Here is a 72,089-nt window from a genome sequence, read left to right as displayed (position 1 = left end):
AAACTAAAATACTTCAATTGCCTTGATTGTGTAATCTCTCTTGATTAACCGCTATTCCATTATACTCTCACACCTCCAAGATACCAATAATTCAACTCTTTACATATATTCTTATAATCATACCCAAACTTTGTCACTGGATATATGCTATATATGACCCTCAAAACTTGAGATCTCTATCTTGTTGAATAATGTTATGATTCTTTTTCAATACTTTCTTCCTTGGTTGTTGAACCATTGATGTCAATCTTTGAAGACCCTGTTAGTGAAAAGTTGATTCATTCTGATAAGAGTTCCATAACTCCAACCCTTGACTGATAATTTAAGCTCAATTGTTTAGAATCCTTGTGAAATTCTCCATGGCATCAGTTTTATAAAATATAATTGCTCTTTAAATAAAAGAATGTTTTCTTGAGATTGGTGGATTGGACTAAGACGCAAGTCCCTTTCACACTTATTATATTAGGCTTAAAAGATGCCTAGGGGTCCCAATCAAATTGTTTAGAACCCAACGAGGTTCGGGATTACTTCGCGGCTAATCACCGGCTGTGATCCGTAGCGTCATAAAATGATTTTGAGCAATGCTTTGGTTACAAACATTTTTACTTGAATAATGATGCCATACACCTCAATTTCTAATTTATAGATTGTCATGATGTTAATTTCTGTCTTGTGATGTACCTTGCTGAGAGTTTGGCCACTTCTTGATTTTCATTAGAGCCGATAATTTCGTACACAACATGAAAACGACACGAAAATAACGGGTTTGGTTTGACATTTTTGGTACACGAACACGAAAATACACGAACATGAAAGTACACTGATGAATTTAGTGTCGGCTTTGGGTTTCCACTTGGGTACACGACACGAAACGAAAGTACACAAAATAAATAAATATTTAAATAAATTTATCAAAATTATATGAATACATATATCTTAAAATAATAGTTTATATATAATATTTACAGAATATAGATACAAAATAGATTCAAATTTAAATTTCATAAGACTTGACTACACTTGAGTCTTTATGACTTATTGACTTAAGACTCGACTAGTAAAAACTTAACATTTAAATATATATTTTATTTATCTTTATTTTTATTATTAATTTTAAATTACACGAAACGAAGCATACACGATATGAAAGTACATGAACATGAAATGAAACAAATACTTAATGGTTCGGGTTAGGGTTAGACATCCATGACACGAAACACGAAAGTACACGACACGAAAGAACACGAAATGAACAAATTGCCAGCTCTACTTTTCATTCATTTTATTTCAGCTAGCAAGTTCATGTTATTTCAGCTAGCAAGTCCAAGCAGACTGCTCGTAAGTCTACCGATGGAGATGTTGAGGCTTATGTGAGAGCTCATGTAGTATAGTTGCCGTCTGTGTGAGGACTGGTAGCTTTGTATAAGAGTTGTAATAGTTGTAGTGTTGGACTGTTCAAACATTGAACCTTTGCGATCTTGGATTTTTTTGTTAACAGCTGTTTGTAACAACTTTATATTTGTTAGTTGTATTATGTTAGTTTATTTTGGGGTTGTGACAGTTGTTGGTATCAGAGCTAAGGTTTAGTCCCTGAACAGTCCACATAGGTTATAGAATACACCTTGACTTTGAAATGATAGCCATATTCATAACTGTTTTGTTAAACTTGTTATTTCAGAATCATGCTTGTGATTACCGCAATTGTTCCAAGCTTGTTTATGCACTTTCGTTGTCCCAATTTTACCTATCTTTTTCTGTTTTCCTGCTTATAATCATGTATAACTTTGTTAAAATCTAAAATCATGTGATCAAATTAACCATGTGATAACCTAGCTTTAAAATATCTGTCATAATCATACCTGCTTGTTACCAATTTTCTTTTTAGAAATATGCCTCCTAAAAAGATGAAGCAAACCAGTACTGCTTCTGCAACTGACCCCACTATCCTTGAATATTAGAAACCCTGCAACAACAAACTATGCAATTGCTCAACAACAAAAAACTCTTCAACAACAATTCCAACAACAACAATTTTGAAACCAAGAGAATCATGATCAACACCAACATCAACCAGATCTACCAGAGCCACCTCAACAAATAGTGACTTTTAAAACCTTTGAGAGTGTGAACCCACCTTCATTTCATGACACCACTGATCCGGTTATAGCCAACACTTGGATAAGAGAAATGGAGAGATCTTTCAAGTTGGTTCGACTAGGGGAAGAACAGAAGACCATATATGCCACATATTTCTTAAAAGGGGAAGCGATTTATTGATGTGATTCAGTCAAAGCTTTGGAAGAAGTTTAACCAATTACTTGGACTAGGTTTAAGGAGTTATTTTTGGAAAAATATCACCCCCGGTATATGTAGAAGCGGATGGAGATGAAATTCTTGGAATTGAAACAAGGAAGTATAATAGTCTTGGAATATGAGAAGAAGTTTACAGAATTGTCAAGATTTGTGACCAAGTACGTGGATACTAATGAAGAGAAGGCTCAGAAATTTCAACAAGGGCTCGAATATTGGATTCGAGATAGAGTGTCGATCTTTGAGATTGGTACCTATACCGGGGTAGTTCAGAAGGCGGCATTGATTGAAAGTACAGGAGCACAATCCATAAAGGAAAGAGATAATAAGAAGAGGAAAGTGTTTCATCAGAAGGAGAGGTCAGAATCAGGATATTATCAAGATAGAAATATGAAGAGAATTGGATTCCAGAAAGGATGGAATGCACAGAAGAAAGGGGAAGTGAACAAGAGATAAGAAAATAAAGGAAACCATCAACAAAATTAGGGTCAAATGAATGATGACAAACAACAAAGGGTCAAATATAGGCATTGTGGGAAGAAGCATTCGGGAATTTGCAACAAGCTCAACATGACATGTTATCGATGTAATTAGAAGGGACATTTGGCCAATGAGTGTAAGGTGAAGAAACCTGGAGTAACATGCTACAAGTGCGAAAAAGTTGGATATATCGCCAAGGAGTGTAGATCAACCGGATTAATAAAAAACATGATGAATGTAGCAAGCACTAGCATCGAGATACCACCAAAAATGTTGGCATTACCTCCACCACCTACCGTGACTCCACAAGCGTCAGCAAGGACTTTTAATATGAAAATGAAGGATGTTGTTCAGAATTCTAAGGTGATAGCAGGTAAGCTTTCGATAAACAATGTTGAAGCTAAAGTATTGATTGATTCAGGGGCTACAAGGTCTTTTGTATTAGAAACTTTTGCTAATAGATTAAACTGTGATAAGAAGAATATGAGTGAAGCGATGAATATAGTAATTGCCAATCAAGAAAAGATACCCGTGAGTCAATTTTGCCCTCAATGTGAGATTGACATCTCTGGGCATAAGTTTTCAGTCGACTTGATACTTTTCAAGTTAGGGGAGTTTAATATAATATTAGGAATGAATTGGTTAGGAAAGAATAATATTTAGATATATTTTAGATCTAAGAAGGACTATTTACGAGCAAAGAATGGGAATAAGGTGATATTTAAGGGCCAGAAACAAGAGCAACTATTTCTCACCGCTATACAAGCCAGCAAGCTACTTAGGAAAGGATGTGAAGAAATATTTAGCCTATATAGTAGATTCAGAGAAAGAAGTTCCTAGCATAGAGAAGATTCCAGTAGTGAAAGAGTTCCCGGATGTGTTTCTAGAGGAATTACCAGGGCTACCACCAGATCGATAAATCGAGTTTGAGATTAATCTCGCTCCAGGCACTGAACCCATTTTGAAGGCACCATATAGAATGGCACCAGTAGAGATGAAAGAGTTAGCGAGTCATATACAAGAACTTTTGGATAAAGGAGTTATAAGGCCAAGTACGTCGCCATGGGGAACGCCAGTTCTTTTCGTAAAGAAGAAAGACGGAAGCATGAGACTCTGTATCGATTATCGAGAGTTGAACAAGATGACGATTGAGAATCGATATCCGTTGCCGAGAATAGATGATTTATTTGATTATCTGAAAAGAGCGAAGTGTTTTTCGAAGATTGACTTGAGGTCGGGATACCATTAGTTAAAGATCAAACCAGAAGATATCCCAAAGATGACATTTAGGACAAGATATGGATATTATGAGATTTTAGTAATGCCTTTCGGATTAACAAATGCTCATGCAGATTTTATGGACATAATGAACTGAGTTTTCAAGAAATACTTGGACCAGTTTGTTGTGGTATTCATTGAAGATATTCTAATATATTCGAAGACGGAAGAAGATCATGAACAACAATTGTGGGTAATTTTGGAGATTCTTAGACAAGTGAGGTTGTATGCAAAGTTTTCAAAGTGCGATTTTTGGTTAAAAGAAGTTCAATTCTTAGGGCACATAATTGGAAGCGAAGGAATTAGAGTGGACCCCGCAAAGATCAAAGCGATTATAAGTTAGGAGAGACCAAAGACTCCTACGGAAGTAAGAAGTTTTCTAGGATTGGTCGGGTACTACAGAAGGTTCATAAAAGATTTCTCAAAGATCGCTACGCCACTGACCAAGCTGAAAAGGAAGAATCATAAGTTTGAATGGACTGCGGAGTGTGAATGATGTGTCGCCCTCCAAACCCGGGTCAGAAGTTTAGGGCTCACAACATATACACAGAATATACAAACCTGTATATAAAATATTATATGCATTGACCCTTCTTTACACAACCACGGATCGTAATAGGTTAAAATATGAAAACAAACCATAACCTTAACTTTTATTATATCATACCAAATCCCAACTAGTTCAACTTACCACTGATAATGATATCGTTCTTACAATCTTACATATCTTATTTACAACATAAAGCTCTTGCTAGCTCAATCCAACTTAACCGGAAACCCTAGCTCGCACACTGGACAGGGAATCCTCATTACCAACACTTTCCTTTTCAACTATTGAAAACATAAAAAGTTTTGCAAGAGTGAGCTAACTAGCTCAGCAAGTCATAATAGCAACAATTGAGGTTAAACAATAATCAATTGAAGTGATTCAGAATAATCAAGTTTCTGAATAAGCAATGATTAGAATTGGATATTCACTTTTCATTTAAAAAAAAGCCAAGGTTAGGCTGCTGATCAGTCACACACTAACCCCGAGCAAGACTCCTAGCTTTGCTCTATATACTGGATCCAAGGCACGCATTGGCCTATTGTGACCATGAATCTGGTCCAACCACGAATCTGGTCCATATTTATAAAACCATCCAATCTAAAACAATTTAATATGATAATCAATATAAATCAATAAGCTGAATCATAAACAACATTTATCTTGAAGCATAGGGTGATTCATAATACCATGAAGGCATAACATGGAATTCGAAAAGATTGGCTTTCAATCAAGGAAAGAATCAGAAAGTAGAAGACCAAGGGTTCAAGGGTTCCAAGAATTGGTCTTCTATTAAACAAGGAATAAGGGTTGGTTTGTGAAGAAACTCAATATCAGAATCAGTATGTGGTGGATATGTATTTGTGGAGTAGTATCGTATGTGTATGGCTCGTATCTGGGAATTCAACAATCAATGGTTTATGAAGAATAAGGTTTATGGCTCAAGATCAATAAGAATCAGGGTTCAAGGTTAAATAGTTCAATGCGCTTGCAATATAAAACATGAGTTATTTTAAATAATAGCGACATGTTATGAAACAGTTCAAAAATATTTATAATATATCTTGAAGAAGGATCAGAAGTACTTGCTTTATCACCGATGATTTCCAACTTTACTTGTACCCATCTAACAGTTTTACTTTTCCATCACTTTCCTTATTTTTCAATGCCTTGCTTCTATTCATCGATCACTTGCTTTCTTTTTCTACACTTTCGTTCTATTTACTGATCACTGACTTCCTTTTTTAAGCCTCGCTTACTCTTCTAGGCATCACAAGTATCTATCAACACTCAATCTCATATCATTTTAATCATCACATAGACGTCATAAGCTTTTATCTACCCTTCGTTTTACCCAAATCCGACGTACAGATTGAAAGTTATGCATAAAACATTCAAAACAATACACGTACAACCATATTATGCATCAATCAGATTACATATAATACGTAGCACGTAAGATATTCAATTAAAATAATTATTCAAAGAAGATTCAAGTTAAAATAATTTTCCAGCTATTTATTATAAATTTTTGAAATTTTTTTGGAATTAAAATTGGACTCCGAATCATTAAATAATAGGGTTCGAACACCCGTATCTGACTTTAAAATAATTTTATAATAATTATCGAGCCTTGAAAATAATTTAAAATAATATTTTAAAGCTCAAAACTATTTTTCGGAATTTTTAAATCAATTTTAAATAATTAAATCTAATTAAATAATCAATATAAAATTAATTAATAACTAATTAAATTAAATAATCAATTAATATTTAAATTAATTGACTAATTAAATAATTAATTATCAACTAAAATTAATTAATTCAATAATTAAGATTTATTTTAAAATTAAAACAAATCAGAATTAAAAATATTGATTTTTTTGGAATTTAAAATAAATAAAAACATTTTCTGAAAATAATTGTAAAAAGAAAATATCATTTTTGTAAATACTAAAACAGGAATATATTTTCCGGATTTTCTGGAAAAGCCAAGGACCATTTTGCAAAATCGAACAAGTCAGGGGGGTCAAACAGCAATTTTGCTGTCTTCCCCACCCTCTCGCCGACGATCGCCATTGCCGGCGGTCCTAAGCTTTCCGGTGATCTGTAAAACAACCCAGAATATTGCCAGATTAACAGGGGATATTCTTTAGACTTCCAGGAACACGTCTGCAGACTCAATTCACTGAAATAACTGAAGGATTAACCAGAAAAGTCGCCTAAAAATCCCCCCGCCGCGGGGTTCGATTTTTCGACGAAGCCCTTCCGGCTATCGTCTGTTAAATATATATATATATATATATATATATATATATATATATATATATATATCATTCAAATTGTCTTTTGACGATCTATAACTCTGTGCAACCAATTTCAAACAATAACCCTAAACACAAAAATACCCAATTTCCAATTAAGAATATTCAACTTATAAACCCTAATTTTAATTTCCAGAATCAAACATCATTTTCTCTACGTTATTGAACTCTATTTTTGACATATAATATACCAAATTGACCAAAAAAATATTATCTACACGATGGAATCATCAAATCATATCAACAACATCAAGAACAAATTTTCATAATTTAATCTTTAATAAATTCAAAATAAAACAATTTAATAAGAAAAATACCTTGATTTCTACATAAAAACAGATGATTGATTATGAAAGGACTTTTCGAGAGCTTCGATTTGATATATTGCACGCCCGAATCGGAGTTCGATAACGCCTTCGTTCGTACTTTTGATTCTCAAGAACGCGACATGAATTCGATATTTTCTCTGTATTTTACGGGGTTTTACTAACTGATTGTGATTATACGAATAAAATGAAATGATAAAAGGGCTATATATATATTTTTGGAATATTGGTTAATTTTGGATCGTTTTGGATCATTAAATTAATTACTTAGCTGCTAAGTAACTGCAAAAACGATCCGATTTAATACCCGTATTGGATAATTATCCAAACCGGGCTTTTTATAAAAACACCTTATGCCAAAATAATGTAATATTATCCCGTCTTTTGAGAATACGGGTTTCGTTGATTCATCGAGATGATTATCGTATCAAAAATTGTACGTCGGGACGCGTATGGGTCAAACCGTAATCCGGATTGAAAAAGTCAAAACACAGAAAATGTCCGGAATTACCGAATTAGGTTAGGAAAGAGTTTTCGGAAGAGTTTTGGGTTGTAAAAACGTAAAAACGGTTGAAGTCGAACGATTTCTAGCTTTATAAAATAATTTTGTAATTATTCAGAAAATAATTAATAAATTTATAAATTAATATAAAATCATTTAACAGTCCAAAAATTACCAGAAAAATACCGTAATTATCTATATTTTATTCTGGTCATAATAAATATAACATACTTATACTTTATTACATATAAGCATCCACATATCCACACCAATCATCAGATATTTCACCAAAAATCACATAATAATCATATAAAAATTATTTGTTGATAAAAATAATTACACGCGATATCCCAGATATTACATCCTTCCCCCTTAAAAGGATTTTGTCCTCAGAATCACTCTAAGGATCAGATAATGATATATTCAAGTATCTCACTTCCATTTTCTCAGGTTGATCTTTCAACCTTACAACTTTTCATAAATGTTTACTCGCAGCATCACTCACTACTTAACAGCCTCTTACTGGCATCAAATTCTATTAGTTGCTCATACAACTCAACTCAAGCCTCCATTTTATATACCATGGAGCTTAATTAGCCTTCATGAGTATACATATATATAAACACCTACGATCTTGCTATATGTATGGCGGTGAAGCCAACTTACTTACACTTATCCTGACTATTTTACTGTCTCAAATGGACCAGTATAATGCTTACTAATTATCTTTTCTTTGTAATTCTAGTAATTCGTGCTCATGAATGTTTGTAATAGCTACTGGTTATTGAACCCCATTCCCTCATGTTTCTCTTTTCACTTAACTTAGTTCATAATCGCTTCCAATCGCATTCCAGGCTCTTTAATTGTTCTTTTAATCTTCTCATCCATCTGCAAATGATATACTGAAACCATGGCGTATTCGATTTCTAACATTCTCGCGAATTACTCCAGAGTTAAGAATTAACGAGAAAATCTCGACTGAATATGACTGACGCACAAACTTATCACCATATTTTATTTTCCTTGAAGCACAATCGAGTATATTTATCGAGCGAAGATCTCTTACCATTTTTAAGAAAGTACACTAACCTGGAGTCATCACCGACATATTTTTAACCCATATTATCATTTGTTTTAGTTCTAAGGAGTTCTCATATGAAACTGACTGCAATGCTTTCTCTAACGTTTAATCGCATATAATGTTTATTCTTTCTTTATGCAATCTTATCAGAGAGTCTTCTTTGACATCTATGTCTCGTATCATACCTTCGGAGTAAGTTGAATCTCTTGAGTTATCGTCGTTTAACCAAATTTCTATCTTTTTAGTTCCGTCTTACTTAATGCCCGTTCATCTAGCAGTGATATATACCATTCTAGTTCGACATAATTCATCGTATTCTAAATACTCCTGTCAAATTTCAAATCACACAATATTGATCATCTACGATTAGTTTTCGAGTCTGATGATGTACCACCATTTCTTCAAGCAACAACTAACCCACTTATGGGATAAACCGTTTATTACTAAATGATAATGATTAGGTTTAAATAACCTATCAATAATAATGCAATTAACGCTTTCCTCACCTTTGGTTCTCAGGTGACCTCACCATGACGTTTCTTGGCGAAATATATCCATCTAGTCTTTGATGTCCCGCCTTAAATCCTTGATATGTGTAACATTTTCTAATCTATCCCACCTTTTTTTCTTTATATCTGGCCATCAATAATTTTCCTCTAAATCTCTATACATATTGGTATTCCATGGATGGATTGAATATCTTGAGTTGTAAGCTTCTTATAAAATTCCATTCTTCAATTCTGTCATTGGTGGAATCCCAAATTATGAAATAAATTTTGAGAATGCCTTGATCATCCTTTGAGTATATATTATATATATATATATATATATATATATATATATATATATATATTTCTAACAATTAATATCTTGATCTATTATTTCCCATTGACGTTTCTTTACCTACTCTAGCAATTCTGGCTGAAAAGTCATACTATACATCTTTGCATTATTAGGTTTACAAACTCTGGCTTCCAATTTCAACTTTTGAAATTCCTTGTATAATTCTTCTGACACTGTCAGCACGTTCGGTCTTCCCTATCTGCTTAATGCATCTGTTACTACGTTTGCTTTTCCTAGCATCTTATGAAGTTTTTTATCACCCTTTTGATTCCACTTCCTTTTCTATCTCCGTTCTTCAGTCTCATAGCTTATTCAAAACCGAACTCTTGACATTCATATTCATTTTGTTGTCATATCAAATTAGATATTAATATGAACTTTGATGCTCACAACATCCCATTCTGAAGTAAACATCAATCATCTGTATTAATACCACTTTCGATATTTAACAACAACCTAAGTATCAACATCAATCGGAAGCTGAATTAAAACTGTATCTCATACTTTATCCAAAACAGAAATACTTGACAAATAATTTATTATATTATTATCACAACAATTTAGAAACAAGACGTCATTTGATAAAACTTTGTTACCGATGATAACATTTCCTTGACTGCCTAATGAAATCCATATTGGTGTAGTTATTAATCTCTGCTTTATTCCATCTCCCTTCTTCCTTTCTTCTCGTTGCTTCATCTTAAATATTTAGCTCTTGAAAACATTCTTCTCACTTGTCCATACACATGACTTTTTATTTCTCTTGTCCATTATAAAGGGCATATTTGTTACGACCGGCATTTTCGTGTAATATTAATTGTGGATTTGGTATAATATTAAAGCCGAATAAAAATATGTTCAATTATTGTACGATTGTGTAAGCGAGAATTTCTGCATTATAAAATTTTTATGTGTAATACATGATTTTTTTTTTTTCAAAGCAAAATTTTAATTATTTCCTTTACTTTTGATTTATAAGGAATATTCTAAGCCTTGGAGAAATTTTCTTTTAAAAGATATTTTGTTCACAAATTTTGAAAGTGACTTTATAAAATCTCTAAAAATCCAAGTTATTTTATGGTATAAATTTTATAATTTTTGAACTTGTGTTTTATTTTATAAAAATAAATCTTTATAAATATAATTAGCAAATTCCATAGTTATCCTTGCATGCAAATTCCTTCCATACATTCCAAAAGGGCTAAAGAGTCAATAACCACCCCACTAACTCTTATTTCCTAGCCAAATACCTTCTTTACCCTTGCATGCAAATTCAACCAAGTTCAAGTGGAAGGCTAATCATGTCAATTCCTAATTCCACTCACTTTTGCCAATACAAAAACCATAAGACAAGCAAAGTCATGATCATTTTTACTCATCACCCACACCACACTCACTCTTCTCTCCCTCCTCCTCCCTCACTCTCGGCTCTCACTCTCTCACTCTCGGCCTTTAGCCGAGAACCACCCCTCCCCATTTTTTTTTCATTTCTCCACCAAGCTTCTACTCTTTATACAAGTAAATGTTATCTTCCATACCATGATCATTCATATTTCAAAGAGTTTTGAGTAGAAAGTTTAAGTTTAAGGGTTGCATGTAAAGGTTTTAGTGAAACTCAAAATACAATCTTGATTCTTATGGATTTAAGGTTGTTTTTGAGAGGACTACAATGAATGGATAAGTGCCAAGTCTTGAGAAGGAAACTCTTGATGATTTAATGGCCATTTCCATCCATTTCATTCGGCCATGACCATATGGGAGCCGAATGAATGGTCCTTGAAATCATTCTTGTTGTTTTGTTCAATTTTTGCATGTTTATGTGATAATGACTTGAATTTTGTGGTGAAAATTTGATAAAACTCCTTGCATGCTAAGTGATCATCTAGGTATACCTTATGCTAGGCTTGCATGTCAATTTTAAGATGGAATATATGTAGAAAATATGTTGTTTGGTTTGAAAAACCCGAAGGCATGCATGCATGTGGGATTCTCTTAGTTTGTTGTAAGATTTTGATCATTTGGAAAAGATTTTGTTAGTGAGCCTTAATTTCAGTAGGAATAATGTGATAATATTGATTTATGCTTCTTGTTGCATGGTAATAAATTGTGGTTATCTTTTATAAAAATATATATCTTGTTGTTTCAAAAGCATGAAGATTTGCGATTTGTTAAGAGTAGTCTCTTTCGTTTTGCCATAGTTGCACCTTAGGTAAGGATGATCTCACCAAGGTTATTTTGAGAAAAAGGGAGTTAGTTCAGTAGAATACCAAGTATAGGTCTTGGTTTAAGTATTTAGTTGTTGTTAATTGGGTTTGTCAAGTCAAAACCTTGGAAAATGAGAGTTATAGTTTCTGCAGAAAAAAAATCAGTTTAGTACCCTGAGGTTTAGAGTGAGTTTTGACCATGTCATTGATGTGCACTTTGAGGCCCAAGCCACCAGAAGTTAATATGTGGAATATATAATAGGTTTTAGGAGTTGATTGGAGGTTTGCATGTCATTTGGTTAGGTGCACAAGTAGAATAACAAAATCTGTCCAGCAGGGGACAGTTTTGTTACAATTTAGAAATAGGGAGATTTGGCCATGTCATGGGTAGGCCCTCATTAGGCCCAATTGGGCCTTAGTTAGAGGGTGTGTCAGAGAAGTTTTTCCAACCATAGTTCATAGGATATGAGCTAGAACCACGTGTCACAAGTTAATTCAAGTCAGGGCATTTTCTGCCCAGAAAAACAGGGGAACCTTGGACTTTTAGCTTAGGCCCAAGAAGGCCCAAGCCAGGCCTTTGAGCCACATCAAGCTTGTGAGATGCCCTTAGGTCAGGAGAGTCTTGTGTAAAAATTTTGAAGAAAAACTTGTAGTTTAAGAGTGTCTAATGCACTCAAGAAACCTTAGTTACCATTCTGAAATTTGCACCAGTGAGCACTTTCACTTATCGCATAGTTTTAGGACACTTAGAAGTGAGTATTAGGTCGACCACCATAGTTGTAAGATAGTATAAGGTCAGTAGAACAAAAGGCACAAGTGAGGGTCAATAGGTTTTGGATAATTTAGGAAAGGCACATTGAGTTAGGAAGCCCAAATTCGAAGACTTCGTTTAGTTAGCGACCAAGTAACTTGAGTGGTGAGTCGAGATCATCCAAGCCTAGTGTGGCATTATGGTGTATATGATGTTATTTGGTATTAATATACGATATGTGATTATGTGGCTACATGTGTACATTTGAAAATATAAAGGTGGATATGAATTAAGTGCGTATAGGCCTAAGTGCCATCCATGTTTAATTTCGGGTTGTAAATAGGTTAAGATGGAAAGAATATATTATAATGAGGATTATTATTATTATGTAGGATCTCGAGACGAGGGAAAACTTGCCATAAAAGTCGAGTGAAGCTCCAGTTGTTGCTCCTACCAGTCAGACCAGACCAGTCTATCTCAAGGCAAGTGATTCAACTTGACCTTCGCATTTACTGTAAACAGTTCATATATATATCGATGCAATTATCCTGAGTCATTTTGATATATTTAAATCAAGAGTATCTTTTGTTTATCTTTGAGTTACATAGAAATGCCATGAACCCTCGAGTACATATTGCAAGTAGTTCAAAAGTCTTTCATGATAGTTTAATGCCATGATAAATTAGAGATGCGTTATAATATCTTATTAATCCTTTTGTTTATCATGCTATTGATCCCTGAGAAATCTTGATGTTGCACCCTGATGCTTTGAATTCAACTCTTGAAATAACCTCGATAGAAACTTTATCTTGATACCTAAAAGCCAATCATTTCTTAATTACATTCATGATTGTTTGATAACCCTATCCTTACCCTAAAGCTTGATACCCTGTTAAATACTGAGCTGATGATCGCTTTCTTTATATTTTAACACCTTTATCCTATTTGTACCAGTGATGCCTATCTTCTTGATGTTCCAATACCTATACCTTGTCTACAACCATTGCTTTAAGCCTAGTTTGGCATTACTCTTTCATCTTATCCAATAGCCTGGCTTAATTTCCTTGTCTAAGTTCTTGTTTATGGAAACCTCTCAACTACCCTAATATAGTAAAGTCTAGTAGATCATGGCCCTGAGATTTAGTGTCATATTTCCAGTATTTCAAGTTGATCTATAATCCCTTGATAAAAATAATTACAGTCAAAAGAGATTTTGTCATAAATCGGCATCAGTTTTTAAAATGATTAAAACGTGGATTTTTCAGTCCCAAAGGGGGACAAATGTTTTCTTGAATGGTGGATCTGGACTGAGACGCGAGTCCTTTCCACACTTATATTAGGCTTAAAAGTTGCCTAGGGATTCCCAATAATGTTTTAGAACCCAGCGAGGTTCGGGATTACTTCGCGGCTGATCACCGGCTGTAATCCGTAGCGTCATAAAATGATTTTGATTAAGAATGGTTTTAATTTGTTTTGATGCAAGCAAAATGATGCCAACTCACATAAGATTTATCTCTCGATTATCATTGATTATGTCATTCCATTGTCATTCCTAAAGGTATATCTCGATTTATGCTTTGCGTTGTATTGTTAGCACTTGTTGAGCTTTTGGCTCACTTCTTGCTTTACCCTGATATTACAGCTAGCAGCCATGGTTAGATTCAAGCAGACTGCCCGTAAGACCTGTGATGCGGATGCTTATGTTCGAGCCCAGGTAGAATAAGTAATAATAGCTGTGTGAGGACTCGGTATTTGTAATCAGATGTAATAGTTGATAGTGTTGGGCTGTTCCAAACCCTAAACTGTAAGATCTTGGATTTTGGTTGTGTAGTACTCATTAAAATGATGTAATAACTATAACTATTTTGCTATTTAAGTTGGGGGTGTGACAGGTTTTGGTATCAGAGCTACGGTTTAGAGTCCCTGAACAGCCCAAATAGGTTATAGGACTTGTGAGTAGGTTATAGATACTATGCGAGAGAGTAGGTAAAGTAAATTATTATTAATACTCCTCTTATTGGTTGTCAGCAAAGGGCGCATTCCTCGTCATCCTCTGGGTCGGACGACACTATTGCTTTCTCCGTGTATGCTGAGTTGAGGCGCGAGTTCGACATGCTTCAGGGCAAGTACGACCGACTGATAGACCGACTGAAGAACGTGTATCCGGACAGCCGAAACTACGAAGGGAAGCCCAAGGAGCAGATGATTGCGAGACTTGAGACCTTGGTTGGGTACGTCAACACTAAGCTTGAAGAGATGCCAGCGCACCGGGATCGTACCAGCCAGTATGTCATTCAGATGGTGGCGGATGAGCTCCAGAGCATTGTGAAGACACTTCGAGAGGAAAAGTCTACCAAGCCCCGTTCAGATGGAGTGGAGCCTTAGTTCTTTCCATTTACCTTTCATGTTGTTGTACTATCAAACTCTAAGGAATCCCCAGTTGTTTCTGTCTTTCCTTTAAATAAGCCTGTTATTTCTAGAATCAGACTATGTCCCAATCCTATGTACTGTGACCTTTAAAATTTCAATAATTATGTGCTATTGTTCCATTTGCTCTCAACTGTTATTTTATGTTTTTATCATCATATCTGCTTAATTTGGAAACGTGACCCCATATGTAAACAAGAATGCCATGCGATACCCTCGAATCATTTTATCATTCATATTTGTTATAACACAACTCTTATTTCAGGATCATGCCTCCCAAAAAGAAGAATCCAACAACCACCTTCACCACAGACCCAAATATTCTTCAACTACTGGAAACCTTGCAACAGCAAACCAATGCTATAGCTCAACAACAATTAACTCTTCAACAACGAATTGAAAACCAAGATAACCGTGAGCCATATCAACCACCTGAACCACCAGTACCACCAAGACAAATTGTCACTTTCAAGGCTTTTCAGAATGTGAATCCACCTGTATTTCATGATACCACTGATCCAGTGATAGCAAACACATGGATCAAGGAGATGGAAAGGGCTTTTGAGTTGGTACAGTTAGGGGACGATCAGAAGACGCTGTATGCCACTTACTTCTTGAAGGGAGAAGTCATTTATTGGTGGGAATCAGTAAAAGTTATGGAAGTCACTCAGCAGATTTCTTGGGAAAGATTTAAGAAGTTATTTCTGGACAAGTATTACCCTAAGTACATGCAGAATCAGATGGAGCTAAAATTTCTTGAGTTAAAACAAGGGAACATGACTGTACTGGAATATGAGAAGAAGTTCACTGAGTTGTCAAGGTTTGTGACAAAGTATACCAGCACTGAGGAAGAAAAAGCAAAGAAATTTCAGCAAGGATTGGAGCCTTGGATCAGAGATAGGGTGGCTATGTTTGAACTTGAGACTTATGCGGGAGTAGTACAGAAAGCTGCTCTGATTGAGAATAATGGGATGCAGTCAAGGAAAGAGAGGGATAACAAGAAGAGGAAGGTTCCATTTTATGGAGAAAAGTCTGAAGCTGGAAGTTCGCAAGATCGGAATGTAAAGAGGATTGGTTTCCAGAAGGGCGGAAATTTTCAAAGGAAAGGAAATTTGGGCAAAAGGCAAGAATCAAAAGGGAACAATCAGGCAAACCAAGGGCAAGTTGGAGAAAACAGGTTCCAGAGGCCAGAATGCAAGCACTGTGGAAGAAGGCACCCCGGAGTATGCAATAAGCTGAGTATGACCTGTTATAGGTGCAATCAGAAGGGACATTTGGCAAATGAGTGCAAGATGCCGAAGCCAGGAGTTACGTGCTACAAATGTGGGAAGACTGGACACATGGCTAGGGAATGTAAGGCAACAGGACCAGTCAGAGCTCTGATGAACGTGGCAAGTACCAGTGCAAGCGTGCCAGCTGAGGTATTGGCATTACCTCCACCACCCGCACCAACCCCGCAAGCAACAGCAAGGACATTTGATCTAAAGATGAAAGATGCTGTTCAGAATTCTGAGGTGATAGCAGGTACACTATTACTCAATAATGTCAAAGCCAAAGTATTGATTGATTCGGGAGCCACAAGATCTTTCATATCAGAATCCTTTGTTGATAAGATCCAATGTGATAAAACGGTTATGAGTGAGGTAGTAAATGTGGTAATTGCGAACCAAGAGAAGATTCCTGTGAATCGATTTTGTCCAAAATGTGAGATTGATATTTCAGGATATAAGTTCTCGGCCGACTTGATACTCTTCAAGCTGGGAGAATTTGATATAATCTTAGGAATGGATTGGTTAGGAGAGAATAGCGCTCAGATAAATTGTAAGACCAAGAGAGTGTATTTAAAGACGAAGAGTGGAGAGAAGGTAGTATTTAAGGGACAGAGGCAAGAGCGACTATTTCTTACAATTATTCAGGCTAAGAAGTTACTTAGAAAAGGTTGTGAGTCGTTCCTAGCATATGTAGTGGATTCAGAGAGAGGCAGCCCCAGCATGGAAGATATTCCTGTAGTTAATGAGTTCCCCGATGTGTTTCCCGACGAACTACCAGGCTTACCACCAGATCGACAAATTGAGTTCGAGATCAACCTTGCTCCAGGCACGGAACCAGTTTCAAAGGCTCCGTATAGGATGGCACCAGCAGAAATGAAAGAGTTGGCGAGCCAGCTACAAGAATTATTGGATAAGGGAGTGATACGACCAAGTACGTCGCCATGGGGAGCACCTGTTCTCTTTGTGAAGAAGAAAGATGGGAGTATGCGTCTATGCATAGATTACCGGGAGTTGAATAAAGTAACGATCAAGAACCGCTACCCGCTACCAAGGATAGATGACCTTTTTGATCAGTTAAAGGGAGCAAAATGTTTTTCGAAGATTGACTTGAGATCGGGATACCATCAATTAAAGATCAAGGAAGAAGATATTCCCAAGACCGCATTTAGGACCAGATATGGGCATTATGAATTCCTAGTAATGCCGTTTGGATTGACCAACGCCCCGGCCGCATTCATGGATCTGATGAATCGGGTATTTAAGAAGTATTTGGATAAATTTGTCGTGGTATTTATTGATGACATCCTTATTTATTCTAAATCGGAAGAAGAACATATGCAGCATCTCTGGATAGCCTTGGAGATACTCCGACAAGAGAAGTTGTATGCCAAGTTTACCAAATGTGAGTTTTGGTTAAAGGAAGTTCAATTTTTGGGGCATGTTATTGGAAATGATGGAATTAAAGTGGATCCGGCGAAGATTGATGCAGTTATGAGTTGGGAGAGGCCAAAGACTCCTACGGAAGTGCGAAGTTTTCTAGGATTGGCCGGATACTATAGAAGATTCGTCAAGGATTTCTCGAAGATCGCCACGCCATTGACCAAGTTAACCAGAAAGAATCAAAGGTTTGAATGGAGTGCAGAATGTGAAAGTAGCTTTCAAGAGTTAAAACAGAAGTTGGTAACAGCTCCGGTGTTAGTACTTCCAGATGATCAAGGGAATTTTGTAATATTCAGCGACGCTTCACATAAGGGTTTGGGTTGTGTGTTGATGCAACACAGTAAGGTAATAGCATATGCGTCAAGACAGTTGAAGCCGCACGAGTTAAAGTATCCGACGCATGACTTGGAACTAGCCGCCATAGTATTCGCACTCAAGATTTGGAGACACTATCTCTATGGAGAAAAGTGTGAAATCTACACGGATCACAAGAGCTTAAAGTACATTTTTACTCAGAAAGAGCTCAATATGAGGCAGAGGAGATGGCTGGAATTGATTAAGGACTATGACTGTTCGATAAATTACCATCCTGGAAAGGCGAACGTAGTGGCCGATGCGCTGAGTCGGAAGGAAAGATTGAATGCAATGATAACATCAAAAGAGTTATCTGAAGAAATCGGAAAATTTGAATTGGAACTTTGTGCTTATGGGGAAGTCAAAGAAGTTTGTCATGCAATGACCTTTCAGCCAATACTACTGGAAAAGATAAAGAAGTATCAAGAGGAAGTAATGGAAAAAGATAAAAATCAGTTATCTGGAGAAGAGATTAATACTAAAAGGGATGAGCAAGGAATACTAAGGTTTTCATCCAGAATATGGATTCCCCATGTATCTGAATTAAAGAATGAGATCCTCCATGAAGCCCACCATTCGAAATTCTCAATCCACCCGGGAAGCACCAAGATGTATCAAGACTTAAGGAAGAACTTTTGGTGGCCAAATATGAAGCGAGACGTGGCAGAATGGGTTGCGAAGTGCTATACTTGTCAGAAAGTAAAGGCAGAACATCAACGACCAAGCGGGTTAATTCAGCCCCTGAAGATTCCAGAATGGAAATGGGAAAATATCGCTATGGACTTTATAGTAGGACTACCGCGAACAAAATCCGGACATGACGCAATATGGGTTATAATTGATCGTCTTACGAAGTCGGCGCATTTCCTTCCAATAAATGAGAAGTCGTCACTGGACAAGTTGGTTCATCTGTATGTGCACGAAATCGTATTAAGGCATGGAGTACCTGTATCAATAGTTTCAGACAGAGATCCCCGATTTAACTCAAGATTCTGGAAGCAGTTCCAGGAATGTCTGGGCACGAAGTTGAATATGAGCACGGCGTATCACCCGCAGACTGATGGCCAGAGTGAAAGAACAATTCAAACAATTGAAGACATGTTGCGCAGTTGTGCAATCGATTTTGCTGGAAGTTGGGACGACCACCTGCCATTAATTGAATTTTCATATAACAACAGCTATCATTCCAGTATCGGCATGCCACCATATGAAGCTTTGTACGGACGAAAATGTAGATCACCAACAAGTTGGGATGAAGTAGGAGAAGGAAGAATTCTCGGCTCAGAATTGGTACAACAGTTGCATAACTCAGTCAAGTTAATTCAGAAAAGGTTGCTTGCTGCTCAAGATAGACAGAGGAAGTATGCGGATCCAGCGCGTAAGGATGTTCAATTCCAAATTGGCGAAGCTGTGTTGCTAAAAGTGTCACCTAGGAAAGGGTTGATAAGATTTGGCAAGAAAGGAAAGTTAGCACCTAGATACGTAGGTCCTTTTGAGATTTTGAGTCAAGTAGGAAAGGTGGCCTACGAGTTGGCCTTACCACCTCAGTATCAGCATGTGCATAATGTGTTCCATGTGTCGTTGCTTAAGAAGTACAATCCTGACGCTAGCCATGTGATAGAATATGAACCTGTAGAAATTCAGGCAGACCTGTCATTTGTGGAGCAACCGGTTAAAGTACTCGACTGGCAAGTAAAGAGTCTTAGAAATAAATCAGTAAAGTTAGTGAAAGTACTTTGGAGGAACCCTAAGGTCGAAGAGTCGACTTGGGAGTTAGAGTCTGATATGCGTTCCCGGTATCCTCATCTGTTCTCTTAGATTCTGGGGGCAGAATCCCTTAAGGGGGAGAGGATGTTACGACCGGCATTTTCGTGTAATATTAATTGTGGATTTGGTATAATATTAAAGCCGAATAAAAATATGTTCAATTATTGTACGATTGTGTAAGCGAGAATTTCTGCATTATAAAATTTTTATGTGTAATACATGATTTTTTTTTTTTCAAAGCAAAATTTTAATTATTTCCTTTACTTTTGATTTATAAGGAATATTCTAAGCCTTGGAGAAATTTTCTTTTAAAAGATATTTTGTTCACAAATTTTGAAAGTGACTTTATAAAATCTCTAAAAATCCAAGTTATTTTATGGTATAAATTTTATAATTTTTGAACTTGTGTTTTATTTTATAAAAATAAATCTTTATAAATATAATTAGCAAATTCCATAGTTATCCTTGCATGCAAATTCCTTCCATACATTCCAAAAGGGCTAAAGAGTCAATAACCACCCCACTAACTCTTATTTCCTAGCCAAATACCTTCTTTACCCTTGCATGCAAATTCAACCAAGTTCAAGTGGAAGGCTAATCATGTCAATTCCTAATTCCACTCACTTTTGCCAATACAAAAACCATAAGACAAGCAAAGTCATGATCATTTTTACTCATCACCCACACCACACTCACTCTTCTCTCCCTCCTCCTCCCTCACTCTCGGCTCTCACTCTCTCACTCTCGGCCTTTAGCCGAGAACCACCCCTCCCCATTTTTTTTTCATTTCTCCACCAAGCTTCTACTCTTTATACAAGTAAATGTTATCTTCCATACCATGATCATTCATATTTCAAAGAGTTTTGAGTAGAAAGTTTAAGTTTAAGGGTTGCATGTAAAGGTTTTAGTGAAACTCAAAATACAATCTTGATTCTTATGGATTTAAGGTTGTTTTTGAGAGGACTACAATGAATGGATAAGTGCCAAGTCTTGAGAAGGAAACTCTTGATGATTTAATGGCCATTTCCATCCATTTCATTCGGCCATGACCATATGGGAGCCGAATGAATGGTCCTTGAAATCATTCTTGTTGTTTTGTTCAATTTTTGCATGTTTATGTGATAATGACTTGAATTTTGTGGTGAAAATTTGATAAAACTCCTTGCATGCTAAGTGATCATCTAGGTATACCTTATGCTAGGCTTGCATGTCAATTTTAAGATGGAATATATGTAGAAAATATGTTGTTTGGTTTGAAAAACCCGAAGGCATGCATGCATGTGGGATTCTCTTAGTTTGTTGTAAGATTTTGATCATTTGGAAAAGATTTTGTTAGTGAGCCTTAATTTCAGTAGGAATAATGTGATAATATTGATTTATGCTTCTTGTTGCATGGTAATAAATTGTGGTTATCTTTTATAAAAATATATATCTTGTTGTTTCAAAAGCATGAAGATTTGCGATTTGTTAAGAGTAGTCTCTTTCGTTTTGCCATAGTTGCACCTTAGGTAAGGATGATCTCACCAAGGTTATTTTGAGAAAAAGGGAGTTAGTTCAGTAGAATACCAAGTATAGGTCTTGGTTTAAGTATTTAGTTGTTGTTAATTGGGTTTGTCAAGTCAAAACCTTGGAAAATGAGAGTTATAGTTTCTGCAGAAAAAAAATCAGTTTAGTACCCTGAGGTTTAGAGTGAGTTTTGACCATGTCATTGATGTGCACTTTGAGGCCCAAGCCACCAGAAGTTAATATGTGGAATATATAATAGGTTTTAGGAGTTGATTGGAGGTTTGCATGTCATTTGGTTAGGTGCACAAGTAGAATAACAAAATCTGTCCAGCAGGGGACAGTTTTGTTACAATTTAGAAATAGGGAGATTTGGCCATGTCATGGGTAGGCCCTCATTAGGCCCAATTGGGCCTTAGTTAGAGGGTGTGTCAGAGAAGTTTTTCCAACCATAGTTCATAGGATATGAGCTAGAACCACGTGTCACAAGTTAATTCAAGTCAGGGCATTTTCTGCCCAGAAAAACAGGGGAACCTTGGACTTTTAGCTTAGGCCCAAGAAGGCCCAAGCCAGGCCTTTGAGCCACATCAAGCTTGTGAGATGCCCTTAGGTCAGGAGAGTCTTGTGTAAAAATTTTGAAGAAAAACTTGTAGTTTAAGAGTGTCTAATGCACTCAAGAAACCTTAGTTACCATTCTGAAATTTGCACCAGTGAGCACTTTCACTTATCGCATAGTTTTAGGACACTTAGAAGTGAGTATTAGGTCGACCACCATAGTTGTAAGATAGTATAAGGTCAGTAGAACAAAAGGCACAAGTGAGGGTCAATAGGTTTTGGATAATTTAGGAAAGGCACATTGAGTTAGGAAGCCCAAATTCGAAGACTTCGTTTAGTTAGCGACCAAGTAACTTGAGTGGTGAGTCGAGATCATCCAAGCCTAGTGTGGCATTATGGTGTATATGATGTTATTTGGTATTAATATACGATATGTGATTATGTGGCTACATGTGTACATTTGAAAATATAAAGGTGGATATGAATTAAGTGCGTATAGGCCTAAGTGCCATCCATGTTTAATTTCGGGTTGTAAATAGGTTAAGATGGAAAGAATATATTATAATGAGGATTATTATTATTATGTAGGATCTCGAGACGAGGGAAAACTTGCCATAAAAGTCGAGTGAAGCTCCAGTTGTTGCTCCTACCAGTCAGACCAGACCAGTCTATCTCAAGGCAAGTGATTCAACTTGACCTTCGCATTTACTGTAAACAGTTCATATATATATCGATGCAATTATCCTGAGTCATTTTGATATATTTAAATCAAGAGTATCTTTTGTTTATCTTTGAGTTACATAGAAATGCCATGAACCCTCGAGTACATATTGCAAGTAGTTCAAAAGTCTTTCATGATAGTTTAATGCCATGATAAATTAGAGATGCGTTATAATATCTTATTAATCCTTTTGTTTATCATGCTATTGATCCCTGAGAAATCTTGATGTTGCACCCTGATGCTTTGAATTCAACTCTTGAAATAACCTCGATAGAAACTTTATCTTGATACCTAAAAGCCAATCATTTCTTAATTACATTCATGATTGTTTGATAACCCTATCCTTACCCTAAAGCTTGATACCCTGTTAAATACTGAGCTGATGATCGCTTTCTTTATATTTTAACACCTTTATCCTATTTGTACCAGTGATGCCTATCTTCTTGATGTTCCAATACCTATACCTTGTCTACAACCATTGCTTTAAGCCTAGTTTGGCATTACTCTTTCATCTTATCCAATAGCCTGGCTTAATTTCCTTGTCTAAGTTCTTGTTTATGGAAACCTCTCAACTACCCTAATATAGTAAAGTCTAGTAGATCATGGCCCTGAGATTTAGTGTCATATTTCCAGTATTTCAAGTTGATCTATAATCCCTTGATAAAAATAATTACAGTCAAAAGAGATTTTGTCATAAATCGGCATCAGTTTTTAAAATGATTAAAACGTGGATTTTTCAGTCCCAAAGGGGGACAAATGTTTTCTTGAATGGTGGATCTGGACTGAGACGCGAGTCCTTTCCACACTTATATTAGGCTTAAAAGTTGCCTAGGGATTCCCAATAATGTTTTAGAACCCAGCGAGGTTCGGGATTACTTCGCGGCTGATCACCGGCTGTAATCCGTAGCGTCATAAAATGATTTTGATTAAGAATGGTTTTAATTTGTTTTGATGCAAGCAAAATGATGCCAACTCACATAAGATTTATCTCTCGATTATCATTGATTATGTCATTCCATTGTCATTCCTAAAGGTATATCTCGATTTATGCTTTGCGTTGTATTGTTAGCACTTGTTGAGCTTTTGGCTCACTTCTTGCTTTACCCTGATATTACAGCTAGCAGCCATGGTTAGATTCAAGCAGACTGCCCGTAAGACCTGTGATGCAGGATGCTTATGTTCGAGCCCAGGTAGAATAAGTAATAATAGCTGTGTGAGGACTCGGTATTTGTAATCAGATGTAATAGTTGATAGTGTTGGGCTGTTCCAAACCCTAAACTGTAAGATCTTGGATTTTGGTTGTGTAGTACTCATTAAAATGATGTAATAACTATAACTATTTTGCTATTTAAGTTGGGGGTGTGACAATATTCATCCAAGTAAAAACTCACACATTTGCAACAATTTTGAATTCTACCAGCGTCCTTACTTTTCCCCAATTTCTCATTATTTTGATTTCGAATTTGAAAGTCACATCAAAATTTGACTTAATCTAATTGGAATCGATCTCCATGTAACTGACCATTAATTGGTAAAATTAGCCAATTAATTCACTTAATTGATCAATTGCACCAAGTGATGACTATCTAAATGAAATCAAAGACCAATTATATATAGTCAAATTGGATGTAACAACTTCTTTCGAGAACCTAGATCACAATTAATTGAAGAATCAACATGAATATCTATAACACACGGAAGTATACTTTCCATTTTTAAGAGTAGGGTATTTTCCAGAAAAAAAATTGGGCAGCATCTCCTTTATATTATTGACTACCAATCGGACTCAAGCCGACACCAACAATCAATCAAATAACCAACAATCAACCCTCAAATATACCAGTCCACTTTCACTTTCTAAACTCACCATTTCACTACCTCACATAATATTAATCAGTACAACCCATATCTCTAATTCATCTTAAGATTATAGTGAACAATTCTTATTATACCATACCTTTCTCTCATATTCTCTGATTATAACAAAATATCACTACTAAGTACAATTACAAATTATTCTAAAAATCTTCTAGTTCATATTTCAATTCAAGCTTTCTACTTAACAATTCGTCCATCCTTGGCAATATACACTTGTTCTTATTAATTAACTTGTTCAACCTCTGGTGACCAACACCTGGTCTCAACCAACACTCTTAAAATCTTGCGAATGAGTTCATTTGGTTTTAAAGCTTCACATCTTAAAAATTGTTGCAGTCAAACCACCATACCTTCATTTCCCCTTATGTCTTTCCATATTGAACCTTCTTTGCCGACCCAGCTACAAGCATCAATTTTACCACAACTCACTTACTTGAGTGGGAAAGCCCAAGCATCCCTTGATGAACACACTTAAAGTTTATTCGTAAGTAGAATTTCTTCGATCTTGAATCTTCATGAACAATATCACCCACATGATTGAGGCATGCTTCATTTTCACAACATGTTAATCGATTATCTGGTTATTATTAAGGATTTCTTCATTCGTCTTCATTGTCCAATCGATCATTTGCCTCACCTGATACATGCAACTTTACTTTCTTGTTTTCTCTAGTTAATTTACCTCATACGATTTGCTAATTACTCCAATTCATGCCAAAATTTCCTACTTGCAACGTATCGTATATACAGATTTCCACCTTTGATTTAATGTCCTCGCAACAATCCCGTTATCGGCATAATGATTCTTTTCTGCACGTAATGTTCAACATTCTTCGGCTTGCAATTGCCCATACTTATTACGTAACTCCATCTGCTACACGGGTTCATTTCACTTTAAAACATTCAAAGGATAGACCTTACACAAGAAGGAATTTGTGTATCTAATTCTGATCGGAGACTTTTTGGTAAGGAATAAGAATACAAGGAAACAATCGAAAAAATTCATGAATTAACAAATCAGGATTGAGGAAGAAAGAATGAATAATGATTTAAATAGGAATGAGACAACCATATTAGTACTCAAGATGGCCAGTCTTTCATACCATATGGCACACAAAACATGATTAGGTGGCGTCCCACCAGACTCTTTGTCATTTCGACAAAGCGTCACACCATAACACTGTTTGTCCCAATTAGAAAACAATATTTTGAAGAAGGAACGAATTGAAAGGGATTCAACAATCACCTTATAGGGCTGATCATGAAATAAGTTCATACTCTACTCGAAATTCATAAGAATGCATAAGATTATAGGAAAGAATGATATCATTATTCGCCATCCTCATTTTATCTGTTTACAGCTTCAACACTTGTTCGATCAATAGATCCCATTCCGAATCATATATTAACTTTAAAAAGTTCTCTGAATTGCCTTCTTAAATCGATCATTAAAATAAATTCACATGTACTGAGTCTTGTATCTTTCACCCTGCGCTTCCATGTTTATAATTCAACTTTATTTGCAATTTTACGCGATTTACACTCATAATTTCAAATTTCGCTTATGCTGCTGATCGTTCAACTTGTCTCCTCTTTTGCTAATAACGTTCTTCCTTTAGAAAGTCTAGAGATTTCCTTAATCTTCTTTGCTCGTACTCAGCTTCTCATGAATCGACATATTCCTAGTACTCTAATCGTCTCAGAGATTGGATGAACAGTTTTTTCGTAATAGTGGGTCCACTTGGCCTTCTAAATGAACCATACTAATTTCTAGAACAAGTATTTGTATGGAGAATCTGAATCTTATAACAAACAAGAAACTCAAGTAGTAGTTGGACAACCAAGTTTTTAAAACTTATTTTGTTAAGAAAATCTCTTTTAAAAAAAATCTGGTTTAAAATTTTGAAAATCATACACCTAGTCGTCATTACTATATGAGTTGGTTGTCGTCCTTCTCAACTATCACGAGGAATTCAATTAGGAAAACCATCAGATAAGAGCCCATTCATTTCCGTATATCTTCTACCTCTTATTGGGTCCATTTTACCTTTATTGTTCGACAAAAATTCTAGTTACCATTGCATATTGTCTTATTCATAACTTTACTTCTAGTCTTCCATACTGGTAACATTCCCATCATCATCTCTTACGATTACTAAGTTTAACAAATCTATCTAGTCATCATCAGATCTACTTTATAACACAAGGTTGAATTTTCACATTACTTCTATTCGTATCATGGTTGGTCACTACATCGTCATTTAATTCCTAGAGAACTCTCAATTTCCAATATTCTCTAATTTCTTTAAAGATCCATCTAGCTCACTTCACAAGATAATCATAGATGACATACTTACTAGTAGCTCCATATAACCTGGTAGCGGCTATCTTCCGGAACACACGTATCCTCACTCTCGGTTCCTTCTCACATTTCTTAATACCTCGTGTACTCACTATATACTGTCGTTATCGAATCCAACCTTATAGGTGCTATTACTTCATAAGACGGGTTTTAAACTGATGGTATAGAACAGGGTGTAGAGTAAACAAAAAAGATGCACCTACAGTTGAGTATCCGGTAAAAACAGAATCAGCATATGGGGGATTCTCGAATAGATAGTCTCGTATCAGGGGATGAGATAATAACGTGAAAAGGTGCGACCTCCGCAACACGATGTGACATGGCTAGCACTGGTGGAAGAGCAGGACGTGATAGTCTTCCGAATGAAGGCTCTGAATGATCAGACGATCCGGGGATAAAAGAATCTTCCATTGCTGCCATCTAAAAATCGCATCGCTAGATAAGGATGTCAAATCTCATTACGGATCGCACTAAAACCTACTATTTGGTCGCACTCAACCTCTCGACATTCTATTTCTCTATTTCTTAATTCTAATCTTACCCTCTACCCATTTCTGACAATCTAGGCTTGTTTGAGTGACTTAAAACCTTTAGCTCTGATGCCAACATGTGACGCCCTCCAAACCCGGGTCAGAAGTTTGGGGCTCACAACACACACACACACAATATACAAACCTGTATATAAAATATTATATGCATTGACCCTTCTTTACACAACCACAGACCGCAACAGGTTAAAGTATGAAAATAAGTCACAACCTTAACTTTTATTATATCATACCAAATCCCAACTAGTTCAACTTATCACTGATAATGATATGGTTCTTACAATCTTACATATATTATTTACAATGTAAAGCTCCTGCTAGCTCGATCCAACTTAACCGGAAAGCCTAGCTCGCACACTGGATAGGGAATCCTCGTTACCAACACTTTCCTTTTCAACTGTTGAAAACATTAAAAGTTTTGCAAGAGTGAGCTAACTAGCTCAGCAAGTCATAATAGCAACAATTGAGGTTAAACAATAATCAATTGAAGTGATTCAGAAGAATCAAGTTTCTGAATAAGCAATGATTAGAATTGGATATTCACTTTTCATTTTAAAAAAAACCAAGGTTAGGCTGCTGATCAGTCACGCACTAACCCCGAGCAAGGCTCCCAGCTTTACTCTATATACTGGATCCAAGGCACGCATTGGCCTATTGTGACCACGAATCTGGTCCGACCACGAATCTGGTCCACATTTATAAAACCATCCAATTCTAAAACAATTTAATATGATAATCAATGTAAATCAATAAGCTGAATCGTAAACAACATTTATCTTGAAGTATACGGTTATTCATAACACCATGAAGGCATAACATGGAATTCAAAAAGATTGGATTTCAATCAAGGAAAGAATCAGAAAGTAGAAGACCAAGGGTTCAAGGGTTCCAAGAATTGGTCTTCTGTTAAACAAAGAATAAGGGTTGGTATGTTAAGAAACTCAATATCAGAATCAGTATGTGGTAGATATGTATTTGTGGAGTAGTATCGTATGTGTATGGCTCATATCTGGGAATTCAACAATCAATGGTTTATGAAGAATAAGGCTTATGGCTCAAGATCAATATGAATCAAGGTTCAAGGTTAAATAGTTCAATGCGTTTGCAATATAAAATAGGAGTTATTTTGAATAATAGCGGCATGTTATGAAACATTTCGAAAATATTTGTAATATATCTTGAAGAAGGTTCAGAAGTACTTGCCTTATCACCGATGATTTCCAACTTTACTTGTACCCATCTAATAATTTTACTTTTCCATCACTTTCCTTCTTTTTCTATGCCTTGCTTCTATTCATCGATCACTTGATTTCTTTTTCTACACTTCCGTTCTATTTACTGATCACTGGCTTTCTTTTCTATGCCTCGCTTACTCTGCTAGGCATCACAAGTATCTATCAACACTCAATCTCATATCATTCTAATTGTCACATAGACGTTATACGTGTGACGGCCTCAACCCCGGGATCAGGAGTTGACGTCACCAAACACAATTAGCAAAATATAAATAACAAGATTATTATTAAAATATGCTATCTTGACCCCAAACCAAGATCCGATCCAGGTTCAAGTATGATTCAGGTTCACATTATTACAAACCATTTATTCAACATCTAACAAACTCTAACTTTATTCAGCAACTCATCAGACCTCATGGTATGATACAAACTACCTCAGAGGAGCCGGGTCCTGAAGGGGCGGGAACACGGGTATGTCTGACTGGTCTTGTAGGCATCTGCAATATATACGTAACAATTTACAAGGGTGAGCATAGTCGCTCAACAGTATTAATATATGAATAACTGAATAAAAACAGTAATGTAAACAATAATAGGAACAGAGCTGTAACCATGTCATCAACATTATATAATGAAAATCTGAGATAACTGGATATCACTGACTAGCATGCTTTATCAAAACAACGTAGTAGTGTGCTATGTAAGTACCAGAATCCAATTTTAGCATGCTATTCATATTTATAAAACCGTTGTATCAACTACTCATACCTTGCGTGAATCACAAATCCAAATCAGATACATAACGGATATGTGAAGACAGCTGATCAGGCTATCAACACCAGACGACTCTAACTGCCATCCCATTTACCTGTTCCGGAAGTCAGAGACTAGCTAGGTCTCTGACCTGCTGGACTAATCGGTTATAGGGTGCACGCAACCGAATTAGCCTCTTATGCCACCTCAATAGGCCTACTCTGGCCCCAATGTATCCCATATCTGATCGTTTCATCCAGTTTTCAAAACACTTGTACCTATCTCATTTCCAAAACCATTCATTTTACCAGCACACATATAAAATCCAGTTCGTAAATCATTTCATTCAACATAGGTACCTTTCGAAGTTACTTTTCTCCAAAACAATTTGAAAATAGTGATTTATAACTACAGGGGATATGTCACTTAAAATGTTTCTGTTCCATTACGAGAATAAAATATTTAGCTATTCATACGTACTGAATCATAAAAGAATGGTCAGGGGTACTTGCCTTGCAATGATTTACAAAACCCTAAGTAGCTTTCACGCTGACTTCGGTCCTGGGGAGACTCGACTGGGATCTACACATACAGAGTACCCTAATCAGTTATACCGACATGCTTGATATCCCCAAATCCTAATAACCCAATCCGATAACCCGACTCGTATAGTTATTATACACATAATCACATATTCACGTAATCCGAACATAAATAAGGATAACACGTATAGCATAAATTCATACGTTTACATATATATTTTTAGAAAATTTTGGCAGCAACTCCTTTATTTATAAGCCTACCCGTCGATTACAATCGACGTCAACAATCACAACAATCCACAATATCGACTCCAACATTTCCATACAACTTATACCACAACACAATTCATAATTAATTATTTAAGTCCGAGAATATTTTACGTAAATCATTTTATTTATTTATAAAATTTAGGACGCAGAACAAAGTCATCATCGTCCACCGTTGACTCACTGAAGTTCATCGTCAACGGCGGTATAATTTATTGGTGCCCATTATATTACGGGTTTCCAAATAAATTACGCCGATTAAAACAATTCTTCCGCAACAAAAGTTTTTATTTCACGAATCTTATTTATTTATTTTCCTACAGAAAAAGGAAAGTAGAAATTAAAATTTTAATAATCAACCCACTGCAGAAATTCGGCCCGACAGTCGAGCCCAATAGCAACACAGCACAACTGAAGGCCCAAACAAAGAAAACAAGGCCCGAATGAACAGACCTAACAGAACCCAAAACAGGCGAAACAGGGAGAACATAACACGGCCAAGAACACAGCCAAGCCGCCACACACCACATACACTAACACACACACAACAAAGACGCACACCTACAACACAATTGCACACATAATATATATATATATATATATACGATGTTGTATGTATATATAAGTATATACCAGGAAGAATGGAGCCGAAACCGAGACCAAGCCACCGGAATAAACATAGAAACGGAGATGGAACATGACCAAGAAACTGGCGAGAAGGAGAAAAGTAAAAGGGAACCAAGAAATATAGAGAGAGAACAGAGAGAGCAAAGAGAGAATAGAGAGAATCAAGAGAAACAAGAAGAGACCGCGTGCGAATGTGTGTGTTTGTGGGCTGGTGACACGTATCAATTAATTGGATACATGTTAATTTCTTTTTATAAGATTTTGACACGTATCCCTGACATATTCGGGAACCAAAAATTTGCCCCGAAATCTGAATTTAACGAACCAAGTCACCCTTAAAATAGTTTTGAAAAATTGCCAAAATAAAGTTAAAATGATATAAATATCCCAAAGTTACGAAAACATAAATTTCAAAATTTTAAGATCAATTTTTAAAGCGCACTTTATACCCGCTTTTTAACAATCAAACGAAACGACGCGCGGGTGAAACGAATCCTTAAAATTTCTAAAATAATTTTAAAATTCTCAGAATTATACGAACTTAATAAAATATGAGTTTCATGATTTTTGAAGATTTCCATAATTAAATATGGATTTTACAAATAAATGCTATTTAAAAATAAATAATTAGTGAAATATTTATTTCTCAATTTTATAAAGTCCTAAAATTAATTATTGAAATTATAAAATTATAAAACCAATTTTAGAAACAATCCAAATATTAATGGAATTAAAACTATAATAAAATCACTTTTACAAGCGAAATAAAATCGTATAACTCACACAATCCAATCCCACATATCAACAGATCACAAATAAATAAATAACAATCAATAACTGCTGCCAAAATTAATGCACACATTTATTTAATTATTTACACCTTTATTACACTTTAAAAATATATAAAAATAAAAGATTATACATGAGTCGTTATATCCTTTCCCCCTTAAAAAGATTCTGTCCACAGAATCCGACTTAGCTAAACAAGTGAGGATATTTATCAAGCATGTCTGACTCTAATTCCCAAGTAGACTCCTCTACCCGAGGATTTCTCCACAAAACTTTTATTATAGGGATCGATTTATTCCTAAGGACTCGCTCTTTATAGTCTAGGATTTGGATCGGTTGTTACACATAGGACAAATTTGGCTGCAGCTCAATCGGTTCATATTCTATGACTTGATTCGAATCGGGAACATAAGGTTTCAACATAGATATGTGGAACACATTATGAATGTGCTGCCACTACGGTGGTAACGCTATCTCATAAGCAACCTTTCCTACTTTCTTCAAAACCTCGAAGGGTCCTATAAATCTGGGACTAAGTTTACCTTTCTGACCAAAATGCACTAACCCTTTCCAAGGTGATACCTTTAGTAATACCAGAGCTCCTATCTCGAACTTCATATCCTTTTTATGCAAATATGCACTCTTTTTCTGCCTATCATGGGCTGCTTCTAACCTTTTCCGAATCAACACTATTGCATTTCTGGTTTGCTTAACCAACTCGGGACCTAACACTTTCTTCTCTCCTACCTCATCCCAATATAATGGTGATCTACACTTACATCCATACAAAGCTTCGTAAGGCGGCATCCTGATACTGGCATGGTAACTGTTATTATACGAGAACTCAATTAAAGGTAAATGTTCATCCCAATTACCCTTAAAATCTAAAACACAAACTCTCAACATATCCTCTATGGTCCGAATCGTTCTTTCACTTTGGCCGTCTGTCTGAGGATGATAAGCGGTGCTCATATTCAACCTTGTTCCTAGGCACTCTTGGAATTTAGTCCAAAACCTGAAATCAAATCTCGGGTCTCGATCTGACACTATAGACACATGCACTCCATGTTTGCTAACTATCTCGTCCAAGTATAACTTAACCAGCTTTTCCAGAGAATACCTTTCATTGATCGGAAGAAAATGCGCTGACTTAGTCAATTTGTCAATGATTACTCAAATAGCGTCGTGATTTGCTCTCGTCCTTGGCAATCCCACTACAAAATCCATAGCAATCTCTTCCCACTTCCACTGGGGAATCTCCAAAGGTTGTAACAATCCACTTGGTCGTTGATGCTCCGCTTTTACCATTTGACACACATGACACTTACTAACCCAATTGGAAATATCCTTCTTCATTCCTGGCCACCAAAAGTTTCTCTTCAAGTCTTGGTACATCTTAGTACTACCAGGGTGGATATAAAACCTAGAGTTATGCGCCTCGTGTAATACTTCATTCTTTAATTTCGTTACATTAAGAATCCAAACTCTGGATGAAAATCTATACAAACCTTGATTATCCTTATGAGTACACAACTCTTCTCCCGTCAGAGTACATGACTCTTGTTCCATAACTCCTTCTTAACACCTTTTGATCTTTTTCATTAACGCCGGTTGGAAGGTAACTTCATATACTTGCTCCCGACTTTCACTAGGTACTTGAATCTCGATTTCCATTCTTTCCAAGTCTTGTGCTAGTTCTTCCGCAATCTCAATCATATTCAACCTTTATTTTCTGCTCAAGGCATCAACTACCACATTGGCTTTACCTGGTCAACTTGGTTAATGGGGATGCAATCTTCGAGAAATCTTTCACAAACCTTCGATAATATCCCGCTAATCCAATAAAACTTCTTATTTCCATCGGTGTCTTCGGTTGCTCCCACTTTGATACGGCTTCAATATTTACTGGGTCTACTTTGATACCTTCCTTACTCACTACATGTCCAAGAAACTGTACTTCTGTCAGCCAAAATTCACACTTGGAGAACTTTGCATATAATTGTTTTTCTCTCAGTTTCTGAAGGGCAATCTGTAGATGCGTTGTATAATCTTCTGGATTCTTTGAATATATGAGGATGTCATCAATAAATACAATAACAAACTTATCCAGATACTCCTTATATACCCTATTCATTAGATCCATAAAAGCCACTGGGGCATTTGTCAATCCAAATGACATCACTAGAAACTCATAATGGCCATATCTTGTTCTGAATGCAGTCTTGGGGATATCTTTGGGCTTTATCTTCAATTGGTGGTAACCAGATCTTAAGTCAATCTTTGAGAAGTAACACACCCAATTAAGCTGATCAAACAAATCGTCGATGCGTGGCAATGGATACTTGTTCTTTATTGTCAACTGATTCAATTCTCTGTAGTCAATGCATAATCTCATACTCCCATCTTTCTTCTTTACGAACAGCATTGGAGCACCCCACGGAGAAACACTGGGTTGAATAACTCTCTTGTCCAATAGTTCATGAAGTTGCTTAGCCAACTCTTTCATTTCCATTGGGGTCATCCTGTAGGGAGCCTTAGAAACTGGTTCAGCTCCAGGTATCAAATCAATGGAGAACTCTATCTCTCGATTAGGTGGCAATCCTGGTAACTCTTCTGGGAAAATGTCAGGGAATTCTCTCACTATGGGAATCTCATCCAAAGTAGGGGTCTCTTTCTTCGTATCCACCACATGAGCAAAATATGCTTCACATCCTTTCCGCAACAATCGCTTTGCTTGCATTACTGAAAGGAACTTTTTATCGTGCCTCTGTCATTGATAGCTGATTCTTTTATTATCTGGGGTATACATAACAACTCTCCTTTTCTTACAGTCAATATTCGCCTTATATAGAGATAACCAATCCATGCCTAAAATAACATGAAAGTCTCCCAACTCGAAAGGTATTAGGTCAACAGGGAACATATATCCTGAAATCTCTAGGGAACATCTAGGAAAAAATTGACTTACAGGCACTTTATCATTATTAGCCACTTCTATGGTCAAAGGTTCCTCTAAGTCTTTTAACATCAATTACATCTTATTCACACAATTCACAGATATGAAAGATATGGACGTTCCCGAATCAAAAAAAATGTTAACAAGTACAGAATTAAGAGAAAGCGTACCTGCAACCACATCAGAATCGTGAACTGGAGATTTGTTGGTCATCTTAAAGGTCCTAGCTTTAGCAGTACTGGTTGCTGGTCCTTGGGACACGCTCCTTCCAACATTACCTTGGGTTACTGACTTACAATTCCTAGCTATGTGTCCCACTTTGCCGCAACTAAAACAAGTTACTCCTTGAATCTCATACTTACACTCCGTGGAATAATGATCCTTCTGGCAACACTTAAAACAGTTGATATTTTCTCGGCACTATCCACTGTGCTTCCTCCCACATGTCTTATAATTAACCACTGGCTTAGTAACCCTTGTCGGTGTAGAGTTAACTAAGGTATTACTGGGCCTAGCCTGGGGGAAATTCTGCCTCTTGAACTTCTTATTCTTATTCCTTCCAAACCAATGCTGGAACTTCTGATTAGCTACACCTGATTCTGACCTAGCAGGTCCACTTTCAAACTTCCTTTTCTTCTCACCCTGCTCCTTTACAACTAACCTATGATCACTTTCTATCACTAGGGCAGCCTGGACTACCAAAGTATATGTTTTGAGTTGTAAAGCTAAAACTCCACTCCTTATTTCTGGCTTCAACCCTTGTTGAAACCGCTTCGCTCGTTGAGCTTCCGAACTCACATATTCCGGTGCTATACGAGCCAACTCCGTAAACTTCGCTTTATATTCCGTAACACTCTTATCTCCTTGTTTCAATTCCAAAAATTCCATTTCCATCTGGCTCTGGAGACATTCCAGAAAGTATTTCTCCAAAAACAACTCTGTGAATCTGGCCCATGGAACAAGATCTTCTTCTTCTAGAGCTCACGTAGATTCCCACCAATAATTCGAATCATTCTTCAGAAAATAACTAGCATAATCCGTCTTTAAATCCTCACTTACCTTGGTGAGTGTAAACGTCTTTTCCATCTCCTTTAACCATATCCTGGCAGCAACAGAATCTACTTCTCCTTTAAACTCTGGGGGCTTCACTTCCTGAAAAGACTTAAAACTAACACCCCGAGTGTATGTAAACGCTATTAGTTTTCGAAGAAAACGAACTTTGAAAAACGACAATATTTACGACTCATCGAGGATTACGGAAATCACAATATAATTATAAAATTAAAATCCTATGGATTTATATCCAAGTATGATAATTCAAAATATAAGGAATAAATACGAAAGGAATTACGTCGCGAACCATTTACGAGGAAGTAATTCGAAAACGTTTAAGCGACCGAGCGAACACGTAAATGGTTTAATAAATGTAACGCACTAACTAACCATGGTAAAAAAGTAACCATGGTTACTTTATCAAATAGTGAGCTAGAGATAGGATGATTAACCAAGGCTAATAGAATAGTAAGCTAAGGAAGCTAAGCAAGTGGCTTAGCTTGTAATCTACCACAAGCTAGCTAGATTTGTCTCCAAGATTGGCAACATAAATCAAAACCTAGGATTCTAAACTAGAGAATATCAATCAATATAAGATATCACAAGCTACCACTTGCATCATTCCAAGAAGCAACCAAGAAACAAACACTTCTTCTCTCCCACTTCTCTCCATTCGGCTTTCTTCTTCAAACCAAGGAAATCAAAATCAAAACCTCAAGTTCTAACCATGGATAAATCCTCCCATTAATTCTCAAGCTTCCTAACAACCAAACTAAGGTAAGATAAATCTTTGAGCTCTTTTTATCAAGGTTTGATGGGTTAAATAAAATCAAGAAAGTTGCTAATGAATAGTATGAATAGTAACTGTTCTTTGGTTTCTTGATTTCAATGGAGGTTTTAGGTTCCAAAAACTATACTAAGCACTCCCAAGACTTCACCATCATCAAGAACACATTTGAAGCTCTCAAGAAAGCTAAAAATCTTTGACCCAAACTTAATTAAGATTCAAATTCAAGATCCTTTTAGTATGTAGTTATAAACCTAGTTTTAGTGTTGATATTGTTAAGATCTTGATGTTTAGTTAAGTAGATTTAAGGTTGATTGTTGTTGCCTCAAGAACATGATGTTCTTGAGAGGAGTTAGTGTGTTGATTATGATATGGTGATTGTTGGTGGTAGTATAAAGATTTAAGGCGTAAACGAAACTCCGATCATAAACGTAATCTCGTTAAAACGAACAAAACGTAACTTTAAGTTTCTGCAGAAAGTCCCGAGGATGTAAACTGTAGTTTCTTGAAAATTAACCCATGATTATGATAGAAAATGTTATAATAATCGTTTAGGCTCTTGAATCGCTTGATTCCGATTTACGGATCAAATGTTATGACCGTTTTACTAAAAATGGTTTACGCGACAAAAACTGCTACGAATTACGAACTTTGAAAATATAAAGGATCGACTTAAAAATATTCATAAATCATGAAATATTTACAGAGAGTAAGAAATAGAGTTTATAGCTGCCATAAAAATTTCAAGTAAAAATGTTGATTTTTCAATTTTATAAAAATTTCAGAGCCGAGGTCGCGTGGAGTACGAATGTCAAAACAACCCCCTGTTAGGAAGCTGTCACTTCGGGATTTTCACCCCTGTTACCAGAAAACTATTTTCAAATTATGTGTCCTAAATTTTGTTTAGATTGCACACGTGAAAATGGTGCATCAATTGATTAACAGTTTGAGAGATATCAACATTTTAGTGAAAGCGGTTTGAATAGTAAAACTCCGTAGTTGACCGAACTTTTGAAATGCTTTTCACCTAATTAAATTCATTTTATCAAATGAAACTTTTGGGATAAATATTAAAATCACTCAAGAAGCTCCTCGAGGTGGTTTTCATATTAAAAATATTAATTTTAAGATTTATTAAAAATGTTAGAGTGCAAGTCGCGTAATAGTAATATTCGGTAAAGTCAATTCTAGAATACCACTTTAACCGTCCGTTTCGACCAAGCAGTGATACTTATTTCGAGTCGGTCAAATAATGAAAGTTATGAAGTATTGAACTTATTAGAAATATAAGTTGGTGATGAGAGTAGGAATACTGATTAAGATTATGATGTTTGTTGATTAGAAAACCCGGAATGAGAGGAAGTCGGGAAACGTGTCTTGGACTCGCGGCAAGTTTTCAAACCCAACCTTTTAAGAACTGTTGTGTTGTGAATATTTTACAAAACTGTGATATATGCATAAGATTGCTTTAAACTGTTCTACAAAGTTTGAGATGTATTATATTACTCTATTGTTGATAATTTCTAGTATATGTTCATACCGAGTTCGAAATGTTATATTTAGACCGAGAGTCGGTCGGTGTAAGCTTATCAAAACCCGGAAGTATCCCGGAGGAGTTCATAATTGAGAATGTTAACGCTAGCGAGTAGCGTGGCATGTATATATTTTAGACTGAGGATTGGTTAGTAAAAATTGATAAAAACCCCGAAGTATTCCAGAGATGCTTTATTTAAAAATATTAACGCTATAGTAGAGCAGGATGTATAAGTTGTAAGACCGAGAGTCGGTCAGTTTTGTTTTTATAAAATAAAAACCCGGAAATCATACCGGTGATATTTATAGGACGATTAAGGTCCATAATAGTTACGTTTCAAGAGACTCAACGTCCACTTACAAATATTAAATACCTCGAGCTTTTATTAATACGGTTTCAAAAGATCGTATTCCCTCAACTATACTTTATCGTTTGGACAAGAAATATTTACTTACTATTCATTTATTAGGGAGAAGTATTCTCCAGTAAATATTTACTTCAATCTTGATTAAATATTAAAGTTTATTAATTTATTAAACATAAATTAGTTGGGGAATATTATTTTATTCTTTTGAAGGTAAACTTCTTCGAGGTTTAATTATTTATCGATTATCATTTAATTATTTAATATTTATTAAAGGTTTTATTTATGATTTAAAAATCAAAGAACCGGATTTAAATTACTTTCTGATTTCGAAAATCATTCGAATAATTTCAGATAGTCGGAGAATATTATCCCGACTTACTTAATATTTTGAATATAGTTTCAAGGAGAAACTTTTCCCCCTTATTTAATTATATGTACTCTCTGGAGCTTAAATGACTTCTCGATAAGTCATTCTGGAGTTCTCGAATGATTTCTCTATAACACTAATTTTGTGACTTGTAGAGATCTTGACTTAGAATATTTTACACCAAACATATTTATTTAACTCCAAGCTTCTTCATAATTCTTCTGAGGCATGATCTTCTTGATCTTCTTCCAGATAGAATTCTTAGGCTTGACACTGTTTAGAGAAAAATGCTCCAGTCTACTCCATTTACATTTTACAGACATTAAGTGTTATAAGTATGAATTACAGATTAAGGTTACAATACAACTAATCTTAGGGTTGTCAGTATGACTTAGTCTTGTTATAATACAGGCATGTCTTGCACAACAATCTCCCCCAATTTGTGAGAAGATTGCTTATCACAAATTCATGCATGTTAACAAGACTAACCCCAAGTTAAAGAATGAAAATAAAATAATACAAAAGCTGATACAACACTTGTACAATGAATATTTGACAGTTTACAATAATTAAGTAAAGACTGAGCTGTCTGATTCTTTCTCAATTATGTTCTTAATTTGCACAAGTATTTCCAATTCTTCAAGGATGGGGGTGTCAGTTAGAGCCTCTATTAGTTTCAGCAAATCTGGCTTAGGATATTTATCTAACATCCCTATCCTATAACTTGACAAAGAGCCAGCTTTTATATTCAGAAATCTTCCATCCTTTGATATTCTGCTCTTGCCTGCTGCCTTCAACTCTTCTGATCTTCTGATATACTCAGATCATAGATGTTGATGATATTATTAGCTCCAGTAATCTTTGACATTCTTCTGAGGCATAATTCTTTGACATCATCTATTATATATTACAATCTCCCCCAACTTGTTCATTATGAAATTATGCACAAGTTTTGATTGATGATGTCGAAACTTTAACTAAATGCAGAAACCAAAACCAGTCTTCCCATTAGGTCTTCTTTTGTTGAGTTGCATTTAGATTTATTCAACATCCATTAGCTATTTTGGCATTTAGATATATTCTCCCCCTTTTTGACATTATCTCCAGGAAGAAAGATCCAGCTAAATGCACATTGTTCAAGCTGCTGTCAATGTCCATTTGGAACACTGTCTACAGCTCCAAGCTTTATTGAGATTCATGGTGATAAGCTTTAAACAATAGAAGTTTCACTTAGATTTGCATAAAAATATGTTAGTGATAAAAGTCCTAAGCTCTCTGTTCTTTTGAATAAGTAGTCTCACCAATTCTCACTGCACTAGTGTCATGACTTTTGAGAGTCAAGAGTTCCCTCACAAGGATTTCTAAATCCATACATTCATCTACCTCTCCTTTTGCCAGGAAGGATCCTGCCTTTCTTATTGTTTTTACTCAATCTTTTCTCTTATCCTCACATGAAAGGCTCAAATGTTGTTTGACCTACAGAAATAAGAGGTGGCTGAGAAGAGGTAATCTGTGATCATATGATTAGAGGAAGAGCTTGTAGGGCTAATCATACTCATTTCACCAGAAAAATGAGTGCATAAGCATCTATGACTGGGGTCACAGTTTGACTTATAGATTGCTCTGTGGTTGTGACAGTGTGTTGTCCTCCACTTGTAGTGAGAACCTCCAATGGAATTGGAGAGGATTTGACTGGGTTATTGTCATGTACACCAGCCTCAAACCTGTGTGCACCTTGCAGAGCACTGTCACATAAATGTGATAAGATTGCCCTTCTTATGACATTGTCATAGGCAATTATTCTTCTAGCTTTGACTGCTAAGACAACTTCTGCTAGATTTATGAGGGAAGTTGTTCCTTCTTAAGGAACCTCCAATTGAATTGGAGAGGATTTAGATAGCTCCCCCTCAGGAGTACTACCCTCAAACCTATCAGTCTGTTAAGACTGTTTTACACATGAAGGTGCATTAGTGATATTCATGAAAAGCTGATAAATTTCCATGTTTGTGATACCAGTTTCTTTTTCTCAAACAATCAGAACAACTGAAGAACATTTTGGGAATTTTGTCCTTTTATAAAACAGGTTCCTTTTGAGAGTTACCTGAGTGGGATTGTGTTTGCGTTTGTGTTTGTGTTTGTGTTGTTGTGCCTGGGTAAACCGCAGTTTGGTTTTGAAATGTTTTAGCTGCAATGTAACACAAATACCTGTTGATTGAAACTTGAATCTCCTGTTATTCTCTGAGTGGATTGTGTTGAACCTGTAATGCATTGAACATCTTTATCTGTATTGAATAGGCATAACCATTGAGACATGCAGTTGCAAGCATATTGATTAGGCATAATCATTGAGACATGCAGTTGCAAGCATTATGACAGGAAAACTAATAATCAATTAATTTGTAAACACAAGACAATCATGACATAAACAATCAAGCAACAAAAACAAATTGATGAAGAAGAAGATAATTTCATTGATATTAAACACAGAGTTCATTAAGATGCAGATTACATCAAGTGAATCCTAATCCTAACTACTCTAATTTAGACTTCTTCTTCTCAGCCTCCAACCTCCTTGCCCTGCGCTGGTAAGCTCTGGACATGGAGTGTGTAGGAGAGATGATCCTCTCCTGCAACACCAAAGCAGCAAGGCATTGCTGCTCAGCCATCCTTGCACGTCTCTCCTGCTCGAAGGAGGCTTCCATCTCAAAGAAAAGAATGTCGATTTGATCATCCCACGAGAGTTCGTAAAAGACCTAAAGTGGAATATCAAAGGGGCTGTAAACAACCCCATTGAGGCGGACACGAAGTCCGAAAGGATCAAAGTACACTAGATCATCATCCAAATGATGGACCGGTTGATAAGCTCCATTAACAAGTCTGTAGAAGACTGGGGCATCCATTTGAATGAGAGAGAGAGAGAGATGAACAGAAGGTGAGTTTGAAATTTGATATTTTTGTTGAGAGTAGGAGAGTGATGAGTGATAAAGAGTGAATCGTTTTATTTTATAGAGGGAGTAAAGATAGAAATTAAGAGACTCTTGAGTTGCCCGGATAAGAGGAGTAATAATCACATAAGCCTATTAGAAAGCTAGAAATGACTAGTGACTATTCCCCATACAAGTACTCAAGAATATTAGTTTATTTTAAAGAGTGATTATTCCCCATGCAAATAAGCGTGTACTCCCTACACAAAAAGTAACTCTCCCTATCAGCAAGCAATCAGATAAAATTATCACTATCAGCATACACAAAGCAACACAAATAATGTACTAGTCTACTAACACTGGACTAACATATTTCCACGTAAGCAATAAATCATATAAGGATGTAAATGTGTCAATAAGTCAGAGAAATTTAGAGACTAAGTATGTCAAAAGTATTTTTATGAACAAAATTTATGAATTAAATTTGTTCAGTTTTTCATACTTTTTGCTTCTTTTGATCTGTTATTTATTAAGTTCACATACTGAAGATATGGCGTGACAAATATTCAATTTACTTAGAATTTTGAGAAATTCCAAGTTAATATTAATGGAGAAGTCTGGGTATTTATAGAAAAAGGTAAAATACTTATCGAGAAATCAAATAAACATTTGATATTAAACTTATCGAGAAGTAATTTTAAATATGAAAAAGGTACATTCGAGAAGTCAAGTGACTTATTTAGAACTCTGATAAATGCCCAGTTTGTCCAAAAAGGACTGAAATACTTCTAATTTATTTGAATTGAATCAAATTGAAATCAGAATAAATTTTCCAAAAGTATTTGTCTAAAATAATTCATTGAATTAAATTATTTTAGTTCTGAGTTATTGATAATTCTCAAAATATCCTTGTCGAGAACTCTGTGAATTAACACTATTAGAGAACTCTACATGGTCTTATCGATAAGTCATAATAGAGCTTATCGAGAAGTCATTCGAGAAGTCTGTAATAGACTTATCGAGGACTCACTCGAGAACTCCAAAATGACTTGTCGATAAGTCATTTTGACTTATTGAGAACTCAGTTCTCTATACCTTTGAGTACCGTTTTTCTGCCTTGTGCTCAGTTTTACACATTTAAGATGTAAATTAACAACTAAGCAGTTTACTTAGAATTTGAAATATTCTAAGTTAATTTTTGAGTTTTTGAAGAAAAAAAATAAATATACAGAGATTCTGAAATATTTATAATTCATATTTCAGTTAATTTCCAATTAAATCAAACTAGGTTGATTTATTAGAAATTAATCTGCTGCAAAACATTAGCTGAGTTCTTGCCTTAGGATGAAGAATTGAGCATTCCAATTTCACTCACAAGTCTAGTGAATGTTGCTTCATCCAAAGGTTTAGTAAAAATGTCAGCTAATTGTTTCTCTGTTGGAACAAAAATGAGCTCAATGGTACCATTTGCAGCATGTTCCCTGATAAAATGGTACCTAACATCAATGTGCTTTGTTCTAGAATGATTAACTGGATTAGCTACTATAGATATGGCACTAGTATTGTCACACATAATAGGAATTTTGTGTAACACTAGACCATAGTCCATTAGCTGATTTCTAATCCAAAGCACCTGAGCACAACAACTTCCAGCAGCTATATATTCAGCCTCAGTCGTGGAAGTTGACACAAATTGCTGTTTCTTACTATACCAGGACACAAGTCTTTGACCAAGAAATTGACAGTTTCCACTAGTACTTTTCCTATCAACCCTGTATCCAGCAAAATCTGCATCTGTGTATCCAACAACTTCAAAACCAGTTCCCTTAGGATACCATAATCCCAAGTTTGGAGTTCCCTTTAAGTATCTGAAAATCCTTTTGACAGCCATCAAATGTGATTCCTTTGGATTGGCTTGAAATCTGGCACATAGACAAGTAGCAAACATGATGTCTGGTCTACTAGCAGTCAAATACAGTAATGATCCAATCAGCCCTCTATAGCTTGAAATATCTACACTCTTGCCTTTCTTGTCTTCATCCAACTTGGTTGCAGTAGACATTGGTGTAGATGCTGGTAAGCTATCCACCATACCAAATTTCTTCCATAAGTCATTCACATATTTGGTTTGGCTGATGAAAATACCATCACTTCTTTGACTAATTTGAAGGCCAAGGAAGTAACTCAATTCTTCAATCATGCTCATTGCATACTCACTCTGCATTAGCCTAGAGAATCTTTGACAAAGCTTTTTATTTGTAGATCCAAAGATGATATCATCCACATATATTTGAACTAGGATCATATCTTCACCATGCTTCTTGTAGAAGAGAGTCTTATCAATAGTACCTCTGGTAAAACCATGTTTGAGTAGAAATTCTGATAGTGTGTCATACCAGGCTCTTGGTGCCTGTTTCAATCCATATAGAGCCTTAAGTAATTTGTAAACAAAGTTAGGAAATTCTGGATCTTCAAAGCCAGGTGGCTGTTGCACATAAACTTCTTCTTCTAGTTCACCATTGAGAAAAGCACTCTTGACATCCATTTGATACACCTTGAAATTTGAGTGTGCAGCAAATGCCAGAAAAATTCTTATTGCTTCTAGTCTTGCAACAGGAGCAAAAGTCTCATCATAGTCAATTCCCTCTTCTTGTGAGTAGCCTTTAGCAACCAGCCTTGCTTTGTTTCTAGTAATAATTCCATTTTCATACATTTTGTTCCTGTACACCCACTTAGTTCCAATTATGCTTCTGTTCGTTGGTGCAGGAACTAATTTCCAAACTTTGTTTCTCTCAAACTGATCCAGCTCCTCCCGCATGGCACATATCTAGTCAGGATCCATTAGGGCTTCTTCAGTTTTCTTGGGCTCTACTTGAGATAGAAAACATGCATGTATACATTCATTAGCAGTTGCACTTCTAGTTCTCACACCAGTTGAGGGATCACCAATAATAGCTTCTACTGTATGACTCATATCCCACTTTCTGGTGTGTATCTGTTCACTAGTGCCTTCATCATTTTCTTAAGTATTACCATGACTGTCATTTCCATTTTCTCCTTCTCCCCCTGAGTTTGTACCATCAAATTCAGGTGTCTGAAGAGTTCCATGATTTTGTTCAGAGGTTTCTTCATTTGTCACTTGTTGTGTCACAACTTCATCTTCCTCATCAGAATCACTATCAATGGGTAGATTTCCAAATGCAAGGGCTTCAACATCATTTTCATCAAGGCATTCCAAGCCTGGAAACTTGCCATAATCAAAATTCACATCTGTGCTTTCCATAATTTTCTTTTGATCAATCACATAAACTTTATAGGCTGTTCTTTCCAATGAATATCCCAGAAAAATTGCTTCAAAAACTTTAGAGTCAAATTTTCCCACATATTCACAGTTGTCTTTTAGAATGTAACACTTACTTCCAAACACATGTAGATGCTTCACTGTAGGCTACCTGTTAGACATGATTGAGTAGGGTGATTTGCCATGAGCTTTGTTGATGAGATATCTGTTTTGAGTGTAGCATGCAGTATTAACAGCCTCTTCCCAAAAACTAGTTGGCAACTAAGCATCTTGTAGTAAAGTTCTAGCAGCTTCAACCAATGTTCTATTTTTCCTCTCAACTACTCCATTCTGTTGAGGTGTTCTAGCTGCTGAAAATTCTTGAACAATGCCTTTGCTTTTGCAGAATTCACTTAATGTTGAGTTTCTGAATTCTGTTCCATTATCACTTCTCAATCTTTTCACACTAACCTTTCCTTCAGCTTGCTTCTCAATTTTCTTAATGTGCTCAATTATAATGTTTGGAGTTTCATCTTTAGAGTACATGAACTCAACCCAAGTGTATCTTGAAAAATCATCAACCATGACAAGGGCATATTTGTTTCTTGAAATGGACAAGAAAGTTATTGGTCCAAACAAGTCCATGTGAATAAGTTGCAGAGGTGCACTTATGGAATTCACAGATTTTGACTTGTGACTTGATCTTTTCATCTTTCCTTTCTGACAAGCTTCACAAGCTTCCAGTTGAGTAAATTCCAGACTGGGCATATCTCTCACAAGCTCCTTCTTGACTAATGTGTTGATTGTTTTGAAATTCAAGTGAGATAGCTTTTTATGCCACATTTTGCTTTGCTATTCTGATGCCTTGGTGTAGAAACAACACTCTTCTTCCTTATTTGTTGAGTCTAAGTCTGCAACAAACAAGCTTCCCTTTCTTACTCCCTTAAGAGCAATTTCACCAGTCTTTTTGCTAATAAAAGCACAATCTTCTTTGTTGAAAACAACTTGAAAACCTCTGTCTACAAATTGACTAACACTTAGGAGATTTACTTCTAATCCAGCAACTAGTGCTACATCTTCAATGACAACATTTCCAGAAATAATCTTGCCATATCCCATTGTGAATCCTTTGTTGTTGTCTCCAAAGGTCACCAAAGGGCCAGCCATCTCCTCAAATTGTGATAGCAGGGCCTTATCACCTGTCATATGCCTGGAACATCCACTATCAATGATCCATATGACCTTATTCCCTTTTCCCTGCACACAATGAGGATTAAGTATGTTTAGCTACCCAAGCTGTGTGGGGCACTTTCTTTTTATTAACTGATTTTGCAGAAGTAAAATGAGAATTTTGAGATAAAATGGAATTCATAGAATGTTGAGCATTTTCCCTTTCAGAAATAGAACCAACTTCTGATTCTATGAGATCAATTTTCAATTTGTAGCAACTCTTCATCACTTTCATGTTGCAGGGAATGTAGTCAAACTTGTCACAGAATGAATAGGGATCATTTGCCTTAGCTTCACTGTACTTGCAGACTCCTTCAGGTGAATTGCTAACAGTCTTTTTACAAATATGAGTTAGATGATTCATTGATCCACAATTCTCACACCTCTTTCTAGGAGCATCTGCAACATAATCAAAATTATTGCTTTTGTTTATCCCGATCTTTCCATTTCTATTCTTCTTTTTCTTTTTGACCTGTTTAGCTTTAATCTCCTTCACAGGCTCCTTAGTTTCTTGATTGGCTTTTGGTGTTTCAACAGAGATGGAAGACTGAGTTGTCTCATCATTTTTCTTCTCCTTGTCCTCATCAGCTATCTCCTGTTTGATGATCAACTCTTCTTCACTGAAATTCACTTCACATGCCTTAAACAAAGGCGATTCAACTTTCTTCAAAATAATTGGAACATCTTCAGTTTCAGTTGATTTCCCTTTATCACTGACAGACTTCCTCTTGTTGTTCAAATCCTCATAATCAAGACCAATGGCAATGTTTGTACATGGCTTGTTCTTTTCATGATATTGGCCAATCAAATCAGAAGCATTTCTGAAAGATTTCAGCTTCACTTCATTCTTCTTCAGCTTTTCTCTCAATACTGCTTCAATTTCACTTGCACACTTTAATTTGTTCTTTAAGTATGCATTTTCTTGCTTAGCAGTATCAAGCTCAACCAGCAACAATTCAGTCTCTTGTTTTTCACTCTCAAGTTTTTCATTGATCTTTTTCAATCTGCTAACTTCTTCATTTGCAGCAACCATGCTTGTATGAATGTGGAACATTTCTGTGCTCATCTTTTCAACAGTTTCCTTATATTGACTCACATTTAAATCAATTATGGTAAGAGTTGGTACCTGTGATTTAGATGATGAAGAATCTCCTTGCTCCAAGGCCATGAATGCATAGTTTCCAACTTTTTCATCTTCATCATTATCAGAATCATCCCAGCTCTTGCCCTCAGCAATATAAGCTTTCCCTTGTTGCTTCTTTAGAAGAGCATCATACTTTGCTTCCAATTTAAGATAGGCTTTGTCTTTCTTTGCCTTCTTGGGTTTCCTACATTCTGTAGCAAAATGGCCCAACTCATCACAGTTAAAGCACCTTATTTTTGATCTATCAACAAATCCAGTTTTGTAGCCAGTTTTGCTATCAGGAGTGTACTTCCCTTTTCCTTTCCAGCTGCTGTCTTTGTTGAAGGACTGTCCTTTGCTCTTGAAAAATCTTGGTTTCTTTACTCTAATATTAGAGAATTTTCTAGCCAAGTAAGCCATTGATTTGTCTAGCTCATCAAGCTCATCAAGAGTGTAGAACTCATCTTCTTCATCCAATTCTAGTATGACTTGCTCTTCAGTGTCATTGACTCTTTTCTCACTTGTCGAAATTGCTGGAGTTGGGGATCTTTGCTCATCATTAGAAGTTTGGCCATCATTCACAATCAGTGCACTTGAGCCATCCATTACATATCCTTGACCAGCCCTTAATGACTTCTTTTGAATCATTTCAAGTTCATAAGTTTTCAGAACCCCATAGAGCACTTCCAGTGTGATTCTACTCAGATCCCTTCCTTCTCTAATTGCAGAGATTTTCTGTTCCAAGTGATCAGGGAGAGTAAGCAAGAACTTCAAATTCACTTCTTCGACATCATAAAATTTATCATGAAGCTGCAAGTCATTTATCAGCTTATTAAACCTTTCAAACACATCAGTAATACCCTCCTTTGGTTTAACCATAAAACCCTCATACTGAGAAATCAATATCCTTCTTTGATTTGACCTAACCTCCTCAGTTCCTTCACAAAGTATTTCAATCTTTTCCCAGATCTGTTTAGCAGTGTCACAGTTGACAATGTTATTATACATTACATTGTCAAGTGACTCAATTAGTATCAGTTGCAAAGCACTGTCTAGGGAAACTTTCTCTCTTTCAGGTTCAGTATACTCAGAAGGATCCTTGGGAGCATAATGAGCTGGAATAACCATATCTCCATCTGTGGTTTCCTCAACTCTAACTACAGGAGTGAATGGCCCATTCTTGAGGATACCAATGTAAAGATGATTGGCCATTCTTATAAACAACAACATTTTCTTTTTCCATAAAGTGTAATTGGCCTTATCAAAGGGAGGAATCTTAATACTACTGATTTTCTGTGTAATCATTTTTCCAAGATCTAATATGTTTACTTTCAGATTTTGCTCTGATACCACTTGTTAGGTATGAATACAACACATGGGGGTGAATGTGTTTTGGCTTAAATGTTTGATTTTCGATCGACTTAGGCTTTTGCAGTTGGTAATTGTTAATGATTTAGTAGAATGGATGTTAAACATAAATTGCTGTGCAAATATGTAAAACAAAGATCTTCAAAACTCACTTAATTTTCTATTAAAAATCAAGCAGTGTTTTGCTACAAAATTTCTAAGTTCTTGTTTTAGAACTTAGCTTCTTTCTTGAGAGAGAACACACAAATTTTCTATTCTGATTGTTCTACTTAACTAGAGGACCAGTGTTAACTTTATAACTCAGTTAACTGCTGGTTTACACAGTGGATAATAAACATGCTATTAGCTTTTCTAAACTGTCACTTGTCATTTCTATTTATAGAAAAGCAAATCTTCCATTTCTGGCTTAGCATATCTTTAGCATCCCATGATTACTTTAATCTACTCTGTCAGTTAATCTTTGTCATTGATCTTGCACATCTCTCAAGCTGCTTTTTGTAGACTTATCAATCCAGCTGTGTGAATTGTTTGCTGATTTGCAACCTTGGATATTGAACTATTCTGCAATTCTGTACTTAGAGAAATTTCTTCACTTCGAGATCTCCAATTAAGCTGTAGAGAACTCGACATCTCGATAGGCATGTTGGCTTGCGATATCTCTGAAACTTCATTGTTAACTTAACTTATCGAAAACTCTGAGTTCTCTAGTGAATTTTAGTTTATCGATAACTCAGAGTTCTCTAATGAATGTATACTTGTCGATATCTCTGAGTTCTCGAATGGGTATCTGACTTATCGATATCTCCAATAGCAATTCCTGAGTTCTCTACACCCGGTGGATGTTGCTTATCCGTCGGGTAGACATTGCTCATCCGTCGAGTAGATATTGCTCATCCGTCGGGTAGACATTGCTCATCCGTCGAGTAGATATTGCTCATCCGTCGGGTAGATGTTATTCATCCGTCGGTACTCTCTGGAGTTTAAATGACTTCTCGATAAGTCATTCTGGAGTTCTCGAATGATTTCTCTATAACACTAATTATGTGACTTGTAGAGATCTTGACTTAGAATATTTTACACAAAACAGATTTATTCAACTCCAAGCTTCTTCAAAATTCTTCTGAGGCATGATCTTCTTGATCTTCTTCCAGATAGAATTCTTAGGCTTGACACTGTTTAGAGAAAAATGCTCCAGTCTGCTCCATTTACATTTTACAGACATTAAGTGTTACAAGTATGAATTACAGATTAAGGTTACAATACAACTAATCTTAGGGTTGTTAGTATGACTTAGTCTTGTTATAATACAGGCATGTCTTGCACAACATTAAGGTATGACTAATGAGACCACTGGAGATTATCAGAATGATGGAAGAAAAAAAAATTTAGAATCATATATGATTTGGCAATGATGTGGATGTAGAACTCGGAGCTGAGTCTCCAAGGCATTTGGAGTAAGGACGACATTAACAACACCATATGTTCATTTTGATAACACGAGTATGGTTACTTGTAGTTCTTTATAGGTTGCCCATGAAGGGGCATCACATAAGAACCATAAAGTCTAACTATTAGTATACGGTTGAGGTTATTGACCCAAACTAGTTGAAGGTGTCATTTTACCAATGAGGATGGAAATGCCGTATTAATCACAAACTCACCAGAGATAGTGTCCAATATTCCGTTAAGGATTCTAATTCTATTACGGAATATTTGAATGTAATATAAGAATGTCATCATAAGACGAGTACACTATGTGATATTATTAGTGCACTTAACATGTAAGGTTATAATGTTTTAGCTTAGAGATCGAGAGCATTGAGAATCGATGGCATGACTACAATTGAATGGAGTAAGATTACAATGAGAGATAGTTCAATATTAGAACCTTTTAAAAAGTATAGACCAGTGAGTCTAAAGCGGAATTCTTCGGTAGATATGATGTCAAAGGTTACGTATATATACTCATAGACCTCTAATATATTCGGTACCGTATGTTCAATTACATACACATGCCACTAAACTTATGGAGTGCATTGAGATCCCTAAGAGATCTCCTTGATCTGTTCCCAGGGGGAACTGGCCACTTATAGTTAGTAACAGATTCGTGTAGCAGGAAACTATCGGCTTAACAGATGTTTTTGGAAAATTTCTGAGTAATGTCTTCGAGGTAAAACACCGGAATGACAGATATACGTGCGAAAGTCAAGTTAGTAAGCGATTTTAAAATAATGTTGAAAGAGAAACTAGTTGAAGCATGGAATTACGAAGAAGAAGAGGTGGGATCATCCTTAGATGGATAATGACAAGAGTTAGGATAATCAGTGAAATATTTTGGCACCTACTCACTGTCACGTTACTCCCTCCAAATTGTTGATCATTCGTATTGCCTGGAAAAGTTATATCAGGCAATCCTTTTCGTTCCCTACTTTGAACTTCTGATGTGACCATCTTGAATAGTCTTTCTCCGTATTAGGACTTGTTCAATTCTTTTAGTTAATCCATGAACTTTCATTTATAGATTATGATTTTCTTGTTCAACTCAGAGATATTTATACTTCATTTCAATTATCCAATAGATTTTTTTATATATATAATTTTCCCTCAATTCATCGATGAATATTCATAATGAGTATCTTCATTTGATTCTTCTTTCATACTTACTCTTCTCAGTCGGGATTGTAAATATCTAACAAATTGTTAAACACATGGATGATCTAATATCCATATATTTTTCGGAAATCCTTTCCTTCTAATCAGGATGAAATTATATATTAAACTTTGAAATCATAGTAAGGGTATCAATTTGATATTGGTATTCTGAATTCAATTCTATTTAAAGATCTGATAAAGTATGTGAACTAAGGCACCTATGAGTGTACCCTTTATTTGGAAAAAAATATTTGATAAGAGGCTATTGATTGTTCCGATGCCAAGACCACTCGATTCAGAGTTATAATTGTCTTTCTCGGCCCAAATTTAAAAACTCTTTAATTCAAAATCGTCATCCAGGTAGCCAAAATTTCTTCAGTGGTTACAATGTTGAGATTTTTTTCAAACAAAATGAAATATGCCTAGTTACATATGTTCTCATGAATGACTAGTTAATTTTCCTAACTAGTCAAAATTCTAATTAATACGACGAAAGCCTAGCTAATCGTCCTAGCTAGTTGCTATGGGCCAAACCAATTGCGCTGGCCATTTTCTTAGCCGGTTGATAATATTGCTTGATATGGACTAGCTATTACTTTGCTATTTCCACTTCCAATCAAATTTTTATTATTCCGTCGTGCATTACATATGCAAAATTTAATTGTTGATAAAATTTTTTAAAGAATGATTTAATTGAGACCTAACTAGGTCGCCCACTCAAACGAGAATTCATATTCAGTTTCATGAAATATTTTGTTCATGAAATATTCTATTCTTTCGTTTATATAAAGAATAACCAATTAAAATCATAAAGTGATTGAAGAACAATATACTTCCTTATTTGTTAAATCATTGAGTAAAATTCCTTCCTTCAAAATAACATCATTTTGAAACCTCAATGATTAACCTTTGGTTGAGAATGTTATGCTAAATTTTTTTCGTTATTCGAAAAGAAAAGTATTCTTTCAAGGGGAAAATCTTACAAGTATCATTCGTATGATGTTATTATTCAGCAATCATTGATTTCAATGGATATTCTCTATAATATCACAATATAAAATTCTAAGGACATGGAAGGATAATCCTTGTTGTATTCTTCCTTTCAAGTTATAACTTTTCTGAGGGTTGTGACTCTTTTATTCAGAGCTCATTATTTGTTCAGATGTTAGATTTTGAAATCTTGTTAAGATTGTCTAAATTTCATCGATATCGTGAAAATCATATTTCTAAGGCTAATTGCCTTCCGAACAAAGAGAGGTATAATTTAGAACTGATTATTTTAATATGAGACTGAAAGCTCAGATCTATGATGGTGCAATCGGAGCATCGTGATGAGTAAGTTATTTTAAAAAGGGAATACCATGTTTAGTTATTATCATAAGGATCTTTAACATGGTTATAGATGAACGATAATAGAGATATAACGTGATTAGTGAGGTACGCTTCTGTGAAACACTATTGGGATAAGAACTAATGAATTCGGGAAAGACCAATCATGTATGAATTCGAGGAATAAGACTTTCAAAAAAAAAGGTGAACATAAGATTAGTAATAACCTCTTGTTAGAAATACTCCGCGATAAAAACAGGATTTTGTATGAAATGTAATGATAATCTACGCAGCTTAAGGACCGTGACATAAGGCGTCCTAATAATGATCTAGAATAATTGCGATAAGGTTCGGACTGAAAGGGACAAGGAGTTTACTTATAAGAAAATTTTGGAATTTTTTTTCACTAAACACGAGATAGAGGCTATAGTCAATTGATCAAATGCTATGATTGAGAAATCTATTATCATCAAGGAAAGGCCAATGTGGTGGCCGACACTTTAAGTAGGAAAAGATATATTGAGGATGACAAATCTCAGAATAACTGATAAGAAGGATCACATGAAAAGAACCTTTATTACTTAACAGGTTGACTTAGAGATACTTAAAAACATAAATGAATATTAGTCATGACAAAATATGAAAAGGGATGTCATTGAGTAGGTAAGTAAGTATTCGACATGGTTGAAAATGAAAACGGAAATGCGAGGTTTAAAATTTGGGCGATTGCGGCCTGTATATGACCCGAATGGGAGTAAGAGTTAATTATAATAAATTTTGAAGGAGGATTATCAAGAACCAAGTTAGCCGTCGTGCGACTTGAGGATTTTGAGTGATAGATTAAATAAGACTGTTTATTTAACAAACGATAGATAATTGGGATAGAGATAATTATGAACGCAGAAGAGATAATTGGGACAGAGAGACCCCGTGACGACTGCGCCGCGTAAGGACCCAAGATTTAATTTCACAACGGGACTATTTCCAAAGATATTTTGTGTAAAAGGACGGACAGAGGCACGACTTGGAGTTCTCAAATCGACAAGTAGAATGAGAGGACTATCCTGACCATTGAAGATACGTCTAGTGACTTACCTTTTATTTGAAAAGGTTTGGGGAATCGCCTATTGTTGACAGATAATTCGTATATATGTACTTACCATGCTAGTATATGAAAAATAGTCGCCGATATCCCTTACAAAGGACAGCGTGAAAGAATGAAGGATGTCATTGTTAGAGCTGATAGAAGGAAAAGAAGATCGTACACGCCCTATAAAGGTCACTGTTAGCAGATACCAATAAACGTGAATACGTCTAAGGCGCTAGCTAGAATAACAAGTATGACCCAGAATGTATCGTAGTACTATAGATATTATACAGGGAATGATTAAAGAAGTATGACCAATGGCGGAAGCTGAACGTTCCACGATCCTAAAATGTGTCAATCAATTGTGTATAAAATGGTGCTTTCTTCAAGATGGCAATAGGACGATGGTGTGACTTACATTACTACAGAAAGAAATGTTAAATCTAACACTAAGCGTGTAACATGAGACGAGCGTGTAGAAATGCGACGAGAACTTTATACATAAAATAATCGACAGAGATGATGCGCCAAAATGGGGAAGCGTTAAGGAACGAAACTCTAGAACTAGTAGGGGCGATGGAGGGGGAAATGAATAAGTGGAAGCATGATTCTAAATAAGATGCGCTAATCGTCCATATTATAGATTTTTAAGGGAAATGAAGCGAACAGTTGACGTTAATCAAATTACCGACAATAATGAGTTATCATGCATGCATTGGAACGGCTACAAAGCTTTGTACGGAAGAAAGAATCGTTCTCCCTTAGGTTGGGAAGAAATTGGTAAGCGGAGGATACTGGACCATAGTTGAGTCCACAGACCAAGGAATTCCTAGAACTTATCAGAACCCGGGTAGTGGCAGCCCAGGATGAACAACAGAGATATGCGGACCAGAAATATAAAGACAGAAAGTATGAAGTAGCGGACCAAGTATTGTTGAAAGTGCCTCTCGGGAAAGGAGTGACGAGATTCAAAAGGATAGAGAATACGAAGTAGGGGATTCAGTGTTGTTAAAGGTATCTCCATGGAAGGGAGTAATATGGTTTGGAAATAAAGGGAAGCTGAGTCCCAGATTCATAGGACCCTTTAAAATTTTGAGGAGAATGGAACCTTTAGCTTACGAGCTCACCTTGCCTCCTAATCTGCAACAAGTGCACAATGTGTTCCTCGTGTCCATGTTAAGGAAGTACCATGCAGATGCACGACATGTAATAGAATACGAGCAGGTAGATATACAACCAGACCTGACCTACATCGAGCAGCCAGTAAGGATAATGGACCAAAAAGAACAAGTGTTGAGGAACAAGACTGTGAAGCTGGTTAGAATCTTGTGGAGGAATCAAAATGTCGAAGAGTAAACTTGGGAACTTGAAGATGCAATGAGGAATATATATCCCCACTTATTTTCTAATTGATTCCGGGACGGAATCCTTGTTAGAGGGGAAGACTGTAATAACTCGAATTTTTGAGACCTTGTGAAAATATTTTATAACTTAGCTTCTTTCTTGAGAGAGAACACACAAATTTTCTATTCTGATTGTTCTACTTAACTAGAGGACCAGTGTTAACTTTATAACTCAGTTAACTGCTGGTTTACACAGTGGATAATAAACATGCTATTAGCTTTTCTAAACTATCACTTGTCATTTTTATTTATAGAAAAGCAAATCTTCCATTTCTGGCTTAGCATATCTTTAGCATCCCGTGATTACATTAATCTCCTCTGTCAGTAAATCTTTGTCATTGATCTTGCACATCTCTCAAGCTGCTTTTTGTAGACTTGTCAATCCAGCTGTGTGAATTGTTTGTTGATTTGCAACCTTGGATATTGAACTGTTCTGTAATTCTGTACTTAGAGAAATTTCTTCACTTCGAGATCTCCAATTAAGCTGTAGAGAACTCGACATCTCGATAGGCATGTTGTCTTGTCGATATCTCTGAAACTTCATTGTTAACTTGACTTATCGACAACTCTGAGTTCTCTAGTGAATTTTAGTTTATCGATAACTCAGAGTTCTCTAATGAATGTATACTTGTCAATATCTCTGAGTTCTCGAATGGGTATCTGACTTATCGTTATCTCCAATAGCAATTCCTGAGTTCTCTACACCCGGTGGATGTTGCTTATCCATCTGGTAGACATTGCTCATCCGTCGAGTAGATATTGCTCATCCGTCAGGTAGACATTGCTCATCCATCGAGTAGATATTGCTCATCCGTCGGGTAGATGTTATTCATCCGTCGGTACTCTCTGGAGCTTAAATGACTTCTCGATAAGTCATTCTGGAGTTCTCGAATGATTTCTCTATAACACTAATTATGTGACTTGTAGAGATCTTGACTTAGAATGTTTTACACCAAACAGATTTATTCAACTCCAAGCTTCTTCATAATTCTTCTGAGGCATGATCTTCTTGATCTTCTTCCAGATAGAATTTTTAGGCTTGAAACTGTTTAGAGAAAAATGCTCCAGTCTGCTCCATTTATATTTTACAGACATTAAGTGTTACAAGTATGAATTACAGATTAAGGTTACAATACAACTAATCTTAGGGTTGTCAGTATGACTTAGTCTTGTTATAATACAGGCATGTCTTGCATGTAACGCCCCCAAATCCGGGGTCAGAGGATTTGGTCGTCACTATGAAAACCCAATCTAAATCAACCTGTTTAATCAATAAATAAATGCCAGCGGAAAATATTTATCCTTTATGACCCCAAACTAATCCAAGATCTTTTAAGGTTACAGTTCTAGAAACAAGAAAATCCAAAATCCGCCAATAATTTTTCACTTTCTTTTAAAACTCTTTTTAACAAAATCCAATCCAAAACTAAACCCACTAGTATAACTTCGAAATGAAGTATACTAGGCCCAAATAAAATACACAACTATAATATAATATAATATAAACAACTTTACACAAAAAAACTTACACTAGCCCGCAACCCTGGACCAACCACCTTCCAAGAGCTTCTTCTTTGCTTCCTCGAATTACGCGGCTAAACAGCGCAAGCTAATCCTCACTGGAGGTTAAATTTAAAAACAGGCAAGTATGAGCGAAAGAAATGCTCAGCAAGATCATTATAACATATATAGGGTCGTTTTGATATAAAATCGATATCTGCATTAGATCAGAACATTTAAAATCATAGTTGCTGAATCATAAAATTTTAGTTGAGGAATCCCAGATTTAATTCCTTGATTATATTCAAAACCATTTTGATATTTTTGAGCAAAATGCTTCAGCAATACTTTGAATCTTGACGAGAATAAAACTCGTAAAACAGTGTTTACGGAAAATCGTAAACAATTCTAACATGAAACAATGATTATGGATTGAATCGTAAACTTTACTCAAAACCGAACTCTTGGAATTAATACTTATTTTGTTATCATATCAAATTAGATATCACTACGAACTTTGATGCTCACAAGATCCCATACTGAAGTCAACACCAATCATCTATACTAATACCACCTTTGATATTTATCAACAAACTAAGTATTCTCAAAATAAGAAACTGAATCAAACCACATTTCATCTTTTATCCAAAAACAAAATACTTAATAAATCATTCCTTGTAAGATGTCAAAAGCAATATAATAATTTAGATTGGAATCCTCGAACGACGGTGTGTTGCCACCGGTGATCAGCCGCGGAGCAACGCTGGTATGCCGAAGCATATCCAACTAAACAAAGGGGTACCCAAGGCACATATCGGCCTAGCAAGGTGTTATATCCTGTATAACACATAGCTCACGCTGGACCGCCGCCACGGCCTCTTACACAACCATCCAATCTTAAAACATTTTTATTGAAAGGGGTCATAATACTCGACACCCTTATAAATTTTATTCGCCCATTCACTTGGGCAGAAAACCAAAACAACATCATCTTTCTCAAAATCCACAACATTTATAAATCCGATAAGTGGATAAGTAAAATCACTTAGCCACTCTGAACATAGAATAGCGGAAGAATACTTGCATAAACAGAATTATTTAATTCAGCAATATGTAAAACATTTATCGATTCTAAACTGAGAATAGGGAAAGCAATACTTGCATGATATGATTCAAAATAAATATGACTTGAACAATAAGTGATGATAGAAATACTTGCCTTTGGGTTTTTAGCAGTTAGTCACACTCATATAAATGCAATTATCTCATTCTGGCATTCCGTCTCAAAGCATCACCGTATTTCTTTTCAACAGTTCACCGATATGCTGGTCCTGCGATTGCTAGAAGCTAGATATCCAAATTCCATTCCATCTCATTCTTTATCCAACGTCTTGTCCTGATCAACTCGAATGATCCACATCTATAATTAAAATATAGAACTTTAATTGTCTAATCGATAATCACTCGACGAACTACGCGTCAAAAGCCTATTGTCTACCCATACGATAACCCACATATAAATATAACAGACAAACACAGGACTCTTGATCCACATACACATGTATTTCACATAACATATAAACACATAATCATATAAGCCACGTATCACATAATTTATATAACACATTTCTCGGTTCATCAAAAGGTTCGATTCGATACGTTTAAAACTGAAATCGGGTCAAAATATGATTTATCGATCAATAATCGATTCAGAATGATTAACAAATCAAACGACCTTTGGAAACAAAAGAATTTGGGTCTCGAAAGTATTTTTATTGAAATCAGAATATTTTTCTGAGTCTGGAGGCGTTCGTTTCGTATTAAACGGACGAACGGTTTATTTATAAAAATATCTTGTCCCAACACGTAATTAGGTTTCGTAAAATTTAATTATTTATATCCTCGTTCGACGTCTCCGATAATCGTAGGTTACGTTCCCGTATTTTCGGAATTAATTTCCCGAAAATCGGGTAGCGTCTCCTTTGTTTATTGGCCTACCCGTCGAACATCCCGACGTCAAAACACACAACACCATCAATCGCAATCCCACAATCCAATTACTAACTTCAGCCAACAACGTCACTTCGCAATTTCACCAATACTAATTAAATAGAATAATTAATCGCTATCATCCGTATTTTTATGTTTTTATCTGTATTTTACAAATTTTTATTCGTATTTTGTGTTTTAAATCGTAGGACTCAGAACAACGTCATCACCGTCCATCGTCCGCTCGTAAAATGTCATCGCGAACGGCGGCAGAATTTATTGGTGCCCGAAAATATTCGGTTGTCCGAATAAATTTCACCGATAGTTAAATCGAATTCCCGCAAGAAATTATATTTAATTTCACAAGATCAATCAAAATAATTACTGCAGCAAAATAAAGTAATAAAATATAGTTAAATAATTTTGAACCAACAGGCTACACGCGCATCACGCGCCGACATCACCAAACGGAACCAAACCACAGGCACAGGCGGTGTTGCCACCTTCCATTCCACACACAAACACCTACCTCACACTCATACACACATGCACACAACACACACCTATACGCACACAAAACACACACATACACGATTATACACACACATATTAGAAAATGAAAAAGAAAGGGCGGCAATTACTACCGGAAAACGGATAAAGGCAGCGGCCGAAATCCGCGAAACAGCAACGGAAAAAAAAAAGAAAAACCAAGAAGGGAAGAAGAGAGGGAAGAAAGAGGGACAAGGAGAGAGTATTACGGAGACAGAGAGGAGTGAGAGATTGAGAGATTGAAGGGGGAGGGAGTATGCCGAGAAGGAAGAAGAAAGGGGGGGGTTTCCTCTTTTTTTTTATTTCCTTGCTTGACAGGTGTTGCACTGAGCATAGGACACAGACACGTGTCCACAAATTGTTTTATAAAGCCTACACATATATGCGAGGACAACTACGAACCTTTTAAAGACCCGTTTGTCCCGAAATTTGAAGTCCGATAAGTTAAGAAAATTACCATAATAATCTTAAATTATTATAAATATTCCGAAGTAAATAAAAATGTAACTTTCAAAATTTTAAAACAATTTCTAAAATACACTTTATACCCGCTTTTATCAATTAAACGAATTGACGCGCGGGTGACATTAATCCCAAAAATTTCCAAAATAATTTTAAAATTCTCGAAATATTCCAAACTTCAATAAATATGAGTTTCGTAATTTTTTTTGAAGAATTTTGGAATTAAATACGGATTTTACAAATAAATGCAATCAGAAAATCATACAGGGTTAAATAATTGATGAAACATTGATTTCTGAATTTTAAAAACTCCTAAAAATAATTAATAAAATTATAAAGCCATAAAAATGATTTTAGAGATAATCTACGTATTTATGAAAATAAATCTTGAATAGAATCACATTTAAATACAAAAACAAAACAACACAGTTTCATAACTAATTACACAATTAATCCTCGAATACCAATAATCATATATAATTAGTAACAAAATAATATCCAGCTAACTGAACCCATATACATATTTTATTTACTAAATCAGAATCACATCTACACATTGGATCCGAAAATAGATTACTTAGCCGCTAAGTAACTATATAACAATACAATTAAATACCAGAATTGGATAATTATCAAAACCGAGCTTTTTATAAAACACCATATACTAAAATAATGTAAAAATATCCCGTCTCTCGAGAATAAGGGTTTTGTTGACTTATCAAAATGATTATAGTATCGAAAATCTTGCGCCAGGCCGCGCACGGGTCAAACTTGTTAGGTCACACGCACTGTAGAGGGGGTGAATACAGTGTATAATACAATCAAATCGAACTTTAAAATCTTAAGTAACAGAAAACAAACTTTATTGAAACAATAAACTCTGTTACAGTATGAAACTGTTACATCTCAATGATGAACAAATATCACGAGAGCTGCTAGGGTTACAATGAATAATCTTCTCGAATATGATAACACTTATAGTGTAAACCCTATGTCTGTGTTTATATACTACACAGTTACAAGATAATCACTAATTGATATGGAATATAATTCTGCTTCCTAAAATATATCAATCAGATATCTTTTCTTCCAAGTATTCCATTCTTCACGGAACTCCTTCTTCATGCATATCTCTTCTTATGTTTATCTTGATCTTCTTTCCTTTAATCAGCTACTGTCCTTATCTGATCGTCCTTCAGCACTTAAGTTCTGATATCTAACTTCTGATGATTATCTCCTGATAATATAAGTACTGATATCCTTAAGTCCTGACTTCCAGTATAAGTACTGATCAACGGTTAAGTACTGATTTATCCTGTTAAGTAAGATCTGATATCTAAACATAAATTATATTAGCCATGACATTATCAAATATATCTAACAAAACCGTAATCCGGATCGAAAAAGTTAAAACACGGAAAATGTCCGGAATTACCAGATTAGGTTAGGAAGGAGTTTGCGGAAGAGTTTCGGGTGATAAAAATGTTAAAACGGTTGAAGTTGGACGATTCCCGGCTTTATAAAATAATTTTATAATTACTCAGAAAATAATTAATAAATACATAAATCATTATAAAATCATCTAACAGTAAAAAAAATTACCAGAAAAATATCACAATTATCTATATTTTATTCTGCATATATAAAAATTCAAATACTCAAATAATATCACATATAAACACCTAAACATCAATTCCAATTATCAGATAATTCACTGAAATTCAAATAAAATCACATAAATAATTCCAAATAATTATAATAATAATATTTGAAAATATGGGATATTACATTGCACAACATTAAGGTATGACTAATGAGACCACTGGAAATTATCAGAATGATGAGAAGAAAAAAAAATTTAGAATCATATATGATTTGGCAATGATGTGGATGTAGAACTCGGAGCTGAGTCTCCAGGGCATTTGGAGTAAAGACGACATTAACAACACCATATGTTCATTTTGATAACACGAGTATGGTTACTTGTAGTTCTTTATAGGTTGCCCATGAAGGGGCATCACATAAGAACCATAAAGTCTAACTATTAGTATATGGTTGAGGTTATTGACCCAAACTAGTTGAAGGTGTCATTTTACCAATGAGGATGGAAATGCCGTATTAATCACAAACTCACCAGAGATAGTGTCCAATATACTGTTAATGATTCTAATTCTATTACGGAATATTTGAATGTAATATAAGAATGTCATCATAAGACGAGTACACTATGTGATATTATTAGTGCACTTAACATGTAAGGTTATGATGGTTTAGCTCAGAGATCGAGTGCATTGAGAATCGATGGCATGACTACAATTGAATGGAGTAAGATAACAATGAACGATAGTTCAATCTTAGAACCTTTTAAAAAGGATAGACCAGTGAGTCTAAAGCGGAATTCTTCGGTAGATATGATGTCAAAGGCTACGTTTATATACTCGTAGACCTCTAATATATTCGGTACCGTATGATTCAATTACATACACATGCCACTGAACTTATGGACTGCATTGAGATCCCTAAGAGATCTCTTTGATCTGTTCCCAGGGGGAACTGGCCACTTATAGTTAGTAACAGATTCGTGTAGCAGGAAACTATCGGCTTAACAGATGTTTTTGGAAAATTTCTGAGTAATGTCTTCGAGGTAAAACACCGGAATGACAGATATACGTGCGAAAGTCAAGTTAGTAAGCAATTTTAAAATAATGTTGAAAGAGAAACTATTTGAAGCATGGAATTACGAAGAATAAGAGGTGGGATCATCCTCAGATGGATAATGATGAGAGATAGGATAATCAGTGAAATATTTTGGCACCTACTCACTGTCACGTTACTCCCTCCAAATTGTTGATCATTCGTATTGCCTGAATAAGTTATATCAGGCAATCCTTTTCGTTCCCTACTTTGAACTTCTGATATAACCACCTTGAATAGTCTTTCTCCGTATCAGGACTTGTTCAATTCTTTTAGTTAATCCATGAACTTTCATTTATAGATTATGATCTTCTTGTTCAACTCAGAGATATTTATACTTCATTTCAATTATCCAATAGATTTTTTTATATATATAAATTTTCCCTCAATTCATCGATGAATATTCATAATGAGTATCTTCATTTGATTCTTCTTTCATACTTACTCTTCTCAGTCGAGATTGTAAATATCTAACAAATTGTTAAAAACATGGATGATCTAATATCCATATATTTTTCGGAAATCCTTTCCTTCTAATCAGGATGAAATTATATATTGAACTTTGAAATCATAGTAAGGGTATCAATTTGATATTGGTATTCTGAATTCAATTCAATTTAAAGATCTGATAAAGTATGTGAACTAGGGCACCTATGAGTGTACCCTTTATTTGTAAAAAAATATTTGATAAGAGGCTATCAATTGTTCCGATGCCAAGACCATTTGATTCAGAGTTATAATTGTCTTTCTCGGCCCAAATTTAAAAACTCTTTAATTCAAAATCGTCATCCAGGTAGCCAAAATTTCTTCAGTGGTTACGATGTTGAGATTTTTTTTCAAACAAACTGAAATATGCCTACTTACATATGTTCTCATGAATGACTAATTAATTTTCCTAACTAGTCAAAATTCGAATTAATATGACGAAAGCCTAGCTAATCGTCCTAGCTAGTTGCTATAGGCCAAACCAATTGCGCTGGCCATTTTCTTAGCCGGTTGATAATATTGCTTGATATGGACTAGTTATTACTTTGCTATTTCCACTTCCAATCAAATTTTTATTATTCCGTCGTGCATTATATATGCAAAATTTAATTGTTGATAAAAATTTTCAAAGAATAATTTAATTGAGACCTAACTAGGTCGCCCACTCAAACGAGAATTCATATTCAGTTTCATGAAATATTTTGTTCATGAAATATTCTATTCTTTCATTTATATAAATAATAACCAATTAAAATCCTAAAGTGATTGAAGAACAATATACTTCCTTATTTATTAAATCATTGAGTAAAATTCCTTCCTTCAAAATAACATCATTTTGAAACCTCAATGACTAACCTTTGGTTGAGAATGTTATTTCAAATTTTCTTCGTTATTCGAAAAGAAAAGTATTCTTTCAAGGGGAAAATCTTACAAGTATCATTCGTATGATGTTATTATTCAGCAATCATTGATTTCAATGGATATTCTCTATAATATCACAATATAAAATTATAAGGACATGGAAGGATAATCCTTGTTGTATTCTTCCTTTCAATTTATAACTTTTCTGAGTGTTTTGACTCTTTTATTCAGAGCTCATTATTTGTTCAGATGTTAGATTTTGAAATCTTGTTAAGATTGTCTAAATTTCATCGATATCGTGAAAATCATTTTTCCAAGCCTAATTGCCTTCCGAACAAAGAGAGGTATAATTGAGAATTGATTGTTTTAATATGAGTCTGAAAGCTCAGAGCTATGATGGTGCAATCGGAGCATCGTGATGAGTAAGTTGTTTTAAAAAGGGAATACCATGTTTAGTTATTATCATAAGGATCTTTAACATGGTTATAGATGAACGATAATAGAGATATAACGTGATTAGTGAGGTACGCTTCTGTGAAACACTATTGGGATAAGAACTAATGAATTCGGGAAAGACCAATCATGTATGAATTCGAGGAATAAGACTTTCAAAAAAAAAGGTGAACATAAGATTAGTAATAACCTCTTGTTAGAAATACTCCGCGATAAAAACAGGATGTTGTATGAAATGTAATGATAATCTACGCAGCTTAAGGACCGTGACATAAGGCGTCCTAATAATGATCTAGAATAATTGCGATAAGGTTCAGACTGAAAGGGACAAGGAGTTTACTTATGAGAAAATTTTGGAATTTTTTTTCACTAAACACGAGATAGAGGCTATAGTCAAATTGATCAAATGCTATAATTGAGAAATCTATTATCATCAAGGAAAGGCCAATGTGGTGGCCGACACTTTAAGTAGGAAAAGATATATTGAGGATGACAAATCTCAGAATAAATGATGAGAAGGATCGTATGAAAAAACCTTTATTACTTAACAGGAAGACTTAGAGATACCTAAAAACATAAATGAATATTAGTCATGACAGAATATGAAAAGGGATGTCATTGAGTAGGTAAGTAAGTATTCAACATGGTTGAAAATGAAAACGGAAATGAGAGGTTTAAAATTTGGGCGATTGCGGCCTGTATATGACCCGAATGGGAGTAAGAGTTAATTATAATAAATTTTGAAGGAGGATTATCAAGAACCAAGTTAGTTGTCGTGCGACTTGAGGATTTTGAGTGATAGATTAAATAAGACCGTTTATTTAACAAACGATGGATGTCCACTCTAAAAAAATTATGAACGCAGAAGAGATAATTGGGACAGAGAGACCCCGTGACGACTGCGCCGCGTAAGGACCCAAGATTTAATTTCACAACGGGACTATTTCCAAAGATATTTTATGAAAAAGGATGGACAGAGGCACGACTTGGAGTTCTCAAATCGACAAGTAGAATGAGAGGACTATCCTGACCATTGAAGATACGTCTAGTGACTTACCTTTTAGTTCGAAAATTTTGGGGAATCGCCTATTGTTGACAGATAATTCGTATAGATGTACTTACCATGCTAGTATACAAAAAATAGTCGCCGATATCCCTTACGAAGGACAGCGTGAAAGAATGAAGGATGTCATTGTTAGAGCTGATAGAAGGAAAAGAAGATCGTATACGCCCTATAAAGGTCACTGTTAGAAGATCGTATACGCCCTATAAAGGTCACTGTTAGCAGATACTAATAAACGTGAGTACGTCTAAGGCGCTAGCGAGAATAACAAGTATTACCTAGAAGGTATCGTAGTACTATAGATATTATACAGGAAATGATTAAAGAAGTCTGACCAATGAGGGAAGCTGAATGTTCCATGATCCTAAAATGTGTCAATCAATTGCGTATGAAATGGTGCTTCCTTCAAGATGGCAACAGACGATGGTGTGCCTTACATTACTACAGAAAGAAATGTTAAATCTGACACTAAGCGTGTAACATGAGACGAGCGTGTAGAAATGCGACGAGAACTTTATACATAAAATAATCGACAGAGATGATGCGCCAAAATGGGGAAGCGTTAAGGAACGAAACTTTAGCACTAGTAGGGGCGATAGAGGGGGAAATGAATAAGTGGAAGCATAATTCTAAATAAGATGCGCTAATCCTTCATATTATAGATTTTTAAGGGAAATGAAGCGAACAGTTGACATTAATCGAATTACCGACAATAACGAGTTATCATGCATGCATTGGAACAGCTACAAAGCTTTGTACGGAAGAAAGAATTGTCCATGTTAAGGAAGTACCATGCAGATGCATGACATGTAATAGAATACGAGCAGGTAGATATACAACCAGACCTGACCTACATCGAGCAGCCAGTAAGGGTAATGGACCGAAAAGAACAAGTGTTGAGGAACAAGACTGCGAAGCTGGTTAGAATCTTGTGGAGGAATCAAAATGTCGAAGAGTCAACTTGGGAACTTGAAGATGTAATGAGGAATAAATATCCCCACTTATTTTCTAATTGATTCCGGGACGGAATCCTTGTAAGAGGGGAAGACTGTAATAACTCAAATTTTTGAGACCTTATAAAAATGTTTAATGAATAGTAACCCTGACAAACGGGGAAAACATTTTTGCCCACACTATGTAGTGCATGAGAAAATGAGTTTCGGAGTTGATATTATGATTATACGTACCAAATGAGTGTATGTAAACGCTATTAGTTTTCGAAGAAAACAAACTTTGAAAAACGACAATATTTACGACTCATCGAGGATTACGGGAATCACAATATAATTACAAAATTAAAACCCTATAGATTTATATCCAAGTATGATAATTCAAAATATAAGGAATAAATACGAAAGGAATTACGTTGCGAACCATTTAAGAGGAAGTAATTCGAAAATGTTTAAGCGACCTAGCGAACGCGTAAATGATTAAATAAACGTAACGCACTAACTAACCATGGTAAAAAAGTAACCATGGTTACTTTATCAAATATTGAGCTAGAGATAGGATGATCAACCAAGGCTAATAGAATAGTAAGCTAAGGAAGCTAACCAAGTGGCTTAGCTTGTAATCTACCACAAGCTAGCTAGATTTATCTCCAAGATTGGCAACATAAATCAAAACCTAGGATTCTAAACTAGAGAATATCAATCAATATAAGATATCACAAGCTACCACTTGCATCATTCCAAGAAGCAACCAAGAAACAAACACTTCTTCTCTCCCACTTCTCTCCATTCGGCTTTCTTCTTCAAACCAAGGAAATTAAAATCAAAACCTCAAGTTCTAGCCATGGATAAATCCTCCCATTAATTCTCAAGCTTCCTAACAACCAAACTAAAGTAATATAAATCTTTGAGCTCTTTTTATCAAGGTTTGATGGGTGAAATAAAATCAAGAAAGTTGCTAATGAATAGTATGAATAGTAACTCTTCTTTGGTTTCTTGATTTGAGTGGTGGTTTTAGGTTCCAAAAACTATACTAAGCACTCCCAAGACTTTACCATCATCAAGAAAACATCTCAAGCTCTCAATAAAGGTAAAAATCTTCGATCCAAACTTATTTAAGATTTAAGTTCAAGATCCTTTTAGTATGTAGTTATAAACGTAGTTTTGGTAGTGGTATTGTTGAAATCTTGATGTTTAGCTAAGTAGATTTAAGGTTGATTGTTGTTGCCTCAAGAACATGATGTTCTTGAGAGGATTTAGTGTGTTGATGATGATATGTTAATTGTTGTTGGTAGTATAAAGATTTAAGGCGTAAACGAAACTCCGATCGTAAATGTAATCTCACTAAGACAAACCAAACGTAACTTTAAGTTTTTGCAGAAAGTCCCGAGGATGTAAACTGTATTTTCTTGAAAAATAACCCTTGATTATGATAGAAAATTTTATAAGGATCGTTTAGGCACTTGAATCACTTGATTCCGATTTACGGATCAAAAGTTATGGCCGTTTTACTAAAAGTGATTTACGCGACAAAAACTGCTACAAATTACGAACTTTGAAAATATAAAGGATTGACTAAAAACTATTTATAAATCATGAAATATTTAAAGAGAGTAAGAAATATAGTTTATTAGTTTCCATAAAAATTTCAAGTAAAAATGTTAATATTTCAATTTTATAAAAATGTCGGAACCGAGGTCGCGCGGAGTACAAATGTCATAACAACCCCCAGTTAGAAAACTGTCACTTCGGGATTTTCACCCCTGTTACTAGAAAAATACTTTCAAATTCTGTGTCCTAAATTTTTTCTAGATCGCGCACGCGAAAACGGTGCGTCAATTGAGTTAATAGTTTGAGAGATATCAAAACTGTGATATATGCATAAGATTGCTTTAAACTATTTTACGAAGTTTGAGATGTATTACATTACTCCATTGTTGATAATTTCTAGTATATGTTCATACCGAGTTCGAAATGTTATATTTAGACCGAGAGTCAGTCGTTGTAAGCTTATAAAAACCCGGAATTATCCCGGAGTAGTTCATAATTGAGAACGTTAACGCTAGCGAGTAGCGTGGCATGTATATATTTTAGACCGAGGATCGGTTAGTAAAAATTGATGAAAACCCGGAAGTATTCTTGAGATGCTTTATTTAAGAATATTAGCACTATAGTAGAGCGTGATATATAAGTTGTAAGACCGAGAGTCGGTCAGTTTTGTTTTTATAAAATAAAAACCCGGGAATCATTCCGGTGATATTTATAGGACGATTAAGGTCCATAGTAGTTACGTTTCAAGAGACTCAACGTCCACTTACAAATATTAAACACCTCGAGCTTTTATTAAAACGATTTTCAAAGATCGTTGTCCCTCAACTATACTTTATCATTTGGACAATAAATATTTACTTACTATTCATTTATTAGGGAGAAGTATTCTCCAGTAAATATTTACTTCAATCTTGATTAAATATTAAAGTTTATTAATTTATTAAACTTAAATTAGGTGGGGAATATTATTTTATTCTTTTAAAGGTAAACTCCTTCGAGGTTTAATTATTTATCGATTATCATTTAATTATTTACTATTTATTAAAGGGTTTATTTATAAATTAAAAATCATAGAACCGGATTTAAATTACTTTCTGATTTCAAAAATCATTCGAATAATTTCAGATCGTCGGAGAATATTATCCCTACTTATTTAATATTTTGAATATAGTTTCAAGGAGAAACTATATATACTCAGGAACTTCTGAAGTATGTGTATACCCAAAAATGGGACACGTAGCCCGAATGCGGCAAGGGTGATAACCGGGATACGAAGGTTTCGTCCTTCTACTAGTAGAAAAGGTTACTATTATCGTATTACGACTGATCATCGTATGCGGTGGCTCCAACGAGTGTCCTATTCTTCCAATTTGAATTATAATGCAATACCGTAACCCAATCCTAGGTGTTGGGTTTACTATTAAGGTATTCGCAGGATAATAAAATCCACTAAAGGATTATTTTCATAAGAAGGTGTGTATCACCAAGGTAAACTATTTTCAAATAAAATGTAATTATCAATATGTTGTTTTACGTGAGTTTATCATACAGTCATTTTCATACTGTTCATTATTATGCTGAGCATTATAGCTCACTCTTGCTTTCTTTTAAATGACATAACACAACAGATAACCAGTATGCCAGTGTGGGACTTAGTTGCTTGCAGTCATGGGGAGAATCCCTGGCAGCTTTGTCTCAGGTGTGCCAGAGTATCAGATAGGTATACGATATCAGTCGTAATTATTGTTACTTCATGTAGAGGTTATGAATAATTGTTTGAGATCCTGTAAAGTACATTTGAGTTTTAATAACAGATGATACTTGTTCTACGTCATTTCTAAGGCTATAACTTGTGAGTGTGTGAGATTGGGGGTCTGTGATATGGAATTATTGGATTATTGAGTTAATGCAGATTACACATGATTGAAAGATTGCGTGACAACCTAGATTCTTGACCCCGGATTTGGGGGCGTTACAATTATGCATCAGGAGAGCATTGCCACTAAGATAATATCTTAATCCCCAGTTTAATTGGATCCATCCTGAGTGAATGATCATAATCTAAAAAAAATACCAGCAACAGAAACAACAATAATAGTAACAACAATAATAACAACGCACAATATATAAAAGCTGAACAATGAAATAAAGCAGCTGCAATACAATAACCAACAGGAATCCAACTAGTACAACTGAAATCCAACTGAAAGGGAACCATCTGAATACACATCAAAACTGGCTGTCATAGCAGCCTCCGCCTACTACAAACTATCACAACATAATATACATATACAAGGTAGACAGCTACAGAACTCCTGAAAGTCAATTCTGAGCTCTGTATCTCTCTGCTGTAAACCTGGTCTAACCACTACCACTGCCACCGATTGAACCTAGCTCAAACACTAGCCAGTTCACTAGGTCCTGATACTGCACATCCCTGAACTCTGAGCTAATGAAACAGTCAATGGATCTAGCCCTCTCAACAGCCATCTGGGTCAATGATTACACACGGGCCTGCACCTCAGGGGAAGGGGCAGAAATGCCTTGGAAAGGTGCAATGGGTACCTGATTAAGCTGAACAGCCAATCCCGGACTCTGATCTCTGATAAGGGATGTATTTACCGCTCGGTGAATATGGTAAGGGATCGGTGAAGAAGTACCACTAGGGGCCACAGGAGGTACTGGAGGTCTCGTCGAGGAAGAATTGGGACCACAGCCGGGAGGGAAATCCCTAACGGCAGACACAGACCTACGTACCCAACGGGGACAAGTACCAGGTCCAGGGATGTCTCTCGGCATAAAGGAAGGAACTGGTGGAGGAGGCATAGGGGTCTCCTCAGCAACAACATCCAGGGTCCTCTCAGAATCTGAGCTATCCGGGTCAGAGGCATTCTCCCGAGATGGAGAACTCGAAATCGCAATAGGCCAATGTCAACATAATAAATATACAAGGAAGACACAACCAGGTCAAGGAAATTCTATCAAAATATTTAATAGATGCTAGGGTATTGCCGTCGGAACCCTCGACTGACTCTAAAAGTTTGCTCCTCTATATGAGCTGCTGACTCACACCTTAAAACTCACTTTAACACCTATTCGACACAATCCCTAGCCTGGATCAGGGACTTCAACCTGTAGCTCTGATACCAATTGTGACGACCTCAACCCCGGGGTCAGGAGTTGACGTCACCAAACACAATTACCAAAATATAAATAACAAGATTATTATTAAAATATACTATCTTGACCCCAAACCAAGATCCGATCCAGGTTCAAGTATGATTCAGGTTTACATTATTACAAACCATTTATTCAACATCTAACATACTCTAACTTTATTCAGCAACTCATCAGACCTCATGGTCTGATACAAACTACCTCAGAGGAGCCGGGTCCTGAAGGGGCGGGAACACGAGTATGTCTGACTGGTGTTCTAGGCATCTGCGATATATACGTAACAGTTTGCAAGGGTAAGAATAGTCGCAAAGCAGTACCAATATATGAATAACCGAATAAAAACAGTAATGTAAACAATAATAGGAACAGAGCTGTAATCATGTCATCAACATTATATAATGAAAATATGAGATAATTGGATATCACTGACTAGCATGCTTTATCAAAACAACATAGTAGTGTGTTGTATAAGTACCAGAGTCCAATTTTAGCATGCTATTCATATTTATAAAACCGATGTATCAACTACTCATACCCTTATGGGAATCACAAATCCAAATCAGATACGTAACGGATATGTGAAGACAGCTGACTAGGGTATCAACATCAGACGGCTCTAACTGCCATCCCATTTACCTGTTCCGGAACTTAGAGACTGGCTAGGTCTCTGACCTGCTAGACTAATCGGTTATAGGGTGCGCGCAACTGAATTAGCCTCTTATGCCACCTCAATAGGCCTACTTTGGCCCCAATGTATCCCATATCTGATCGTTTTATCCAGTTTTTAAAACACTTGTACCTATCTCATTTCCAAAACCATTCATTTTACCAGCACACATATAAAATCCAGTTCACAAATCATTTCATTCGAGATAGGGTACCTTTCGAAGTTACTTTTCCCCAAAATAATTTGAAAATAGTGATTTATAACTACGGGGGATACGTAACTTAAAACTATTATGTGCCATTACGAGAATAAAACATTTAGCTATTCATACGTACTGAACCATAAAAGAATGGGCAGGGGTACTTGTCTTGCAACGCTTTACAAAACCCTAAGTAGCTTTCACGCTGACTTCGGTCCTGGGGAGACTTGACTGGGATCTACAAATACAGAGTACCCTAATCAGTTATACCGACATGATTGATATCCTCAAATCCTAATAACCCAATTCGATAACCCAACTCGTATAGTTATTATACACA

Source organism: Apium graveolens, chromosome 4 (assembly GCF_009905375.1).
Source record: "Apium graveolens cultivar Ventura chromosome 4, ASM990537v1, whole genome shotgun sequence".
NCBI lineage: Eukaryota > Viridiplantae > Streptophyta > Magnoliopsida > Apiales > Apiaceae > Apium > Apium graveolens.
Note: the sequence above shows the minus strand (reverse complement) of the source record.